The sequence below is a fragment of the Ceratotherium simum genome, chromosome 4 (assembly GCF_057802395.1).
Source record: "Ceratotherium simum simum isolate JZ-2026a chromosome 4, ASM5780239v1, whole genome shotgun sequence".
NCBI classification, from domain to species: domain Eukaryota; kingdom Metazoa; phylum Chordata; class Mammalia; order Perissodactyla; family Rhinocerotidae; genus Ceratotherium; species Ceratotherium simum.
Window position 1 is genome coordinate 86,890,082 of NC_141903.1, and position 56,176 is coordinate 86,946,257.

A 56,176-nucleotide genomic window follows, 5' to 3' on the forward strand; every position below is an offset into this window, starting at 1 on the left:
TCAAAATTTGAGAAATCTCTATTAGGTTTTTTTCATATATGGGCTCTAAGACTTTAGGGCATTTCAAGTGTTTTGTTTTTATTATAGGGTGTGTGGTGTGTGTGTGTGTGTGTGCGTGCACCTGTGTGCACGTGTATGCATGTATGCCTCCACACTAGCGTGCTACCATCCCTCAGGAGTCTTGGCAGGGGCCTGTGCGGATGAAGAGCTCTGAAACTTAAGCCTCATTAGCTTCAGGGTCAATGCCCCTCTGTCTCCACTCCCCAGTTACTTGCTATAGCTTCACTTGATATTCATTTTCCTCAGCATTGAACACAATCTCAAATCGTCTTAGATAAGCCCTTGCCTGTGTACAGCCTGCCTTCCCCCACTGCAGTGTGAGCGGCAGGAATCAGGTCCCTGACTGTTTTGTTCAGGCTGTGCCCCCAGAGCTCCCACAGGTTTGGCCTAGGAGTTGGCCTCAATAATTTGATGAAGGAATGTTAAATGGTGTTTAATGTCAATCTCTAGAATTGGTTCTTGGAATTTATGAATGTTGATTTTTCAAAAGAGCCATTTTAATTAAATTTGCATATACAGTGTTATGAGCACTAATTGTGCTAATAGGATAATTTTCTAAAATGACAGTTTTGAGGCCGGTCCGGCGGCGTAGCGGTTAAGTGGGTGCACTCCGCTTCCGCAGCCTGAGGGTTCGCAGGTTCAGATCCCGGCGCGCACAGATGCACCGCTTGTCAGGCCATGCTGTGACGGCGTCCCATATAAAGTGGAGGAGGATGGGCACGGATGTTAGCCCAGGGCCAGTCTTCCTCAGCAAAAAAAGAGGAGGATTGGCAGATGTTAGCACAGGGCTGATCTCCTCACAAAAATAAATAAATAAATAAAATGACAGTTTTTAGCTGATGTTACAGTGTGCTCATTGCTTTGATTACGGGCTTTGAGATAGTGATGCCACAGGTTCTTTGGACTTGGTACGGACCTCAGATCTCTGACACAGCAGCTTTTAAACATTCTTTCTCCACTAGCCCCCAAAATCATTTAAAAACAAAACAAAACAGAATAATTGACAGCCTCATACATTTTCAAATTATTAATTTTTTTAAATGGTAAATTTAAATATTTACAAAGGATGTAATTTCTAACTTGGTGTACGTTGACACTTTGAAAAGCCAACTGTACTAATTGGAAGCAAAATACCAAATCAATTTGGTTTCTGCCTTCATCCCTTTTAAAAATACATTGATCAGCTCTTCTTTAACAGTGGAAAACGTTATAGTGTTTATTTTCCTCCCTTAATTTGTATTCTCATTCCACTTCTTCTCTCCTCTTGATGTCATTTATTTTTATGCCTGAAAGCCTTCTATGGATAGACCCATCAAAATTTTCTACAACAAAAATATGTATATACATTTAAATTTAAATTTTTAAAGTTTTTTTGTGATCACAGTCTCAAAGTATTAAAATTTTCTTCTGGATTGAGTTATTATAATTATCATTAATATACAGACTATCAAAAACATAAATATATGACCGATTTTGATATGTAACTATGAAAAGTAAAATTTTATTAGAAATACATTTCTTAATTAGATGAGTGGAACTATTTTTTTAATTAGTTTATGTACCCGTGCTTGTTATTTATTGTTAGAATGAGTCAGAGTTTAGCATCAATTCTATGCCCATTTATTGTTTTATAGATGTAAGTTCTGAGAAACCTTATTCACATAGATAAGCAGATGGGAAAGAAGAATGCTTTGTCACAGCAGTATCCCTCAATTTTCTGAACTCCTTCCAAGTTTTACATCAGAAATTCTATAGTGATATATCATCAGGAATTATTATTAATGTACTATCAGCTCACATGTCCTGCCTCAATTATATTGATAGCAAAGAATTAGGAACTTCCTGACTTGCAAGATTAATCAGCCATTAAAGTCAGTCACTTCCTCAACACCAGTGATCAGGACTCTCCCTGCGCTTGGGCCTCAGAGGTCTCTACATCTCAGGACAATCTCATGTTTCACAAAGGAGTGTAGACAGACTCGAGGTGAGTGAAAGCTGTGCTTTTTAAAAGAATTTTGATGATAGGGCTTGATTATTAAAGGAAAGGTGGGAAGGAGAACCCACAAACACCTGGACCCTAGGTGTGTTTTCAGGAAGATTAATTGTAGGAAACAGGCCTTTGAAATGCAAGCTGAGGATCTGAAGTTGATTTCCTTTAAACAACCTCTGCCTGTGTACAAAGAGGAAAGCCTAGGAGTCACATCCCAGTTGGGAGACCATTCGTTCTGAACCTATTTCAGAATCAGGTTCACAGGGGTACTTTTTAATGGTCATACCACTAGCCCATAGCAGACCCGGGATGGGACCCAGGCGTTCCCCCACCACACACCTTCCCTAGTCCTTCTCTCTCACAGCAATTAGTGTTTTTCTTTAAAAATAAAGAAAGAAAGTGCTCAGTTTAGATTAGCTTGTAAAGCTCCAGCAACTTCAGTCAAGACCAAACTATGAATAATCTGTAGAGAGAAAGGAGTGTTAGGCTCTGAAATTATACCACATAAACTTTTTTAATGCATAGTCATCTTTATTACAATTCATCAATACACTAGAAACTGACATGGATCTCTAATAAAAGACATCTAAGTTGTCACGGGCTTCTGCTTTCCATTCAGTTATGTAGTTACAAAATCCGCTGTTTACTTGAGAAAGGCGAAAAAGGCCAAGTAATGTCTTAGTGTCATTACGACAAGTGTTCACCCTGTGGGCACTCTGAATGGATCTCTGGGCCTCCTAGGTCAGAGGACGATACTGTCATAATAGACCTGCCCATACTCAGTGTCTTCTGGAATTCCTTGTAAATGTCAATGGGCACCTGGCCAATGGAAAATGCTATTACTCTACCGGTTCTTAAGGTTTGGTTCTGGGGCTGCACATTGGAATTTGCATGTTTAACCTTCTGTTCCTCTTTGATTTACTCTAAAGGGCAATTTTTGAAAGGATTCAGATACACCCAAACTTAAAAAATTTTCATATTGTCCATGCTTATCTTCCAAAAATAGTATATTAATCACTTTACCAAACTCTCCCTGCCGAATAAAGGACCTAAAAGTATTAAGCGTCAACTGCCAAAAAAAGTTTGGTGAGGCTCTTCTCTCCTCAAATCAAGTTATATGGAATCCTGAGCAAACACAAACCATGCCGAAGAGAGCGACAGTCCTCCCGGAAAAGCATACCACATAAACTTCTGCAATCTGCAGTTTATTCTCGAGATCTCTTGATCTAGGAGCTTCACACTGGACAACTGTAGTAAGAGTATCAAGGGTGACCAACACAATGTTCACAAGCCATTGGTAAGATTATTTACAATCACATCCACCAAATAGAACAAGTAGGTAACACACTCTTTTATAAAAATAAACTGAAATTAAAGTACAAATTCACTGATTCAGTTTCAATTCATTTAGCAAATATTTATCAGGAGTCCACCCTGTGCCAAAAATATATTGGCTGCTAGAGATTTTGAAGTGAATTCTAAACTACTTAGCTCACTGCAGGAAGGCCGGCACATGGTGGTGAACTGCAGCAGATGCTGGGGCCACCTCTGGCTTAACTTCTGCTCCATCCATTTGGTCTGGGTGGCTCTAGGCAAGCCTGGTTTCCTCCTCTGGAAAATGGACATAATAATATGTAGCTCATAGTGTTGTTGTGGGGCTCAAGGAGATAGTCATGTAATAAACACTCAGGAAATGGTAGTTATTGTTATCATTATTTTTACTCCTTTTCTACTCCAGCACCTGGCATGATGACTGCACATAGGGGTAGGAACTCGATAGATGCTATTGAGTCAACAAATAAATGGACAAATAACAAATAACAAATATTTTAATACACTACTCCATCTGTAAACAAGGGAATTACATTGTGGGCAGAACAGGTTATTCTCAAAAGTGCAGTTTTATTTACAATACTTAGTCCATTCTAGTGCTAAATATCTTTTAAAATATTTCTTTCTCCTTTCTACTATTCAGTGAAGCCATAGATCTCACTTTCAGAAAACTTTCTGTGTATGCAAACATTTTCCCATCAAATTTTTTTTTAGCAGAGTCTGCAGGATGAGAATTATCGTAGGTTCTTTTTGAATTATACAGTATAGTTCCAGGAAATCCAAATTTCCTAGAAATATATGGATCTAGTGGGAAAAACATTTCACATCTTTGAGAATTTCCAGGTAGAAGTGGGAAACCAATGCCACGGTGTCTTGTTGAGATGGGAGTTTAAAGGAGCATCGAGGTTATATTATTGTGGGAGCATTCTTCTGGTGTCAGCTTGGTAATGGGGCAATTCTTCCCCATTCCGAGGTGAATAGTCCATGTTCTGGCCTCGAGGGTCTTTCCTAGCATCCTGTGTGCTCCCTTCTCCCTGCATCTACTTTCACTGCTCTGATTATTCCCTCCAGGGACGACACCTGCAGTGTGTTGGTGGGAATGTTGGACATAAGAGAAGAAATGATGTCTGGGAGTGTGTGCCTTATTGTAAAACAGCATTGCTAGGGTCCCACATCCTGTGTACATGTATTGCTCAAGCTTTGATGATTTTACTGTAGTCTTCACATTGACCTGGACCCTATTCTTGCTCTTAATCATTAAATAGGGTCTTGGGTTATTAAAAGTTGGAAACTTAAATAAAGCCGAGAAACTACAGAGCATGCTTGTTAATTAATCACTCTACCTGGTTCCATTAATCCAGTCCTGAATGTGCTTGAGGAAATATATTTTAAAATTTTCTCTAAAATAAATGTCATTATTTCTAATTATACTTCCTTTCACACACACACAAAAATTGTAAACTGTTCTTTAGGTGATGTTAGTTCTTTAGGCGATGTTGGTACTTCCCATCACTTGCCCTGTTTGAAAAGGTAAGCCTGATTACTGAAATGTACAAGCCTGTGAAGAGAAGAATTAGGAATTTGTTTTATTCTCTTTCCTACCCTCTGTTTTTCATTCCCTGCCCGCCTACTCCTGCCACAAATCCAAGGCTACAGTCTTTCTCTCTAAAACGTATTTCTGCCTAGAATGTACCCACTGGTTAGTTGACACAGCTCTGATTCATCTTGACAGTCATCTGCTTCTGACAGGTGAACACCTCCAGGCAGTCTTTCTCTAATAATACATATGTTTCATGATGGTGGTATGTATCACCCTCATTTTCCAGGCATGAGGTGTGACAGATAGAACTCCAGTTTCTTGTCCTATACCTTTAAGATATTTGTACTTTTTTTTAATGTTTCTTTTTATGTGTGTCTTAGCAATCATTTTTAGTTTTTCTAAACTTCTCGATGTTCCTCTAGATATTTTGTTGTTCCTGTGGATTTTTTTTCTCTTCCAGTTTGTAATACAGTAACAGGTTGTTCTGGTAATATGTTAGTCAAAGATGATTTCCATGGGGCCATATAAATAACGTAAATAAGAACCATGAAACCTGCAGTGAAAGATGTGGAAGTTACAGGAGGAAAACTGGAACCAAGAAGGAATAAGCTTGCCAAAGGCTAGGTTTCGGGCTGGCTATATTTAGATGGGGGAATGTGTCTTTTGGCATCCCTGCCTCCCTACCTACAGCATCCCTCAACCTCTCAGAAGCTCAGTATTTTCATGTCTCCCAGTTTCCAGTCGGGAAGAAAAGCAGCCTGTGGAGGACAACCTTTGGGGTGTGTACCATGCTTGCTGTGTCTCTGCCTGTCTTTTAAACCTGACTCCCTCATTCACAGGGTGGCTACCCGCTGGCCATTGTTATATGAGATGACTCACCCCCAGCCATGGTTGATCAGACCCAGAGAGAACATCTAATCCAAACTGCCAATCAGATTCTTCCTCCACAAATCCTGATTCATTTTGAAACTTCAAGTTCAGATTTGACCCAAAGCTCTCTGTCTCCTCTCAGCACACATGAGGCCCGTGGCCCCAGTGACTTGTGTGTGATTTTGTGTGTTTGTGCATGTGAGTGATGGAGGGGGATGTACTGTTCTCTCACAAGAGCCCACCTTCCTCCATGACGTGCCCCTCCAGCATGGGGAGAGGGAGGAGGGAAAAGGGAAAGATGTCTCCTGAGGTGAAGGTGTAGTCTGCACTCCTGGTGCACTCTCCTGCACTCTGGGAGACAGGGGTGGAGGCTCTTAAGGGATGGAGCTCAAACAATACAAGGAGGAGGACTTTGAGGGATGCCATGACTCCAGGCCCGAAGCCTCCCACCATAGTCCCCTGCAGCTGGAGCCTCTGTGCCTCATGCCACGATGGTCCCTGACAAACCTGCAGCCTCCAATCTTGCACACCTTCCATGGTCCCAACTCTGGGGTCTAGGAAGAGGTGAGCAGGCTTGTGCTCTTTGAGGAACTGGGAGTTTGGGGGGATGTTCACTGGCCCCTCTCCTTCTGATGGCACCACCACACTTTTGGCCTCAACGCTCATTCCCCTACTGGTAGCTTGAGGTGGATCGGCAAGTCCGGTGCTCACGTGTCATGCAACCAAGGACTGAGATGTAGGCTTCTCTTTCTCCCAGACACCCGCCAGCTTGGAGTGGATCCACTGAGTTCCCCTCCTGCAGCTTTGGAGAGGAGGCCAATCCGGAGACCAGAGTCTCGTATCAAACCTTGTCTTTGCCCCAAGAGAAGTCTTCCTCTTAGACCTTTTCATGATAGAACCTGGCAAACCAGTCTGGTCTCCCCAGCCTCTGGAAGAACCGGAGTTTCTGGTTAGCAACTCGTCCCTCCTTATTTCAGGTCCGAGAATTGCACAATTGTTCTCCATACAGCACTAACCATGCTGTGATCCTGCATTATTCTGCTGACATAACGAAGGGCAGGACCAGCTCTCAGTCAGAAACCCACACCAGCCTGCTGCCATAGCTCAAAGGGGTTTCTGCTACTTGCAACCAGAGTCCCAGCTATTATGCCATCAAATTAATTATTACTCATATATTTATAACTTTTCCAGGTGACATGCATTTGGTAAGATTACTGCCTAAAGAAGTCAATGTGTCTCAAAGGAATGACTCTTCCTGGTGTTCTTCAAGTCCCACTGTGCTAGTGCGGGACTCACCCTCGGGAGAAAGCTGAAGTTTTCTGACTGTTCTCCAGTGGAGTTCAGCAGCTTCCGAGTAGGAACGGAGAAAGTGCGCAGTGGGGTTGCTCCACGGCTGGGCTTCTCGGGGAGCACGTCGTAGAGAAGAAGACAATGAGGAAGTGAGGTGCTGGTGGGAAAGGGGTTAAAGTGATGAACCGTGAGGCTCAGGTTGTAGAGAGTTGAGTGTTCTCCACCTTGCCTGCTCATTGGAGTCAGTTGGGGTGTCTTTCAAAACAATGATGGTTGAGTCCCTCCCCAACACATCTGGTGTCATTGATTAACGCAGCTTAGTCATCCTGAGCCGCAAAGGCTCCCCAAGTGATTCTAATATCTAGCTAAGGTTGTAAAACACCGTTGCACGTAAGGGAAAGAAATGAAGTTAGACAGGCGCCCACAGATTGAAAGGGGAACGAAAAGTCACGGTGTTGGCGATCCCGGGTGTAGCAGGACTGATGGAGACCTGCGTTCGGAAGAGGGGCTGCCCTTAGAGCGGGATGGCAGGAGTGAAGGTGATAATGAGTGTTGGCAGGGCTTCTGCTGAAGTGGACTGTGAGGGGGCAAAGTGGCTGGTAGGACAAGGCTGCGGGCCGGGTCACCTTTGCGGATGGTTGTAATTTTCTGGGATACTGACTGGAGGCTGAGGTCGCAGGGAGAGCCGGTAAGGAGGTCCCAAGCCCTTGCTGACTGTGGTGGAGGGGCTGGGGTAGAAGATTGAAAGAACAGGACAGGAAGAAGGAGGGCGTCTAGATGACCAGGGACTCGATGGAGGAGAGGATTTTTGGGGGGTGGGAGACGGATGGTTGGAAGTTGCAGTGGGGAGGTTAGAAGAGCCAGAGCTACCCCCTTTCCCTGCAGGGAGTTTTGGAGAGGGAAAGTATACAGGAAAACTCAGGTTTCCCTCTATGAGTCTTTCTTTCCTGTGTGTCTCCTTTATTACTCACACAGAACCCTTCACTTCTGGTCACCAGATGTGGGAGGGCGGGCTTTCCCTATACCAAGCAATTCTCTGTGACACCAGCTGGGTGCCCTACAGTTTAACTCAATCCCAGCACTATTGATTCGGAGAGAATGTCAGATCCCACAGGTTAAGGGCTCAGTCCTGCAAGACTGCCCAATCCCCTTCAGCTGCCAATTTCAAGTCCAGGTTGTCACCTGTGCTTCTGATCCATCAGCTATAAATCAGAGGTTCCCACAACCCCCTCCTCAGGTTTGATTAATTTGCTAGAGCAGCTCATAGAACTCAGGGAAACACTTCCTTATATTTACCAGTTTATTAAAGGATATGATAAAGGATACAGAGGAACAGCCAGATGAACAGGTACATAGGGCGAGGTCTGGGAGGGTCCTGAGTGCAGGAGCTTCTGTCCTCGTGGAGTTGGGGTGTGTTACCCTCCTAGTGTGGATGTGTTCACCAACCTGGAAGCTCCCCGAATCCACACTGTTGGGATTTTATGGAGGCTTCCCCACGTAGGCATGATTGATCATTAACTCACTTTCTAGCCCTTCTCCTCTCTCTAGAGGATGGGGGCTGGGGCTGAAAATTCCAAGCTTCTAGTCACGGCTTGGTCTTTCTGGTGACCGGCCCCCATCTAGGAGCCCACAGAGTCACCTCAACAGAACAAAAGATGCTCCTTGTGATCTTATCACTTAGGAATTTACAAAGGTTTTAGGAGCTCTGTGCCAGGAACTGGGAGCAGAGACCAATATAAATTTTATATTATCTCACAGTAGGGAGATGAGCAGTCGCCAGAAGACGAGCTGTAGCAGAAGTGAGGTCCTAGAAAGAGCCGGGTTCTTCACTATTATGGAGGTTTTGTCTCCAGATCGTGGAGGATTTCTGTGTAAAATTTTTTAGAATTGAGTGAATAGATTAGATTGTTTAGGATCCATGACTTAATCTATGCAGCTCAGGGGTCACAAATTGGCTGAATTCAGGCTCATTTTGTTTAGATCACACCAGAGTTTGGGGGAAAAAATTGAATTTGAATGTCTTTGTGCAGAGCCTGCTGTCCCCACTTTACCCCCGCTCCCACCTTTGGGCTTAAAACGAAGCTGCTTCATACATTTATATCACCTACTTGGCCCCAAGACTTCTGTTTCCTTAATTTTTTTTTATTACAAAAAATTCCAGGGGGCCGGCCCAGTGGCGTAGCAGTTAAGTTCATACGTTCCACTTCAGTGGCCAGAGGTTCGCCAGTTCAGATCCTGGGCACGGACCTACTCACTGCTCATCAAACCATGCTGAGGCGGCGTCCCACAGAGAAGAGCTACAACTCTACAACCATGATGCACAACTATGTACTGGGGCTTTGGGGAGAAAAAAGAAAAAGGGGAAGATTGGCAACAGATGTTAGTGCAGGGCCAATCTTCCTTTAAAAAAAAAAAATTCCAGAATACAAAAGTAAAGAGAGTGGTATAATGAATCCCCATATTCCATCACCCAGACCTGACGACTTCTGATGTTGGGACCCCTGGGGAGATACCAAGAGCAGCACAATCCATTTCTCGGCATGAGGTTTTCTCTGGGTGTGGGGTGCTCTGTGCTCACCCCACTCTGACTTGCTAGTTGTTCTTTGTGTCTCTACAGAAGCATCATCTTTTTATATACTTTTCCACATCATCATTCAATACTTATTTGTTGAGCCCCTTCTGTGTGCCATCCCCTTGTAGGCACTGGAGTTAGAGCAGAGAACAAAACAAACAAGGTCCCTGTCCTCAGAGGACTTAGAGTCCAGGGTGAGGAGACATGGTATACAGTAAGTAAATAGGTCACATGAAGTGCTACGAAGGACTGAAGCAAGGCCATTTGACAGCATGTCTAGTCCAGGCGCAGGGGATGGGAGGATTGGGGTGAGTGGAGCACTTTAGGTATTCACAAGGGCCTCCCTGAAAGGGTGACTTTCGATCTGAGACACAAATAACAAGAAGGTACCACCATGTGAAAATCTGGAGGGTACCACACTCCAGGCAGAGGGAACAGCCAGTGCAAAGGCCCTGAGGCAGGAATGAGTGTAGGGGTGGTTTGAAGTACAGAAAGGTGAACAGGAAGATGTTTCTCAGGGCTTCCTTAGGATACCTTAGCCCTTCCTAACGCTGGGGTAAGTGGCTTTTCTCTGTGCCTCCACAGCACCATCTGTGACATCTCTTATAACATGTAAGTCTTTTTGTGAGGACATGTCTGTGTCCCTCACTGGTCCAGGGGCTGACCAAAGGCAGGGCAGTGTCATTTTCATCTTGGTGTCTCCCAGCCCTTAGCCCAGTGTCCGGCTCAGAGAAGGTGCTCAATCAATATTTGAAGCATAAATGTGCACATGCGGGAGAAAAGAAGAGAGGAGTCTGGACACTAGGTTCTAGACTCAGACCTGGACGTAACAAGCAACTTGCAAAAATTTTCAACTCCTAAAATTTTCTTTATGTGTCCGCAAGAAGGCAAGGAAGCATTTTTGAAGCTATTCAGGTTTCCTTCTTTCTGATGGGGGTCTCTCAAACATGCATTCGTTTTTCATTCATCAACTGTTTATTGTGCTCTTACTACACCTGAGGCGTTGTTCTAGGCAGGTGGATGTGGAGTGGACAAGGCCAAGTCCCTGCCCTTGAGCAGCTTCTGTTCTAGTTTGTGGGGAGATGATGAGAAAATAAATATTTTATGACAAAACGTGTGGCAAGTGGTGGCAATTACTGTGGAGAAAAGAAGCAGAGTAGCGAGGATAGAGAGTGCAGAGGAGGCGCACTGCTGTTTTACAGAGGGTGGTGAGGGAGAAGAGTCATTTCGGGTCCTCTGGGAGCCAGAGGCCGAGAAGGACATAGAAGCACCAGACTGGGGGGGAGGCGGATGGAAGTGCTTGTGGAAGGTCAGGAGGAGAGGGAGCAGGTGGAGGCGGGCGGAGCCTTCAGACCGCAGTGCGGGTCCGACTCCTGAGCAAGGGCAGGAGGAGGAGACAGGATTGGGCAGAGGTTGAAGCTGACTTGCGATGAAGATCCAAAAATGCCTTGGCCAACCCGGCGGTGTGTTCTGCAGAGAATATTGCCTGTCAAAGTTGTCCTTTGTCAGGCCAAAATGCCAGGCTTTTATACTCGTGCTTTGCTCAGGCACCAGGCGCAGCTGGCCTAGGAAAGGTGTGACCTTGAACAAAGAGGTCCTCTGCAGCTTTGACCTTGAAGGAGCCGGACGCTGCGGTCGTATATCTCACAGCGGGGCAGGCTGTCCTTCTGTGAAGGGCCTCTGGGCGGCTTGACTCATTGTCTATGACAGGAAGCAATTGGAAGGTTTTGAATTGAGGAGTGACATGATCTACTTAGTTTTTAAAAGAATCACCCAGGGTACTCTGTGGAGAATAGAACTGAGGGAGATGGGAGGAAGCAGGGAGACTGGTCGAGAAATTTACTGTGTGATAATCTAGGTGAGAGATGATGGTGGCTTGGTTCAGGGAGATTAAGGTAGGGAGGAAGTGAAAAGTGGTCAGATTTTGGATATATTTGGAAAGTGGATCTGACAGGCTTTGTTGATGGATTGAAAGTGGGTGTGAGAGAAAGAGAGGAGTCAAGGATGACTCCAAGACTGGCTTGAGCAGTTGGAAGACTGGAGCCACCATATTCTAAATGGAAGATGCTCTGGGAAGGGCAAATTTAGGTGGGGGAAGATCAGGACTTTGTCTTCAGAGTCAAGCTGGGCTGCTCCTAGGGTGTAGAGGGCTCTGGGAAATATTTTTATGGGACATATGTCTATATAAGCTATTTGATTTAAAAAATGTACTGGGTTAAAAATGTATTTAAAAATTCACGGGCCCACGTGAGGTGTAGTGATCTACCATGTGATTTAGTGTAGAGGGTTGGAAAGAGGTACTTCTGTACCTGCTCCTTGTCTAATTAGTGCACATGAAGATTACATCTCCCTGTTGAGGAACAGGAACCATCTCTTCTGTTCTTTATTGTCAAATGTGCCACTTTCATATCTTCTAGTGGGAGAAAAAGATAGCAATGCTATTATTACTCTCAATGCCATAGTTCTTTGGAAACTGTATGTATTGAGACAATATAGATCTTGTTTCTGCAGCTCGCTAATACCATTTATTTAATGCTGGTTACCCCACTACTCCTGACGCTACATCGTCCGTGGTGTGGCCTGTGAATACTGGCTTCCACGACTCTCGGAGGAGACTACAGTTCTCTGAGGGTGTTGGCCATAAGTGGACTTCTTAAGCAGTATATATGGCAACATGTGAATGATAATTCATTTTATGATGAATTTCTGATAAATTTACTGTTGGGGATTTTATAGTGTAAATGCAGAGGAATACCCATCTTCCAACCATGTCAATAGGCCATAAAGAGTGCCTTCCTCAAATGTGGTCTCTTTCAATGTTGACTGTGCTCCTGCTTTCCACATGGCTCCATCAGCAGGCAATGCTAGAAGAAAAGTTCCTCCATTCACTCAAGGAATGTCCATCCCTCATCTGGCATGACTTCATCCCAGCCTGGGAGACCAGGACAGCACCATATCCATTGGTGGACATTGATGGGAATAACCTGTTGACATTGTGGAGCAATGTCTGAAAAACCCGCAGAGGATGAGGCATGGCTACCCCAGAGGGGGCCTGACGTGTGGCAGAGCCTGTAGAGGGTGGGGCGACCACTGGGTGGCAGTGTTGGTGGGGTATAGGGAGTGGCAGTGTCTGGGGAAGGATGCACGGGGGGAAGAACACCTGTTGTCATCTGCTGCCCTCCAGCTGTGGACTGCGGGCAGCACTGAGGTCGGAAGCCCCACAAGGGAGAGCCAATGCGGGGCCCCCATAGACCACTCAAGGCAAGGGCTGGCAGTGGACCTTCCATGGCCCAGCACCCAGAACTTGTCCTGTGTCTGACATGAGTCATACAAAATCAGAGTGACAGCACTCTCCTGGGCAGCCCAATCTCACGCGATTCCGGGACAGAAACAGTGCACCTGCCAGTGGGAGCCATCCTCTCACCAGGTACCCCTCCTGGAACCAGGGAAACAAGAGTCCCAGGGCCCCTCTGAGCACTTGGTCGACTCCAGGAATGGGGTGGAAGTGAGGAAACATATAGGAAGGGGGTGTAGAGGGTCACTGAGCACCCAGATGGGAAGAAACCAGGACTGGGTCCCATGCCAACCTGTCCAGGCTCAGGGCACCCCTCCCGGATGGCACAGCTGGCCCTGACTAGTCCTAGCCACTAGAGAGGGACTTAGAAAATTTTGAGGACGGCATCTTTGGTGACCAGAACCCATGCAGGACCAGGTCCAGACATGGGGCACTCTGCCTGGACAGCCAGGGGAAGGGGCGCAGGGCCTGGGGCCCAGGGCCCAGGGCAGGGACTGGTTTGGGTCTAAAGGTTAGACCGATGTCAAGTGCATGTTTTTGGGAGTGGTCCAGGCTGGAGATAAAAATCTGGGAGTCATCAAGCTTCTGAGAATGGCTTTATGGAAGGAAGAAGTTCTGAGGCTTCTAGGTCCCAAACTCCATCACCCTATTATCAAGTGTGAGAAGACCGTTCTTTCCCTTCCTAGGTAGATGAAGAACTCGAAACAAAAATTACCCACTTGACGGTTTCTAGAATTTCCATAGCTTATGCAAACCTACAAAGAACTGAGTCCTGAAAATAGAAACAGCTCATCATAAGAAATACCCCAGACCTGAACCCCCCAAGGAAATAGTACCTGTGGGGAGGAAAGACAGTTTCATTTCCCAGTGCCAGGCTGAGTCTGGGCTAATAGCATTTTCCCTGCCCTCTGAACAGTGTTGTGTTAGTCTGCCATCTGTTTAGCCGAGGGAATAATTAAATAACAATTAGTCTGCTGGAAACACACCATCAAGTGGCATTTAGTACATTGTTGACAATGATGAGGCTATTGCTTATCTATACCATCAAGTTAGAAACATAAACGTATGGAGCTTTGTTAGCAAGGTATTTGAGATTTGTCATCTTACAGATGAGAGAATTGAAGGTCAGAGAAGCGAGGTGATTCACCCAACGTTGCTCAGTGAGGTAGGAGCCAAGCGAGGACTTGCACCCCAAATTCCTGATTCTAAATTTATTTATTGCTTTTTCTAGTACATTGCACTAGTATTTTTGGAAAATGGCTGAATTCCACTAAGCCTATTCATATGTTGAGACATTAACCTTTCCAAAGAACAGTAAAATATCATTAAGTCAAAATAATTGGAAGAATGGCCGGGTTGAATTGAGGGAAGAGTTTGAAATATTTTAAAGATATTCAGCTTTTTCCTTTCAAGGCCAGGTAGTAAATTGGAACAAATAACCACAAAATGGGGCCATGGAGAGGTCTCACTGAACCTGCTTGAGGGAACAAATAGGAAATAATTTATAAATGGTACATTAACAGTTTGCATATAAGTGATGACTGCTAAAAATATTTTAGGCATTTGGGGAAATAAGTTTTAGTTCAAAGTAAGCTAAATGTTTCCCTTGAAAACTCACTTAATGTAAAAATTTACATAAGGAACTTCACAAATATGTCAGTCAAACCATGTGCTAAAATTATCGTGGGTTTGATTGAGTGGCATGTAAATTAACCTGTTCTGTTTTGCTGTGCTCGAGCGGTCGGGCGTTATTTCTGTAGCTCACAGCAGCACAAGCGATGACATCTGTCTCTCTCTCCATTCTCTTGACTTTTCATCTACCCAAGGCCAACAGAATGCCTCCAGCTGCTTGAAAACTGGAAGCATTTTCTGGGGATTCCTTTCCCTCACCACACTCCCACTAATTTTTGCCAGATGACCTTGCCCTTCCTGTCACCATCTGTGAGGAGTGTTTGTATTTGGCTGCCTTTCAGTCGTTTTCTGGTCAAACACCAAACATTCTTTTGTTCCTGAAGATGTTTAGAAATATTGGACCTTGTTATCTGTAACTCGGTTCAACACACTGTCCGACAGACTCCTGAAGCTGTTCTAGGGCTCCTCTGTTTTTCTCTCTTCAAATAGACTTCTTCCTCCTTTATTTAATCAGGGCTGTCTACCTAGCAGGTAACACATGGAAGGTTCCAGACGGGCCAACCGGAAGTTACTAACAGGGAGGCTATTTGGAAAAACAGTCTGTGTAATGCTCTCAGACAACCAATGTACTCTGCAGCTGGGAAAAAATGAAGACCTGTGGGAAGAATGGGGATCTAGTTGGAGACATCTAAGGCTTACTTTGCTGGGTGAGTTGTCCTAGATGTGATTCAAAGATCCATGTATCTTAGGAAAACACTTAGAAAAGAGGGCTGCAAATATTTCTGCCATTCAGTGTTAGTTTATTCTGATGAAATAGCTTAAGTTGCAAGCAAAAGAGCGTCTAGAGCATTCCTGGCTGGTGACCTGCTGCCCCCCTCTGGAAAAGTTGGGAACTGAAGCTTTTGCTCCCTCCCTGCCCAGTTCTGTCTCCATCGTGGGCCTGCGTTGGCATGACTCCCTTACCCAAAGATGCTTTGCTACAGTGTAGAGAAAGGTCAGGCCATAAACTGCAAATAGTTTATTCAGTGAGTTTACATTGACTCCGAGCAACGCAAGGATCTTTATTTCCTGGCCAGAGATGAATTCCTTGTTTTTGTGAAGTGTCTGTTCTGGCTCCACTCTCCTTCTACCAAGAATCCAAGCTGAAGCCGTCTTTCCCGGCAGCCTCGGACTAGCGGGAGGTCCTTGCTGACCTGGCACCCTGCCTTAGTAATCTTAACCTTAAAAGGGAGAGTTTGGACTCTTGATCTCGAAGGACCTTCTGGCTCTAATTCCATAAAAATATCTTTACCAGTGAGAAATGTCTATGTAACATTAACAAAACTGTTAAGTATTAAATGAGACTCCCCTTTTAATGAACAAGATTTCTGGAAATAAAAATAAATGTGCTTGGTGGAGGGGCTGAAATTTCAAAAAAAATTTTCAAAATATGAAATATGCCACTAGGAGGCAGTGTTGACATATAGTTTCATTCAAGCAAGTCTTCAATATATTTTCTCTTGAGGGAAATATTTTTTAAATCAAAGGATACAAGAATGATTAGAGGTTACAATGTTTTGTGTGGCAATAATGTTCTGAAAAGAATATTAAAGGGGCATGCATCTTACACAGTAATAGAACAGTAAGTGCGATAGAAGTTTCTATCATCTATGAATATTAAATATTGAACCAGATTTGAGAGTGAAATGGTACACAGCAACTTTGTAAAAAAAAAAAAAAAAAAAAAGTGGAGTTCACTCTCCTATTTCACCGCCGCCATCGGCAGCCTCTGAGAAAGGTGCTGCTTTGTCTATTTCTGTGCATTGGAGTATGAGGGGTAGATTACTAATTCTCTTAGTAAAAAAAATTCTGGAAATTTCTTTTTCCTTTAAATACTACTACTTCCTCTTTTAAAACTCCAGCATATTTGTGAAGTAGGAAGGTAGTATTTTTTTCATAGATGGGTAAACTGAGGTATAGAGATTTCATATAGGACTTGGCTAATTATGGAACGAAATTAAGAATCAAAAACAACCAAGATAGTCTTATTGCTCTTCTTTTTTAATAGCCGAAAAAATTACAGTTTCAAATCAGCTAAATCAATCCAAGGATGTTTAGAAAGCAGCATGAACTCTTTTCTAGTACATTCAGAGTAGCTAGCCATGTTTATTCTAATGGTCTTGCATCTTCAGCCTTCAGCTCTCATAGGAGAGTAGACGTTAGGTAAAAATATCATAGTTCTCAATCTAAGAAACCTGGATAGAGTTTGGAGAATCTCTAATTTTTCTTTATTATACTATTTTTAAGCTTCTAAAGTAACACAAGCTCCCTCCTCCTCAGCCTTACCCACTGGAGGCATTTGGGTGGATCTAGTTTTGAGCAGGATGGAGAAGGCCTTGATACCCTTCCCTTCTTGCCGGTCCCCACTGGTCTGTGCGTTTCTTAGCGGTAGAAATGGGTCAGCAAGGAGAGAGAACACGTCTGGAACTCTGAGAGCAGGACTCTGGGCTTTGGATACTTATCCATCAGGTCCCATATGGCTGATCATCTAAGAATAAATTTAAAGAAATACCCAAGTCCCCATATCTGAAGTGTCCCATATCAGTGTTTTTCAAACTAGGGTCAAAACACATCAATGGGTCATAAAGTCAGTTCAAAGGGTCTCAACCGGCATGTTTTATTAATGAAATAATGGATAGAAAGGAATGGAATAGAAAATACCAGAATGGATCACACATTTGATTTCAATGGTTGTATGTTATATGTTTTACTGGGTCATTATATAAATTGTGTTTCTTGCTGAGGGTCATGTTCAAAAGAGCCTGGAAGTCACTTCCCTCTAGCGCTTTATCTGTCCCTGCCTGGTTGCTGAGCCACTTATGACAGCTGACGTCTCATCCTCCTTACTAGCCTGCGAACTTCTTGAAGCGGGATTAACATCCAAATTACTTTTCCTTGGCCACAGTGATTCCCTTAATACCTTATACACGGTGCGTGCTTAGTAAACCTGTTTAAGGTTTACTTCCTACTTATTTTGCTTTTAAGTAAACTTCTAAAACATACTTTTAAAATTATCAAGTGCTATCTGTAATTCTATTTTGTTTAGCTAGTACCAGTTTTATGTGTAGGCTGGTGTTAGCACAAGCATTGCTTTTTCACTATCTTTTCCTTATTTCTAGGAACTGTGGCCCAAACACAGAGGAAGTCGCCAAAAATGGGTTCCACTGAAGCTACTGTGTAGACTTGAATTTCTGTTTCTCAAAGAGCTCTCGGAGCTGCTGCTCGGTGGTGGCTTCTTTCTGCTGCATGAGCTCGGCTGTCCCCTTGGTCACGCCCCAGGCATCTGGCTTTGACATGGAAGGGTTGTATGGCCTGCCTGAGGCTATCGGAAGATTCTCCCAGTATTCCTTCCTGGCCCTGGGGGAACAAAACACACAACATTAGACTCCTCCTCGAGTGTGGTCTCTGTCACTGAGCGAGAACACCTCCACAGAGCTGTCTTTGGATGCTTGAGAGTAAGTCTGTTAAAACACATTAATCTGGACTAAAACTTTTTTTTTTTTTTTTTAGACTCTATAGGTTCTAAAATTAGTTTGAATTTCTTCTTTTAATACATGCATAGAAATCAAAAGCTAAGAATTTACAACAGGGACATTTTCTATCCAATTTATCCTACCTCCCCCTCCTCACTTTCGGGCACTCGCCCTCATGAGCCAGCTGAGCTCACATTTGCTGCTGTTCCCAAAACCCAGTATTACTTCTGCCCCCTGACTTTGCGGATCCTGCATGCTTCTCCTTTCTATTTCCATTGTCTCCTTCTAGTTCAGGCCTCACCACGTCTGGTATCTGCTCCATAAAGGTTCCTCACAGGTTTCCCCATCTCAAGGCTGTTAAAACTAGCTAACTTACTTGAGGCCCTCCCCGCTCTGCACTGCCTTTGGGATGAGGTCAGATATAGCTCATGAGCTCAATCAAAGGCGGCCTCCTGTTCCTGGGGTGTGTCTTTTATCAAATTCTGTCTCCAGTATTCTCGAACATCTAGTTTCTCAATACCCCATTCTTTTCCCACCTCTCAGAGCTTGCCTGTAGGCTGTTCCATTGTCTGGCAAAGCAGTTCATCCTTCAAAATTCAGCTGGGGCATCAGCTCTCTTAGGAATGAATCCTTCATTTACCTCCTTCTGCCTTTTGCCCCTGGGCCATTAGCTCAGAACCCACAGCACCTGTGCAATCTTCAACCTTGAACTTACTATACCAACTGAGACTTACCTGTTTCTCTCTGCCGACTAGACTGTTCACTCCTTGGTGGCAGGGCTGTGCCGTGTCCAGCTTGCTACCTCAGCGTCCACAGCAGTGTCTGACATAGTTGTGCTCAGTTAATGTCGTCTGAACAGAGCGGAAGTGCTCCCTCCACCCTCTGCTCTGTCTCGTGGGAGCCGACTGAGCCCCTCAAAATGAAGCCAAAAACCCCTTCTTCTAAAATACCTTTCTATCAAGAAGATACTCATTCTTTTCTCTTCGTTGTTACTTTTTTATCCGTGCCTCTAGTAAAGCCGTTACCACAGCATAACAAGGTGGCTTTCTTCACCATTTTCCCCAGCAGACTGTGAGAGTCTCTCAGCCAGGACCACCGCTTTTCATTTCTATAATCCTGATGGCCTGCACCTTGCCTGACGTAGAATCTGTTTGTTTACTGTTCATCCCCCCCGGGATGTAAACTCTGAGGGCAAAGACCTTTTCTGTCTTATTCACCACTGTATTCCCAGCTCCAAGAATCATGCTTGGCACACAGACACTTAATTAATATTTGTACACTTAAATCTTAATCAATTGATTCAATGTTAGTGTCCCCCAATGGATGGTGCTTTCCTAGAGCATGAAATCACGTTTCATTGCAGCTTACATTATTTATATATTCTGAAAGCCTTCTCCAAAAATCACTCCATAAGGTTATTTCATAAACATCTCTGTGGGATAATTTGAGAATAACTGATTCTTTATCATCACACAGCAAATTAGCTGCACTCTTTGTAATGACCTCACTTGGACATATTCACAATCTGAATGAGTTTGGTTTGGCAAATACAGTTTAAAGGTTCTTACCTGGCTCTAATCCAGGGTTTGGTGTGCATGTCCAAACCGCTTCCCCAGCTGCCATGTTTTTCTGAAGCTGGCGGCAAAAAGCCCCTTTCTGGGGCCAGCTCCTCTGCGATCGCCCTGATATGGTAGGGCTCAAATCCACAGCACCCGCCAATGTACCTGATCCCAAGGTTGTAGGCCTCTCTGGCATATTTTTGAATATCCCATCTGGTTGTGACTCTGGGCTCCAGTCCTGTAATAAATGGCATTATGCCCCAATTCTTTAAAAACAAATATTCAAAATAAACAGCTATGAAAAGTACATAACTGTCAATAAATAAATAAGTTGTCAATATCCATTTCTTAACTTTTTGAAACTATTAGCTGCTTTGTGTTTATATATCCAGTTTTTGGGTTTTTTTGTTTTTTGTGAGGAAGATTAGCCTTGAGCTAACATCTGTCGCCAATCATCCTCTTTTTACTGAGGAAGACTGGCCCTGAGCTAACATCCATGCCCATCTTCCTCTACTGTATATGTGACACCGCCACAGCGTGGCTTGACAAGCAGTGCGTCAGTGCGCGCCCGGGATCCAAACCCCAGGCTGCTGCAGCAGAGCACGTGCACTTAACCACACACCACCGGGCCAGCCCCTATATATCCAGTTTTAAATGCTGGGGTAGCCAGACTTCAAGATGGCTCCTAATGATCCTTGTCCTCTGATGTCTTGCCCTTGTGTAGTCCCGTCCCGCATTATACCAGGTCGGTCTGCAGGACCAATAGAATGTGGCAGAAGGGATGGTCTCTGACTTCGGAGGCTAGTTTATAGATGACATTATGGTTTCTGCCTTGATCTCTCTCAGAACACTCACCCTGGGGGAGGCCAGTGGCCGTGTTGTGAGAACACTCAAACATCACAGTGGAGAGGCCCATGAGCTCAGGAACTGAGGCCTCCAGTCAACAGACAGCAAGAAGCTGACACTGACTCCCACAGCCAACTAAAGGAGCCTGAAGGTAGGTCTCCAGCTCCCATCCGGCCTTCAGATGACTGCAGCCCTGGCCAATGTCTAGACTGCAACCTCTTAAGAGATCCTGAGCAAAAACTACTGGCCAAGTTGCTCCTGAATTCATGACCCACAGCAACTATGAGATATAATAAATGTTTGTTGTTTAAAGACACAAAGTTTTGCAATAATTTGTTCTAGAGTAATAAATCACACAAATGCCTTCCCACTCTTCTTCCATGGTTCTTCTAGACTGATTATTTGATAATGTTTTACTTCTCTGAAGGTCCCTATAGAACACAGGATATGGTATAAGGACCTTAGAATGGAATAGGAGGCTGCCCATGCTCTGGCTTGATTTTCAGGGTAGACTCACCCCCACGTCCCAAACATGCTTTATCCCTCCTTGTAGACTGTAAATATTCCCTCCCTTCATCTTTATTCAGATTTGTTATACAGTAATCCAGTATCTTCCCCTGTCCCTGAAACTCTAGAGTAGCTGAGCAACATTCATAACAGGAGAAAAGTATCTTGGAGATAACCTGGTCTAAACGCCATATTTTTCTAATGAGGAAAATAAGATCTAGAATAACTAAAGAATTCTGCTAAGGTTACACAACTCAGCAACAGAGCTGGAACCAGAACCCAAATCTTCACTGATCCCACCCAGAAGGGCATCCTTTTTACCAACCTACAAGTATGATGAATTGGTTGTCTCTCTAGGTGTTGAGTCACCTTTGATTTTACACGAAAGTTCAGAGGTCTTTTTTGCTTGCTGGTCCCATCTCTTCCTACTACCACTGTCTAGTATCAAGGGGTTTGGGGCTGCAGGGAGAGAAGCTGGGGGTGACAGATGAGGAGATAGGCAGCCATTTCTTTACTATGACAAAGCTCTGTGGCTACAGATTTATTTGGAATTTGTCAAACATAAGACATTGAGACGGTTTATAAAATGTCCATCTTACCAAAGGGGAATTCTGGCAGATCGATAAACCCCTGTTTGCTGCAGTCAGGGGTGTGGTAGGCCAAGGGCTGGCTCATCAGGTGGGCTTTCAACCGGGCAGCCGCCAAGCCTTCTTTCATGAGCTTCACGGTTTGTAAACTAATTGTGGGGTCAAAATGGCAGTTCACACCAACGATGGACGCCCCTGCAAGTGGGAAGAACATTTTAGCTTTAGGGAGTCACCAGATACCAGAAGGCCCAACTCTCCTCTCTCAATCAGGGAGCTTTTATTGGAACGGTGAGTTGGAAGTACAGCATTTGGTCCTTGCTCCCTGCAAACCTATCTTATGGTTTGGCAAGAATGATTACTAACAGGCAGCAAGCGCTTTCTGTGAAAACTGCTTTGCAGAGTCTGGTATATTGAAGTGTCATTTATGCACACTGGTCCATCTTTTTTCAAAAAAATCAGAGTTTTTTTAACTTCAAAGTTTAGTAGTCAATTTTTCAATCTTTGACGTTATATTGCAAGCACAATAATTTTTCAACACTCCCAGCTGCTAGATTGCACCTGTGGTTACCATACCACTCGTTTGAGGAATAAATCAATGTTCCCTTTCATTGGGCCAATTTAATAACATCACTAATCCAGATTCCAGGAGCAGCAGAGCTGATGCCACAAGCCGTGGCATCCAGTCTCAGTGGCAGGCGTCTCAGTGGTCCCCAGTGGGCTGGGTCTGCAGTTTGCTCTTCATTCTTATTCTAATCAGGCCTCACTTCCTGTCACTCCTCTGAATCAGCTTTTGTCAAGGGTACTGATGACCTCAATCTTGCCAAATTCACTAGTTGCTCCTCTGTTCTCACCTTACTCAACATCTCAGCACCTTCAGCCCAGTGGACCATTCACTCCTTCACCAACACTCCCCTTCTCTTGACTTCTGAGAATTTCCCGCACTCTGCATACCGCTCCTACCTCCCTGGCTGCTTTTTCTGGCTGTTACGTGCTGACCCCTCCTCCAGGCTGAACCTTCAATCCTGCAGTGTCCAGGATCCCACCAAGCCCTCTTCTCTTCTTCATCTACACTTCCTTTTCAGTCCCAGGGCTTTCAATACCATCTGTGTCCAGAACTCGCCCAAATTTCTCTCTAACCCTGACCTTTCCACTAGGTTCCAGACTTGTATATTCAATAGCTTACTTAACATCTTCATTGGGATCTTGATTATCTTTTTTTTTTTTTTTGATGTTTTCCTGCCAGAGTTTCTCTTTCCTTGTCTGACTTCATTACACTAATGAATTAATCATATGTTGGCTATTTATTGGGTGTCTAAGGTATAAAGGTCCTTGTAAGCGGTTATAGAGAAATATAAACATAGGACAGAGTTTGACACCAAGGATTTGTAACTTAGCACAGGGCTTCCCAAGGTTTGCTCTATGAAATAAGGTTCTAGGATCCATTAAGTTAGGCAGTAGCTATTTACTATATCTCCTTCTTGGAGACTGCCAATATACACAAACATAGCAAAGGCTCTGAGAAATTCTGTAGTAAAGAGACCTGCTTGCCTAGGGTTAATACAGCATTTTCTACATCTATTTGAATAGAGACCCTATTAACATTCTCACCGACTGGAAAACCTCGACTGAGGATATTCCAAATGAGTGGTATAACAGAAAGCATTTTGCCAAGAGGACGGGTGATCACTTGGGGTAGGGATGGTTATGTAAGCGTGCGTGGAGGCAGAATTTGAACTAACTTTGGGAGAGGGATGAGATTTATTAGATGGATATTTAATAAGGACCTGTGATGTGCCAGGTACTGTGCACAGGGTACTCAGTGCTGAGCTGAGCAGACATAGTCTCTGCCCTCTTGGATCTTACAATCCAGAGAGAGTGAGACACTAAAGAGATGACCAAATGGGATACGTGGGAAGTGCTACAAAGGATGTAACTGTTTACAGTGATAAACACTGTGGCACCTGCTCTGAGCAGAATGGCGAGGGAAGGATGAGATGCAGGCCAAGAACCCTTGCCAATTAGCCACGGGGATGACGAGGCCTCCTCTGACCTTTTTGAAACAAGTTAACTGGCTTCTCCCTCCATTTTTATATTTCCAATAAAAAAATTAGGATTATAAAATGTCATTCCTAAATCTAAATAATTGTCATTGTTAATGACAAGTATGAAGTGACTTTCAGGAGATATCAGGAGTTGGATAAAAATCATAAATTAAACAAACAGCCAATCAAAATCTCTCTGTTCCACAGAGTGAGTCGGACTCGTCCACCGACACTGAGCTGTTCCTAGGGTTTAAAATGAGGCAGCTTTGAAAACAGTCTGTGAGTTTTCCCTGATTGAAATGAAACCCATTATTAGGAATGGAAATTACATAAAAAGATAAATTAGGTGGTCAGTATTTCATATCAAACTTTTTTTTGATTTATTATACCAATTACAGAAAGCAAAGCATAGCAGTAATTTATGAGAATGGAAAATCTTTGGCAAAGAGGGTAACTGACTTATAAGTTATTAATGTTTAAAGATCTCAACTTGAGATAAGTTTAAAATAAAACAATTTTTCCTAATGCTTTTTGATTTACCAAAATTCTTCTTATTTCTAGGTGCTAAATCTCCAGCATAGATCTAGTTGCCCCTCTCAAAAGGCTGGTATGTGTGTCTATTTTCTTTTTCTTTTTAACATTTTTCTCTTTGGGAATCAATAATACTATTATCAATATTCCTAAGAAAGTAAATTAATGGTTTTGGCCCTGAGCTAACATCTGCCAATCCTTCTCTTTTTTTGCTGAGGAAGACTGGCCCTGGGCTAACACCCATGCCCATCTTCCTCCACTTTATATGGGACGCCACCACAGCATGGCTTGCCAAGCAGTGCATCGGTGCGTGCCTGGGATCTGAACTGGCGAACCCTGGGCTGCGGCAGCAGAGGGCGCATACCCAACTGCTTGTACCACTGTGCTGGCCCCTATATGACATTTTAAAAGACTCACTAATTGCAAACCAATCAAAATCCGTCCTCACCTGCTTTAACCAGGCGCACCGCACACTCGCCGGGGCTCACGCCGTGCAAATCCCCCTCTGGGCCGATGCACATGGTCGCTGCCACTGGTTTCCCAGATGCTTTCAAGGCTTCAACTGCCCACACAGCCTCTTCAACGTGTTCAAAATACTTAAATAGGATCAGATTAAGGTACTCTTAATCTTGTTTCTCCCCAAACAATTTGAAAACTTGTTCTGTTGCTTAATAATTTAATTATCACTAGATGAGTGATTTTCAAACTCTGAGTTCTGACCCATTAGCGTTTTTTAAAACAGAATAGAATAGTGATTTCTTACTGTGAATTGCAGTCAAAAGGTTTGAAGAATACTACATTAGATGAACTGAATTAAATTTAGTAGAAGCCCTAAAATGGAAAAAGATTTCAAACCTAAATATCACTATTACTGGTCATAACTGGCACCTAACCCCACATGGTCCTCATGAAAGCGAAAGGCAGAGGAAATGTACTAAGTGTACTTGTCTCATCTTTGACCACATCTCTGTTTACCTCTGCGATCAAGAAGTCCACGTTCTTCTTCATAAAGACCTCCAGCTGCTGCTGGAACACTTTCTTAACTTCAGTCTCACTCTTGCAGCTAAGGTACGAGGGCGTCTGACTCACGCCTCCTGCCACCAACGCGTCTCCCTCATCAGCCACTTGCCGGGCAATGTCACAGGCCGCTTCATTGACTTTCTGCCCCTAAAATGGGCGAATAAATGATACATCTACATTTTCATGTGAAATTGAAGCAAAATTATTATTCAAATGCCCACATCTCAGTTGTATGTTTACAACAGTGATTTTATTTCAGAAAATGACAGTGACGGAACAGTTCTGTGCTTCACCAAGTTGAGCAATTTGCAGTAACACCACCACCGATAATAGTGACGATAAAACTAAATCTGATGGCAGTATCCAGGATACTACATTATACAAAGATCTGTGAGAGACTAAAATTCTTTACATGAAAGGATCTCGTATCTTCTAATGCCGAAGCTGCACTTAGAAGAATAGCTAGCAAATAGTGGTGATGATGATGCTTTTATGATTATTAATAATAAAATTCAATTATGATGACTATAGAATTCATGACTTTTTATCATTAAGTATTTTCTCAATTAACAGATAAATGTATAAGTAAGGTCTTTTCTAATTAGACATTAAAAATGACACTTGTCCTCAAAAAAACCCAGTACTGTAGGTCACACAGACTTGTGGAATTTTAGAACTCCCTCTTCATTTTAGAGATGAAGACATTGCCGCCTTGAGGGGGTAGGGAAGTTATGTGTCCAACATTCACGGTTGATTGTAGCTGAGTCAGGAAGATTCCACGGGGGCTGACTCCTTGAGCCTCTGGCCTTTCCCCTACGCTGCTCCACATTAAAAAACTGTAAGGATGTAAGAACTTGTAAGGATACTCACTCAGCAACTTAGTCAAGAGACTGGGAGAATCATTAATCGTTAAATACCTCCTCTTTGATCTGCCTCATTAAATGCCTTTCTGTTGCTTTTGGGGACTCCAGCTAAAACCCAAAAGTGTTATTCACACACATCTCATTTCTGTATTATTTAAACCAGAACTCTGAAGAGGCTCAACATCTTTCTCTCTGAGAACTTGGATGATGACAAGCACGCCCACTGTGCTCCTCTGGGTTCCATGTGCGGGTCTACTTACGGATATCATCTCGGCAACGTAGTTTCCCCTGTTCTCCAGCTTGTCCTCACTCGCGTAAAAGGTGAAGGTCTGCATGACGTTCGATCCAGCTCTGAGGAACTCCCGATGAAGCTGGCGAACTGGGAGATCAAACGAGGAAGGGCAGAAATTGCTCGTTTATTAACCCACGATGTTTTCAAAAGGCTCTCGTACAAATTACAAAAATACCTGTGTAAATCCCTGGTTGCTCGGCATTCGTGCATCCTGGGGGCTAATGAGAGGTGGATCTGGGGTCTTGTGTCAGGAAGAAGAGACAGATGAGGGGCGAAGGGAAGAGGGAGGTCCCACAGAGGAAGAATCACGTCAGCATTTCTGGCAGGCAGAGAGGTGGGAAGGGCATTCCCTACAGAGGGAACGGCCTCAGCAAAGACCAGGAGGCAGGAACATGTGTGGCGTTTGGGGGAACAGCAAATAGTCCGAGCAGCTGCATTGAGGAAATGGTGAAGTGGTGGGAGATGCAGTAGGAAAGGTGGGCTGGCAGACAGAGTACCGACGGCCTCGCACGTCATACCAAGCAGTCGAGGCTCCAACCACAGGTATTGAGGAAACATCAAGTTTATAAGCAATGGAGTGATGTGATTAGCTCTGTTTTCGAAAGATAATTCTGGCAGCTGAGTGGAACAAGAATTGGAGCAAGGTTCCCAAGCATACGTCCCCGGATGAACGCCAAGTGGCAAAGTTTTTACCAGCTGGAGGAAATATGGTAGAATTTCTTTTCCATGTAGCCAGAAGTATTCAATTTAAAGAATTATCCTTTGCTCTAAAAAAGTGGTCCTAATCTCTGGTTGCCCATTAGATACCCTGCAAGCTTTTGAAAAATTATGGATGTTAAAGTCAAACCCACAGATATTCGAATTTAATTGTTTTGGAGTAAGGCACAGGCATTTTTTCTTAAAGGTTCCCCAACTGATTCTTATTTTCAGCCTTGTTGAGAACCACCATTCTGAGAGTGGAAAAATGTCAATTTTATAAAATGAGAGTGAGACCTACATGGTGTTTGTATTTGTCAGGAGAATTAACTGGGCAAAGTAGGAAATCAGCAATCCTATATCAGCCCCTAAAATTTACATTGAAATTTCAGAGGCCTATAAAATCCAAAGGTCTGGGGGCAACTCCATTAGAGGCTAGGAAATTATTAGGACACTGGAGTTCTTACCCTCCAGGGGCTGAGACTGGAGATGAGTCTGGCACCTGTGTATCCCAGGTGCCTAGGAGAGGGTGAGAACAACAGGAGCTCAGTTTTTGGGGCTTTTTTGTGAGGAAGATTGGCCCTGAGCTAACAGCTGTGCCCATCTTCCTCTACTTTGTATGTGATGCCGCCACAGCATGGCATGATGAGCGGTGCGTAGGTCCACACCCGGGATCCGAACCTGCGAACCCTGGGCCACGGAAGGAGAGCACAAGAACTTAACGACTACGCCTCTGGGCTAGCTCCTCAGTTTTTGTTTTTAAATGGACAAATAAGTAGGGCAAAGAGCTTCTGACTTTCAGAAAATGGGTTTCTAAGCTTGAAGCCAAATCTTTGTTTTTAAAATCATGGAAACCTTAGTTCTCAGTGGGAACTTAAAAGCATGCCTAAATTAGGGGGCTTCAAACTTGTTTTAATGAGCAACAGAACCAATTAAAATCACCTTATATGGAGTCTCCATATACCAATCAGATAAACACAGAGCTGCTGTGGCTGGAGCAGGGGTGAAGGGCCCATAGACCAGGTTCCTGTACACCAGGATGAAATGGTTTACAAGCAGGAAGTCCACCCAGATGGTCCTTGGGTGGATTTCCAGAAACTCTGTAAAAAAAACCCCTGAAATGGCTGCAAATTGTTTGTGCATACGTATGTACATTTTATAGTGCAGAGGGTCTATACCCTTTTATCAGATTTTTCCAGAGGGCAGTGACTCAACTCCTTGCTCTTAATTGATTTGATTATTCCACCGTGCTTCTTAAAACTGCAGTGCTTTTCAAAGTGTGACCCAACTTAGACTCACTGGGGGGCACTTATTATAAATTCAGATTCCCCAAACCCCTCTTGACCCAGCAAACCTGAATTCCTTGCCTAATTCAATGCTGATTCCACTGGGTGCAAGAACCACAACTTTTGGCACAAACTTTAGCAGGAGAATGAGTCTGGTAATTTCATTTTCAATTTCTATTTTCTGTTTCAACTTCCATTTTGTTTTCTCTCATCATAAGCCTCCTAGAGTCTTCATCCTCTAACCATTAATAGGGTGTGGCTGGTCCCTACGACAATGACACAACCTATACTAATTACTTTCATTTTATGGCCTTAAACTTTTCATTATACTAGTTTTATTTTAGCATCACAGAGGCTAAAGTTTACAAGTTATGTAATATATGTATAGTTATAAATGTACAGAGCATAGTTAGATATTACCCTTGTAAATTCAGTTGAGAAATGCAAGTCTTTGGAATTCCACAGTGAACTCTAAAAGGCCAAATAAAATTTTGCAGTATTTCTTCAGTGGGATAATAAATTTGCAGCCAAATCATTTGGGGGCAAAAGGTGACCTGAACTAATGTGAGGATATTTATAATTGTATACCCTTCAGTGTGGGTAGTCATATATTTTGATGCAAAAAATGTATGAATGTGTTTGATTGGCGGCTGCTTTAGAACCTAACGAGAGTGTTACATAATACATAGCATATGTACTGCGTTAACTTTCTCAATTCCCCAGAAGTCTGGATGCCACATTTGGCCCCAAAATGGCTTGGATAAGGGATTGTGGACCTTAGCATAACCTTCACTTTCTCAGTTTCCAGTGCTAAAAAGTCAAGCCCAGGCCCTAGTCCTACAAAAGTGTTCTAGGTGCAGTCCAGCTTGCAGAGAAAGTTCTCAGGGCCTACATCAATTCTCGCTATCACCCAGTCTAATTAGAAAAGCACCTGCAGATACATAAGCTCATTTGCACAAAATAGCATGAAAACTGACCACTTCTCTCAGAGCATGACTTTTCATCCCCCACCCCCAGGCCCCTGTGGGAGATCAAGATTTGGCCACCCTGAAATCTATCTCTTTACCTTGGTTGTTTTCTCTAGGGACATTTGACCTCCCCCACTAACTGCCTAAAGAATTTGACATGGTGGCTCCTTCCTAGAACAGATCTATCATGATGGCTGTAAAGATAACGTAGGGTAAATGTTACAATAAGACAGGCACCAACAAGCCCCTCTTATTAGAAGTTCTGTCTCTCTGGCCACATTCTCTGGATGACCCTGCGAGGAGTTGCCAGACAATCATTTGCATTTATAAGGGAAATCTCCATTTGTAAAGGTATCTCCCTCTCTGTTTTGAGAAGAGAAGGGGGATGAGCTCATTTTTAGTGACTTATCAATGTGGAAGTTGAGGCCTTGGGGCTGCATAATCAACCTTACTCTTGTTTACTGTGCTTTAGTGGTAATCTCCTGTAACTGACTCCCCCAACCCCCAAAATCCCCCTTTGTCATTGGCTGAACATGGTATTTAAGACGAGAATTTCTGCTATTGTGTTGAGAAACACAGTGTTCCTGCTTTCTCCCATGTATACATGTTATTAAACTTGGTATTATTTTCTCCTGCTAACCTGTCTTGTTGATTATTTGGCCAGCCATAAGAACCTTAAGGGAAAGGGCAGGGGGAGATTCTCCCTCTTCCCCCTACACCCCCAAAAGCTAACTACATCAGCTGTGTTATGAGGATGCGTTACAGGAGATGGGTCTTTTCTGACGCATCCCCTGTAGTCCACTGCAGTTGGCAGAATTTGAACGAGGCACCGGCAGAGTCAGATATATGGGATTTCAGTCTGTAGCAGAAAGGATTGAATCTAATGACTCAGTATCATGGAGTTTTCATTAATTCTTGAAAAGCGTGAACACCCCGGGAAAAAGTAGAGCCAATACTCAATACACCTAAACGAACTAAAAAGACTTGAGACACAGATGGCCAAGAGGTAAAACGTGCTGTTTCTGCATTAATAAAATCAAAGAAAATCACTTTCAGAGCAGTTTCTCTTGAGCTCCCCTAATGCGTAACTTTTAAAAAAAAGTGACAAAATTGAAGCTTGTGGTTTAAATAACAGTTATTTTGTTAACGTGGCAGAGTTTCGGCAAGGCAGTTTGTCGTTAATATCAGTTTGGCCCAAGAAATATTTCATTTTGAGTTTAATCCAGCAAGCAGGTCTTAAGAAAGAGACCATAGATACATTTGAAATCCTCACTCTTGGGTCTTAATTATTCCTTTGTGTTTCTTAAAGCCCTTCAGTGCAATGCTGCTCAAAGCATGGTTCACCTGGCCATCACCTGGGGACAATTATTATAAACTTGCAGGTTCCTGGACCCCCTCACAGACCTAATGAACCCAAATCTCTGTAAGTGGAGCCTGGAAACTTATAATTTTTAACAAACTCTACTGGAGAAACTAAAATTTGAGAACTACTGTTGTTTGAGCTTCCCAAGCCTACTAATTTCTTTTCTTTTCTTTTTTTTTTTTTTTGCTGAGGAAGATTGGCCCTGGGCTAACATCCGTGCCCATCTTCCTCCACTTTATATGTGGGGCACCTGCCACAGCATGGCTTGATAAGTAGTACATCAGTCTGTGCCCAGGATCCAAACCTGTGAACCTGGGCCACCAAAGTGGAGTGCACAAACTTAACCACTACACCACTGGGCCAGCCCCCAGTTTTATTTTTTTTTTAGGATAGGACACAGTATTATTTCTACTTTTATTTGGCAATATAAAAGTCGTGTACATTTGCTGGGCTTCGCAGTGTGACTATAGTTCTTTTGAGATAGCGTAATTTGAACAAACACTCCTGTACTTCTCTAGCAGAAATAGATTAATACAACCAAGAATATTACCAAGAGAAGAAACAAGTCAGCCAAGTTAATAATAGCAGTAGTTAATACTTGTAGTATTTAACATGTGCCAGGCACTATTTTAAATACTTTACATATAACTTATTTAATCCTCATAACAACCTTATAAGGTAGATATCAAAATTATCTGTTTTGTAGAAGAGGAAACTGAGTCCCAGAGAAGCTAAGCAATTTCCCCAAGGCCACACAGCCTAGGCTGTGTCAGGATTTGATCCAGTTAGTCTGGACCCAGAGTCAGTATGCTTAACCTCAAAGCTGTACTCAATTTATGTGCTTTGTTGTTTTCCATCCTTTATCACTGAGTTCATTGAAATATGCTTTTCTTTAATAACAGTAAAAACAACTGTTCAACCTGTATAATATTCACAAGAACGTCCTCAAGTTTCCTCTGAAAGACTCAACTTCTTTCTAAGTGTTGGCTGCTGATGGCTTCCAGCTGAGAGCCTCTCTAGGCAGTGCCCTAGGCCACAGGGAGCTTCAGGCTCAGGGCTGAGCGTCTCCTGGGGGAGGGGAGGGCTGATGGCTTGCACGCAGAGCGTGGTCTGTTGGTGGGGGGAGAACACAGAGACCCAGCCCCCTGCCGCAGTTTGGGGCAACTCTGAAGGGCCTGTCCAACTCCAGAGCTCGCCGAGGGACTAGCCAAACCTCGGTTACACCGCATCACAGATTAATTCCTCCCTCTGCCCAATCCTGCTTCCCTCACTCCCTTCGAAGTATGGTTTCTTGAAAGCACTCCCTATTAAAACTCCTGAACAGAAATCTCCACTTCAGAACTTGTTTTCCGAGTAGCCCAACCTGCCGGAGCTGGAGCCAGGACTAGTCCTAGGAAACAACTCGAAAGCATTGTGTTTGGAGCTGGATCTTCTTTTGGCCAGCTGGTAATGAGCACCCACCCCATCACTGGTGCCAGAGCTCCTAGCATGCGCTATGGACACACCTGTTAAAACTCTCACCTGTGGTGAACTGGGATGCGATGCCCTTGGAAGGGAATGCACCAGCAGGTGCAGCATCTCAGATGTTTGAGAGGTTCAGGGGAAGTAGTGACTATAAGGAGCTTGGAATCAGATGGCTATTGTTGGGTGCCACCAATGTACTGGAGAAAGACAATGAAAGGTTAAGAGTGATTCATCACCAATTAAGGCAAAGTATGAAAGTCTGAGGATCTCCTGGGTAGCACATAGAAGGCAGAACAAGTTGAGGATCTGGCCAAGGACTTAATTACATAGGGAGCAGAGCTCCCGAGAGGTTGAATTCTCAACCGGGAAGTCTTCTATTGCCCAAGTTAGGGCCAGATTAGGAAGAAATGGGACCGAGATTTGGGACGAAGACAGTTGGGTGGATTCACTCATGAACCTTGAGAACCCCGATCCCCCTGACCCCTCTGGGCCTGCAGAAGTGGCCCATTCTGCCCTTTTAAAGATGAATGTTTCCCTCTTGCCTGAGGATGAAGCAGAGGCCTTGCAAGACAGCATTATCTCCCTCAGGTTCCATCTCACCTTCCCTCCTGGCCGTGAAAGATTTGGGGTCAAAAAAGTAAAGTGAGAATAAGGTGTGTGGGTGCAGGTGCAGGATAGGTGGACAGTTGAATTTAGATAGGGTGGGGCTAGTACAGTACCATGAATTTAACTAGTTGGCAAATACACAATGGAGGGGGCTTATCTGCAGGACAGTGATGATGCTGTACCATGAACTCAAAGTGGGTATGGAGGGAGGGGGATACATGGAGGAGAATCGAAAATAAACACTAAAATGGAAGGGACTAAGGACGGAGAGTCTTCATGGGGTTGAGGAGTGGGAGTATCAGAGAGAGTGAGCAGAAAAGGTAGGAGGTGGTGGTCAGCGAGTGGGGTAAGTGTAAGTGAGATTTCTGAGGTGGACAGCTGTGAGGATGGCAAGGTCCAGGAGAGGGTTGCTGAGGTAGAGGTGGAGGAGAAGTTCCACTGGAGAAGGGAGGAGATCAAGGCACTAATAGGAAGAGTGCCGGATGCATCACCTGTATGGACGCTGAAGTCAGCTAGAGAGGTGAGGGAGGAAGGGGCAGAGAGAAAGGCAGTGAGCCAGGTTCTAGACTTATCTAGAGTGAGGGGCAGGGACCAAGAGGTAAATATAGATGACAACAACAAGGAGGGCCACTGTGCTTATCCAACATGCAAATCTGTACTTACATACCTCATACAGTGCCCAGCAGGCAATAATCAATATTTGGAAAAACATGGCATGCATGTATCTGTTTGATGGTATGCTCCTAGACCTGGGTCAACATATGTTCTTTTATGAGCACTCAGAACTGAGCTAGGCACCAACCTGCTTCCGGGTGCTCCACAGCAGCTTCTGGGGTCCAGGGGCCCGCCTTCACATAGCCCCTCTTTTCCAGGGCAAAGACAAACCCTCCATCACCAATCACAACCTCTCCGGAGTTTAAACGTTCTAGGATGCCCTGAAATTACAGAGAAGGGGGGAGAAAAGGAGTTACCTGAGTTTTTAAGACAATTTTCTATTTTTAGTACTTTTGCTATCACATTCTTGAGAAATATGATTTCTTCAGAAGTCTCAGAAAGTACATGTAATATTTTATAAATTCATGACTATCTATAAGGCAAACAACCAGAATGCTCAAATAATGAAAATTTGTGTAAACATGTACTGGGGGTGGGGTCTTTCAGAATACATTAAAGAGTTTTGAAGAGTATGGTGGGAGATGTTATGTCTGAAGAAATATCTGCAGAGGGATTAAATGAAATGGTTTATTGTAAAGCCTCAAATGAATACTTAAGCACATATTTTTTTTTTTTAACCAGAGAATGTATTATTTTATTGTTGTTATTGTCAATTACATGATTTTTCATAGTTAAACCTTATTTTTTTGGCCGCTATTCAGAACCATTAATGTCATTTTTTAAAACTTTATGGAGGAATAATTAGGAACTAATATCACTTTTTAGAACAAAACACTCTATTATAAAGTTAACACAGACAGAAAATTTGATTACTCATTGCTCCTTAATAAGAAAACTTTAATTTTTAATTGCAAAAGCAATATGTTAAGCACACATTCTTAAATGGGGGAAGGCTGGTCTTTCTTCTTCTTCTATTAATGATCTAAAGAGATGATTAAAATTGATAAGGAAGTTGAAGTGGCGCATAACACCACTGAGGCATTTGAAGACTGAAAAGTCAGAAGACACTTGGTAAAGACAGAAGGAAGAAGACACTACCACAAAGGTGGCCAAGTCACTTAAAGGCTTCTATCTTTGGTGTTAAAATTCAGTTTCCACAACAGCAGCTACGTCATGCTACAGGGAGTTATGGGTAGCCATGTTTGCGCTCTGTAAGTGCGAGACAACAAGAACCGGGGAGAGACAGGTGAATAGAGTATTTGTAAACCATTTCCAGCCCAATCTCCACACCTATTCCATTTACAGTACTATGCAGTAATTACCCTGGTGTTAATGTTCAATAGATAAATTTTGAATTTGATATTTTTAAAGGGCTTTGTGAATTACAAAGTGATTTTCTAGTGTAACTAATTTTTTTAATTTAAAAGAATCATAGAACTAAAAAATAAAAGGTACCCTACATTCAATTCAGGTCACTCTGATTTTACAAAAGAAGAATTAAGGCCCAGAATCTCTCAGTAATTTACACCAAGTCCCCCAGGTGGGGAGTATAGGGTCTCCTGGCCCTTTCCCCCTTAAATGGATTCAAAGAATCCATTATAATGGATTTTTTTTTAATCTGGATTTATAATCCAGATTATAAATGGGGGTTTGGAGGGTGGGACAGCCCCGAAAAGATCGTGTGAAGGAATAACTTGGAACAGACCGACTGGGTTCCATTTATCACCAGTAACGGTTGATACAACAAATGCTGATATAATAACACGGGTTACATGAATCAATGAGAGGTGGTCATAGGACTGTGCATCCTACATCCCTGCCACCTGCTTAGAGCCTCCCCTGCGTTAATCCTCGTCCCCTCCACTGCCCTTCCTATGCCATTTGGTCAGCTAGTGCTCAGAGAAGAAACAATGGACATTTTCATTTTAAAGCAGTAAAATAAGGAGATTCTTCTATATGTTCCTGAAGATTTCTTCCAGAGAGAAAAATTTTCAAGCATGGAAGTCCATGAGATTACAACTACAAAAATATAGAATTGATCACGTGTAATTTTGAAATTCAAATATCTGTCATGATTTCAATGTCTCTAAATGCCACATCTGAAAACTACAACTTTGATCACTATGACGCAATTAACAAGAGAAATGTATATACTGCTAGCCAGTGCAGTTATACCAAAAACATGAATAAGAGTCAAATAAATGATATGACTTGCTTCTAGCTTTCATTTGGGTAAAATAACTCATGACATTTTGTTTAGTCAGTTAGCAACTCTGATTAAATGTACGCGTGTGTGTGTTCAAACTCTAGTACCACAAACATTTAAATGCAGAGCGTAGCTAACAATCTGAAATTCAGCGGCGGAGTGGCTAGTGGTGACTCCCTTACCATGCTGTTCATAAATTTGTTGAGCAACTACATCTGGAAAACGTCTCTTAGATTCTAGAGCATTTTTTAAATTACCTGGACTATAGACTTTTCTGTTCTTAAGATACATAGCTGCTTTTTTTTTAGTGGAATGTGCTATAAAAAATGTTCAAGATAATTGTTTTGTGAAAAAGTATTACAAAACAGGAGCTGTTCAGAGTGCTTTTCCTACTTCTGTACAATGAACATGTGTTAGCTTTGTAACATACGTTTTAATTTTAAACCCCAAAGCATAGACATATTATTGTCCATGTTTTAACACTGGCATACACATGGAAACAAGGTTATGAAAGAAACATTTTTTTCTCCATCTATGTCCCTCTGTTGCTTATACAATCCTTTAAAGATACTCCTTTAAAATGTTTCATTTTCTGAATTTGAGTTTGGGGAGTGGGTTAGAATCCATGGCTATGCGAATGGGGCCAAACCAAAAAAGTTTAAATTTCTATAGGAATCATCCTTTTCAGTCTATGCCAACTATTCATTTAGTAGATTTATGAATTGGCAAAAATTCTCAACCTAATTGAACTGGTAACAGCCTATAATCGTTTGCCATCTCCACATCTTCCTCACACCATGGACAGGCATCTATTAATGCTGCATGGTATTTAAAAAATTTAACTGAATTAGCTTTTTTCTTTGTGTGGAGGTCTTTTTGATTTGGGGGTCATCCCTTTAGAAACTGGCCACAGCCCATTGCAAAGGGGATGGCTGGCACTGAAGATGGGAGGTGGACCTGCCCTCAGGGTCCTTACAGCCCAGGAGGTTCGGTGGGGCTGGCCCCACCTGCCTCCCTACCATTCCTGGCTGCTGTCAGCCAGGCCTGGGGCCGGGCGCTTTCACACCCAAGGGTCAAGTACTGTGTACCGTTGGTCCTCCGTATCCGGGCTTCCTCATCCGCAAATTCACCCAACCGAGGATCGAGGATCGTGCAACACTACGCCACCCGCGGTTGGTTGAATTCGCGGCTGCGGAACCCGGGATGCGGAGGGCTGACTGAGGGACTTGAGCATCCGCGGATCTGGGTATCTGCTGGAGGTCCTGGAACCCATCCCACCGCCCAACCACAGTCCCGCGGTTAGTCCACCCCCCAGACTACACACGAAGGCCAACAGTCTGGACCGGAACACTCTTCCCAACAAGGGAAGTAATGTGCTGCTTGTTAATCAGGTGCTGAAGCTGCTGCGTTTTTGTTTTTTAAATCTTATCAGCAGCCCTTGCTCAATATCTTATTTTTTTCCCGAGGCCCGCGTGGTGCATTTTGTTGTGATCGCTGAAACCAAACTGCGTGGTGAAAACTTACCATCGCCCCACCAACGCCTGGCCTCGGGGCCGCGGCGGGGCGGGTCGAGGCGCGGGCGGGGAACGGCCGGAGCGCGCGCGGGCGCCCCCTGTCCGGCGGGCGAGGGCGCAGAGGGGCGGCGGCGCGGACACAGACGCGGGGCGACCCCCAGTCTCACCGCCGTGGGGCGGGGGAGGCGGGGGCGCGCCAGTGGGTCTAGGAGCCGCACTTCGGGGGGAGCGCTCTGGGGTTGGGGTGCGGGACTCAGAAGACGTTGGGCGTCTCGGAGCCCTGGGGGCGCCCTCGAGTCGGGGGTCACAGCGATCAAGGGCGCTCTCTGGGCAGGAGCCAGGAGTCGGGGGCTCAGAGGCGCCCTGGGGTCCTGCAGGAGAAGTTCTGGGAGCACCTTCTGGTCACAGCCGGGCCCCGCGGGCCCCCTGCACTCCCCGGGGCTGGGTGCGGGGCCGGTGGGTCGAGACGCAGAGCCCCGCCGGGATGGAGAGCGCCCTCGGGTCCCCCGAAGGCTCACCTTCTTGGCCTTTTGGCTCCCAACGGGCGCCATCCTCGTGGTGTCCGGACGGGTACCGGGCGCGGATGCGGACCGACGAGGCGAGCGTCTGCGCCTGCGGGGCCCGGAGCTGGCCCGCGCCGCCGGGCGCTTTATACGCGCGGCTCCGCGCGGGGTGGGTTTCCCGGCCTCGGCGCGGCCCAACGCGGGCCCCGGGCGGCGAACACGCCCACCGGCCTTTCATTGAGGCCTGCCGCTTGTTGGGAACCTGCCCTGCGGAGGAGGTGATCTAGATTGTTTTCCCAAGTGAGTGAAAACACCGCGAAGTGGGGTGGGGGTGGGGGTGGGGGTGGGGGGAGAGGTTGCCACTCGCTCAGGTTTCAAACCTACCTGCGCACGGTCCGTCTTTGCCCCTCGCGGGTCCCCGACCTTAGTTTACCTCTCCCTTGCCTGGGATCATGCACCATTACCTACTTAAATCGCCAGACCAGGCCCCTAAGAATTCCGTTCAATGCCCAAGTATTTGTCAAAGGCCGGGAACACAAGATTATTGAGCGAGGAGGCGATGCCCGGGAAGAACTTCAGCCTAAAGTGCGATCTCCTGTGGAATATGCATCCAGAGGTTGTGTAAGGGAACACAAATACGGCATTTCCAGAGGGTCCGATACCAACCCTGAGTTAGTGGGTATGTTCAAAGTGACCTTCGCCCCTTATATCCAAACATCCCTGGCACTTGCTAATAATACAGCAGTTTCTAATACGAATATCTTTGTAATATTTAACAAGGACAAAATTTTAACATTTATATATGACAGTGGAAATGCTGTACTTTAAAGACTTTGAAATTCAGCATGAAAACTATGTATAAAAACGTAAAGGCATCAGAAGAGCTGGAAGGAAATCGTTAGCAATGTTAACAGTAGTTATCTGTTGATGGTGGAGTTAGGGCTTGCTTTTATTTTATTCATTATGTTTTACTGTATTTTCTGCAATATCGTTATAATAAGAACACATTGATTTTAAAATAATAAAAACATTACTTTAAAAACGGTAAATACCCTAGAGAACAACTAAAATGTCTGAATCAGAGTTCAGAACCTTTTACCCAAATAAAAGCCCAGGAGGAAATTTTGTATGTGGAACAATAGCCTCCATTTCAAATGTGCAAAGAAGGAAATTACTGCAGCAAATGATGAATTAATACAAATTTAGTTGCTGAAATGATGTGCGCTTGACATACAACTGGGAAAGTAGCAAAGTCCTTTTGCTTCTGATAACTGACAAGTTTAAAATGGAAAAAAATGGAAGGAGGATTGATGCATATATTGTAATTCAAATAATCTGTTATTTCACCTGCCCAGCAAGAATGAGGTGTGAGGTAATGTCACCCTTCACAGTACCTAGATTTGCGACCATTAAAGCATTGGGGTATCTGAGTAGGCAACAGTTCAGTTAGTTAATACGTTCACTACTTACAGTGTTAACCTGGTGCGCACTGAACAGGTCCAGAGCGAGCCCCGCTGTGGCTGCAGGGAGCGGCTGCAGTGGTGGGTACCAGGCAGTAGGGGGCGCTATCTGGGCTCTGACAGTAAAAGCTGAAAGCAGACTTTCTCAATTTCAGTTTGTCCAAATACAGCAAACTTAGGAGAGATTTTAGTTACGCTAGCAGCGTTTAACTTAAAAATGAATTGTGAATTTCTAATAGATAATATAGACACAGCAAAATTATAAAAAGTCTCCAGCTGCTGTTCCCAGTTCAAGTCCTCCCTGGAGGTAACCACTGTTACCTATTATTATTAACTATTGTTAACTATTCTTCCAGAGGAACTCTGCATATCTAAGGGTATACAGGGACAGATGAGGATTTGTATTTAAATGTAGGTAATTTTAGTAATTTAAACACTTATCCACCTCCGCCTTTTCCAAAATGATTTATGGGTAGCTGATGAAATAGTTTTGTTTTTCCTCAGCCTCTCAGTGTGTTGTCCTATGCCCCCTCACCCCAATTAGGTCCATGTAAAAAAATTCATTCTCCAACTATTTCCATAGTAGATAATAACATCCACAGTCCGATGAATGCTTACTGTGTGCCAGGCCGTTTACAGACGTGATATTACCGACTCCTCACAGCTCTGTGAGGTAGGTGTCCCTACTTTGTGCTCAAGAACCGTGAAGTCAGGGAGCTAGGAGAGTGATCAGCGTGAGCACTAAAGTGCCTTTGCCCCCTTCCCAAAGGACTAAGTCCGCTTGGAGGCCGCCTGTGGAGGGAGTTCTGTAATGACTGTCCTTGGGACGCTGCCTGTATTCTCTGTCCTCTGCTGGAACAAAGATGTGAGGAAGGTCACAGCACCGAAGCCTTTGGCCTCCTGCAAAGATGTTTGGAGTTAAAAGTAAATCCTGAAGGGGAAGAGGAGGCTTAGAGCTGGAGAGCCAGGCTCTCGGTTTTATAACCTCGAGGGAGGTTGTCTCCAGTTAGTGCTTTGCCCCACTCATAATCCCCTTTATTCAATCAACAAACATTTATTAATTACCATTCATACAATGTTTCAAACACCATGCTTGTTGCTGGAGGTAAAGGACATCTCCTCCTCTTCCAAGGGAGAGAGAGAGAGACACTATCTCATATAAGAATTAAAATATCCTCTTTATCAATATGTAGATAGGAAAATATCAGGACTTTTCACTTTTCATTCACTTGAGATCATCTTTAAAATGAAACTGGCTTTTCATAGATCTTTTTAGACTATAAGTTTCATTTAGCCTTTAAACTATTGAAAATGTTTTATGTTTTAACACCATGTAGAACAGTGTCTGCAAACTGGTGACACGGAAATGGGGCCAACCTCTGTGTTACCTTCGGCACTGCCAATGTTTTTTAAATACTGACTGTGAATTCCTTTACGTGGAGCCTTCCCGTTGGCCAGTCTGCACCACACCTAGTTGTTCTGCTTTTTTCTGGTTCACATATTTACCTCACCCTGAAGGCATTTGAGTGTTCCTCTTCTGCTGTAAACAGGAGGTGTATTTGGGGTTATCAGATACCCGTGAGATGTCCTTGCTCTGAGTTCTCCCAAATAGCCCCCACATCGAAGGTTTCACTTTCCCTATATTTTCCCATTGCCACTAATCCCAGTTATTTTTTGTTGCCACTGCCAGGGATCAGAATAAAGGGATGGCGGGGGTGGACTTTTCATCTAAACCCTTGTCCCTGGGTGCACAACCTGTCCTCGCTTTATCTTTTCTGGTAGTACTTCGTTCCCTCTGTCCATTGCAATGGCCACACCCAACATTTATCCCAACACCCCGGGCACATCAAGCCACATCACACAACTACTCCCCTTTTAAGAGTCTTGGTTTCTTCAGATGTAAAATTCAAGTTGAAGCTAGGTGACTTTTCAGATTTTGTTTTGCAGTTGGCGGGGCGGAAACTCAGAGCATAAAGCAGCCTTTTCCCAGGCTGCTCTCTTCGTCTTCTCCTCGTGGTCAGCAAGCACTTCCTCAGGCTGGCTTGGACGGTGCCTCTGCCTCCTGTCTGTGCCTCCAGCTTCTGCTTGTTCCTAGTTTCTGGAGAAAGAGCAGAGTTTTGTTTTGGCTGGGCTGTTCAGGGCTTCCTTCTACCACAGGTAACAATGCTGTGTCAGAGCTCGCGGATCTGCCAGCTTGTGCAGTCTCCAGGACCCCACAGAAGAGTCCTCTAGCCGACGCGCCTGCGAACTCTGCACCCCTCCGGTGTCCCAGCATGGTAGCTGCATCTCAAGTTCTCCTTTTAGCCCCGAAATCTTCTCTTCTCCTTCAGCCTTACCTTAAATACTTTCTAACAGGATAATTAGCCTGTCTGCTGCAGTCATGGGTCCTTTTACTTATTTTCTTTAAAAAAACCAGAGAAGTCTAACTTTGTGAGCACTTACCATGTGGAGTTTGCTAAGTGCTTCATAGGCACTATGTAATCTTCACAATTACCCTAGGAGGTTGGGACTTTGCCATCCCCATTTTACTGATGACAATACTGAGGCACACAGATTAAATGAGAACTTTCCCAAGATCACATCAATAGGAAGCATAGAGCTGAGAGCAGGAATCCAGCCCAGGTCAAATGAAGCCAGAGATCACATTCTTGAGAGCTACTCCATGCTTCCTTTTCAGTCAACGGTTTTTCTAAAAAATCTTCCCAAATTCCTTGTAACCTCATCCAACTCACAGCCCCTCCCACTCACCTATCCCAACACAGAGGTCCCTCCTCTTGGTCAGGACGAGTTCAGATTCACTGGACATACACTTAGTTACTGACAGGAAGCAGTCCACCCCATCCAGGTCATTGTCCACCAAGCACACCATGACTTTTGCATTGTGTGTAACCCCTGGGTTGTCCAGTCATTCTGAAGCTCTGTTATTGTTTTAAATGGGTATTGGAAAAGAAAAGCCATCATTTCCTGGGATAGCCAATCACACCTCGGTTTCCCTCATCTTTGTGAGCTGCTGAAAGATGAACTAAGACATCCATTGCTTCTTTGAATGGGAAAAGCTGGAGTAGAGACTAAAGATCCCCTTTTTCCCATGGGGCTGGTATGCGATGTCCATGGGGTCCATCAGCTCCGGCGTGTAGCTCCTGATGTGGGGAGTTAAACCCCAGGGACAACCCCACATCCTGGTCTAGAACCTTCAGGGGAAATACACACCAGGTTGGTGGGTGTGTGGTATGAGGGGAGAGAAGGTGACATAAAGAAAAGATCAACAGCAGCTGAGGGGAAATCTGGTGATGTTGGGGCGAGATGTGGTGTCCAGCCCAGGGAACGTTCGACCCCGCTTACATTTGATGGGAAACTTGCTACCAGGTTGGAGCCAAAGATTTCCTCTCCCCCACCCTTGTTTTTTCCCCTGGCAGAGAACTTGCTGTTTTCTCATTTCTGTTTCCTACTGGTCTGCACATAACTGTTGTACCAGTCAGCTGCATCTGAAGAGGATTGACTGAGAGCTTTGAGCCTGGTGATGATAGCAGAAATCTTTGTCCGCGTGAAGCATTTCTTTGGGGTGGGCTGACTTTACTCTACTTTAAGATGATTACCAGTACACAGCCCTCAGTGACTTAGGAAAATAATAACACATTTCTAAGGAGTAAAATTGTCATCACCCACCAGCTTCTGAACTTCAAGAATATGGGAACATATGTATTTTTCATGTTAATATGTGCATATGTGTAATAAGAACCCCAAAGAGTAAAAACGAGGATACATAAAAAATAAGGTTCTCTCTAACTTCCACTTCCCCAGTTTCAACTTTTTTGGCATTTATAACCTAGCCAGCTTTAAGAATTTCGGAAGAAGTTATACTTTCAGAAATCAGCTTCAGTGATAGCACTACACATCTACCAGAATAGCTAAAACGAAAAATATGAAACGTTGGCGAGGAGGGGGAGCAACTGGAACCCTCATTGCTGCTGGTAGGAGTCTAAATTAGTACAAATGTTTGGAAAAAACTGTTTGGCAGTATCTTCTAGAGCTGCACATATCTGTCTGAAGCAATTCCATTTGTGGGTGGAAATGTGTATAAATGTTCCTCAAAAGACACGTACAAGAATGTTCATAGCAGCCCATTCATAAACGGCCCAAACTGGAAACTACTCAAACACCCATCAACAGTGGAATGGATAAGTGAATTGTAACATATTTACACAATGAAATGCTATACACAATGCAAACGAGTGACTTATAACTACACGCAACACTATGGATGAATCTCACAGTGAAAGGAGCCAGACACAAAAGGGCAATACTATAAGATTCCGTTTATATAATGTACAAAAAGAGGCAAAACTAAGCTATGCTCTTAGAAGTCACAATATTGATTACGCTAAGGGGTGGGGAGAGTGACAGGAAAGAAATGGGGTGCTTCTGGGGTGCTGGGAATGTTCTATTTCTTGATCTTAGTGCTGTGTACATGAGTGTGTTCAATTTACAAATATTCATCAAGCTTTACATTTACAACGTATTTTTTTGTATGTATCTTATACTTCAATAAAAAAATTAAAAACAAAAATAAAAATGATATAAAATAGCTTCTTGGCCTTTTGTGGATCCCTAAAAAGACCCAGTGCACTAAATAAAGTAAAAAAACTAAAATAAGGCAGTCTAGATTTTGGATACAGTCATTTCACTGGTGGTAGGGAATGATTTAGGCAGACAGTGTTAACTCTAATAGTTTCCTTATTATAAAAGTAATCCATTTTGAAAACTAAATTCAGTACTTAATATATACACAGGGTACCCACAGGTCATGAATTGTTAATGAGATTAACTATACAATCATGATCTAGAATAAACAATAAAAAGGAAAAATTAAAATACTATTTCAGGGTATCAGTTTCATTTTATTTTTATTTTTTTGTGTGTGGGGAAGATCAGCCCTGAGCTAATATCCGATACCAATCCTCCTCCTTTTTGCTGAGGAAGATGGGCCCTGGGCTAACATCTGTGCCTATCTTCCTGTCTTTTATGTGGGATGCTGCCACAGCACAGCTTGACAAGTGGTGCCTTGGTGCGCGCCCGGGATCCGAACCCTCGGGCTGCTGAAGCGGAGCGTGTGCGCGCTTAACCGCTGTGCCACCGGGCAGGCCCTCATTTTACTTTTAAATGACTGTTAGATCAGCATTGCATAATGTGTAGAAGATCCAGTTTTTAAAAGTTAATTAATTTCATTTTAATTAATTAAAATAGGCAAGGCATTCACTTGGTTCAAAATTCAAAAGTTAAAAAAGGGTATCCTTCCCTCAGGCACCTAATTCCCCCAGTCAACCAAGGTTCCAGTTCTTTTGTGTCCATTCAGAAACAGTTTATGCATGTACAACAAATGTGTCTAAACATTCTTTGCCCCCCATTTAACCAAGCAGTAGTGCACCACAGACACTGTCTCCATCTTGCTTTTTTCACTTAACAATCTATCTTCGCAATCATTTCATATTAATAGACAAGTAGCTTCCTCTTTTTTTAATGGCTTAATAATATTTTATTGTATAATATACCAGGATTTATTTAGCCTGTCCCTACTAATGGACAGTCATACTATTTCCATGTTTTGCCACTTCAAATCAAGCTGAAATGCATAGCTTTCCACACACATTATTTCATCCATCTGAATGATATCTCTCTGGTAAATCCGAAGACTAGTTAACTTTGTGTTATCAGACATTCATTTGCTTTCTCCGCTTGGTCATTTTGGTTTTGAACTTAGAACAATCAAAGTGAGTTTAGAGTTACAAGCCATAAGGATATTAAGGTAGAAGAGACTGAGTGATCCGTGCGTTCATTTGTTCCTTCAACAAATATTTACTGAGCCTCAGCTCGTTCTCCCCAGTGAACAAAAGAGACAAAATTCTCTGCTTTCCTGTGTCTAGGTTCTGGTGTGTGTGGGGGTGGGGTGAGGAGACAGACAATGCCCAGAATGAATAAACAAATTATATATGTTAGGAAAGACTAAATGCTCTGGAGAAAAACAAAGCAGGGACGGGGACAGGTCATTCCAGGAAAGGTGCTGCAACTTTAAGTAGGGCAGTAGGCCGCTGTAAGGACCTGGCATTTATCCTGCATGAGCTGGGGCTATTGGAGGGTTTTCCCTCCATTATGTTTTCTTTTTCTTTCTTTTTAAATAACGTTTTTATTTTGAAATAGTTTCAGGTTTATAGAAAGTTGCAAAGCTACCACAGATCGTTCAGCTTCTCACCCAATATAGGTCCTAGTGTGAACACACAGCTCTTGATAACTTGACAACGAGGATTTCTAGAAGCAGGTTGCCTCACCCCGTCTATTTCCTTGATGTCATCATCTAACATTACTGTGGTACAGTTCTGAAAACTAGGAAACCAACATTGGTATACTTCTATTAACTAAACTCCAGACTTCAAAAATTTTCACCATTTTTTCCATTAATGTCCTTTTTCTGTTCCAGAATCCAATCCAGTCTACCATATGGCATGTAGTAGTCATGTCTCCTTAGTCTCCTCTCATCCGTGGCAGTTTCTCAGTACTTCCTTGTTTTTCATGACCTTGACAGTCTTGAGGAGTACTAATCAGGCGTTTCGTAGAATGTTCCTCAGTCTAGATTTGTCTGATGTCTTCCTTATGATTAGAATGGAGTGATGGATTTTTGGAAAGAATATTATGGAAGTGAAGTGCCCTTCTCATTATGTGATATCATGGCGATATGCCGTCCACCTGACTAGGTGATGTTAACCCGATCACTTGGTTCAGGTGGGTCTGCCAGGTTTCTCCACTATAAAGTTATTATTTTTCCCTTTCCATTCTCTATTCTTTGGAAGGCAGTCACTAAGTCCAGCCCACATTCAACTGACTTACCTTTTAGAAGCTCTCCTCTGCCTGTTGGGTTGAGATGACATTGTAGGAGGACAAGAGCAAAAGCAATAAGCCAGGTGAGTTGATGGAGGCTGGAACCAGTGCAGACAAAGAAGAGGCCATGAGAAATGCTGGCTTCCGTTTCCAAACTTCCGAGCTGGGGAGCCTGAGCCAATTCTGTGTGGATGTGGGGATAAACATGGATGTAGCCATAGACCACCTGAAATCAATTCATTCTTGCCCCTCAGGGCTGGGCTTGGGGTTTTAGTTCCTTCTCTTTGCCTGTTACCTGAGGACGGTTTTGGCTGAAGATGAAAGAGGGGGAAGTTTGGTTTACTCACCAAATTAGATAATTTATATAAAGCGCAGAGAGATAGAAGTTCTTAATACATGTTACTTTTGTACTTGTTACTATTTTTCATTTGTTCAACAATTATTAAGAGTCTATTATCTATTTCCAGATGTAAGTAAATAATAATTATTAGATGAAAACAGAGCACAGTGCCTGGCTCTCCATAATTACTTGTTGAATTGGCCAGAAGAAGTTAGGAGCAAATGATTGACAAAGGAATGTCCATTCCCCCACAGTGACCCCAGCTGGGCCACAAGAGCTCCTCTTCTGGCCCTCTCATAGCTGTCACTTGGAATTTCCCCCCTTCCTTCTCTTTCTCCTTCAAATAGCCGCCCTCTAGGACCATCCCTTTACCCCACCTTCACCCCATGCGGGTCAGCTTGTTCAGCCACAGAAAGCAAAAAGCCCTAGAGAAGTTAATCTCCAAACAGCTTCCCCCATCCAGTCTTATTTTCCCGTGAAAGCGGTGAGAAACTGAAATTTTTATTCTGTTCTGTAGTCTTTCCACCTGCAACATTCTTCTTGTCCTTCTTGGTTGTTCTTTCAGATTCAGGTCAAAGTTTTCCCTGGTAAATTCTTCCCTGACCACCCCTTCCCATTTCACCCCAGAGTAGGAACTTGGTGCTGGCTCAGGAACCCAATCACCTTCCAAAGTGGGAAAACATGTTTCAAGTCTCAAAATATTTACAGATGTGTAAACATACTTGAGAACATAACTACGAACTGCTTATATCTAAAAAACATTTTAAGCTATAAAATATTGTGGAAATTAATATAAAGAAATTAATATAAAAGTTAAAGACATCATAATGTCATAATGTCAGGGTTTCCTGAGATATGGATTTGGTTTCAAGTAAATTATCTTGGGACACGGCTCCGGGAAGCCAGAGTGAAGAGTTGGGAAGAGTAAGACAGGGAAGGGGTGAAATCCGTATGTGGTGCCCTAAAGAGGTTGCTAGCTGTGGGCAATGGGGTGGCATCGCCTCTGCTGGGGGACCGCCTGAGAATCATCCAGAATGTCTGTTGGAATTGTCTACTTGGAAGGACAGGATGCTGCAGCATTCATCCACCGGTTCTGTTCCCCATTGAACAGGGTTGCCCTGAGGATGTTAACCCCCTCACACTTTTGCTTGTTTGCCTGTGGAAAGAGAGGTCTGCAGCTGCACGGGAGAGGGCCCTGGGCCAGCAAGCAGGGCGACTCGGCAGCACTAGAGGAGGGCGCTGTCGGTGCCAGGTGAGTCTGAGCCGCAGGGAACTGGCCTCTGCAGCCACGGGTGAATTTCAGTCAGAGCTGTGGAGGGAGTGGGACACCGGCGCCTGAGCCGTCTGCTCCAGTTACATGATGAATTGAGTAGACAAAATTGTAGGCACTGCTGTGGCGTGAAATTCTGGTCTGGAACTTCTTACAATGTCAAATATGGGAACTAGTTCTGGGTGCTTATTACTACTAAGTTATTTGTGCAAGGCCTCAAATTTGATTGCATAACAACTCTGTGAGATAGTCCAGGCAGACATTGCAGTCGTCCCTCGGTATCCGGTATCTGCGGGGGATTGTTTCCGGGATCCCCACGGATATCAAAATCCATGGATGCTCAAGACTCTTACGTAAAATGGTGTAGCATTTCCATATAACCTACACACATCCTCCCATACACTTTAAATCATCTCTAGATTACTTATAATACCTAACACAATGGAAATGCTATGTAAATAGTAGTTATACTGTATTGTTTAGGGAATAATGATGAAAAAAGTCTGTGCAATTTCAGTACAGATGCAACCCTCTCAGGCCTTTTAATCCGTGGTAGGTCGAATCCACGGATGCAGAACCAGGGATGCGGAGGACCTAGTGGATTCTCCTAACTTTTTTTTTTCTTTTACTGTGATAACATATACAAAACACAAGATTTTCCATTTTAACCGTTTCCACGTGTACAGTTCAGTGGCATCAAATATGTTCACATTGTTGTGTAACCATTATCACCATCCATTTCTAGAACATTTTTTATCTTCCCAAACTGAAACTCAGTACCTGTTAAACACTCACTCCCCATTCTGCCCTTCCCCCGTTTCCTGGCAACCACCATTCTACTTTCTCTCTCTATGAATTTGACTGCTGTGGGTGCCTTATGCAAATTGCATCATACAGTATCTGTCCTTCATGACTGACTTATTTCCCTTAGCGTAATGTCTTCAAGCTTCATTCACGTTATAGCATGTGTCAGAATTGCCTTCCTTTATAAGGCTAATAATATTCCATTGTATGTATATACCACATTTTGTTTATCTATCCATCTGTTGACTTACATTTGGGTTACTTCTACTTTTTGATGTTTGTGAATACTGTTGCTATGAGCATGGGAGTACAAATATGTTTGAGAGCCTGCTTTCAATTCTTTTGGGTATACCCAGAAGTGAAATCATATGATAATTCTATTTTCATTTTTGTAAGGAACCACTATACTGTTTTCCACAGCACCTATACTGTTTTACATTCCCATCAAGAGTGCACAAGGGTATCAATTTCACCACATCCTCACCAACACTTGTTATTTATAAGGGGTTTGAGTTGATATCTCATTTTGATTTTGATTTGTGTTTCCCTAATGATTAGTGATGTTGAGCATCTTTTAATGTGGTTGTTGACCATTTGTATATCTTCTCTGGACAAATGTCTATTCAAGTCCTTTGTCCACTTTATGTTGTTTGTTTTGTTGTTGTTGAGTCGTAGGAGTTCTTTATATATTCTGGATATTACCCCTAATCAGATATATGATTTGCTGATATTTTCTCCCATTCCATGGTTTGTCTTTTTTCCTGACTCTTTTTAAGATGTGGGAGTTGGAATGACTTAGTGACTTGTGAAGATCACAAATATCTTTATTGGAGCCACTGGGACTTGAACACAGGTCTCCTGCTCTGTACCTAGTCTCCTTTTTTCACTATCTCACCACACTCCCTAATGTCTGAGCACATCAACATAAAAGGTAGTTTGTCCTATGACAATTGATACTGTAAAGGCCAAGCACTAAGTAACAAAATTGTAACTGGTCCTTTGGATGACCCAGGCTCTTGCTGCTTTCCCCTGTTAGTCCACCTCTGCCATCATCCAGTGGTGATGCTTATAGATACAGGATGCACCTGGGTGCCTTTTGTTACATTATTTAGCTAATTCATTTATTTAATTAATTTTCTCCATCATATCCTTCTTAAAATGTTCTATTCTATTCCTTAAAATGTTTTTAAGAATCAGAGCATGTTTTCCAAAAGCTGTTTATTTACTTCAACAACTGCTGGATATTTTCCAGTGATGACAGCTGATGGATTTTTTTTTTACCACATTTTAAAGAAGAGACTTTTATTGGATGGAGCAAGCTTCCATGCTCTCCACATCAATCCTAAAGCACTGATGCTAATAAATGCAAGCCACTGCCTAGTCTAGTGCCTGACACAAAGCAGGCCTCAATAAGTATTTGTGAAATGAATGCCACGATGCCACAACGAAGGGAGAGGATTTGTAGGGAAAGTGGGCTCAATCGTTTGATTTTGTGGGGAAAAAGGAGCAGTATTCTCTACATTATGGCCTCTGTGGAAATTGGTTTTATTTGTCTCATTCTTCATGTCTGAGGCTTCAGGGGACAGCATCCTCGGGAGGGGGCAGGAGTATATCTCTCCAGAAGAACACAGCAAGCCGAAGTAGCCTCTCTGGCTGGATGTTGAAGGAGTCAAGACTTGGGCCCTTTTGATCAAGCGTCCTGCTTCCCTGCTGTATTGTGGGAGGCTCTGAAAAAGGATTCTTAGAAAAACAGTGAAACTATTTGGCCTTTCAACATGACTTCTTTTCAATAATGACCCCTTTAGTAAATCATTGGACTATCCTGAGCCTCCATTTCCTCTCACCAACAATAACAGAGTTGAACCAGAAGAGCTATTCTCCTTGGGCTCTAAAATGCTCTATTTCTATTTTAGTATTCAATCTGAAAGAAAATCTGGAAAAATAAATTGAGCAGGTCTAAGACTTAAATGTAAATACTCTATTTTAAAGCCTAATGGTCATTAAAGTTCCTGGAAAACTTAAACAGACTTTTTTCCCCCCTTTGTAGTTTTTATTTTAATTGTTGTCTCTAATTTGTAATCTCAACTTTTAACCTCAATTACACATTAAATGTGATACATATCTCAAACATGATTAAATTCTAATATGATAACATCTTAGGGGTATTTCTAGTCATTTGAATATCTGATTTCTGTTTGTTTGTTAATGTAGTCATGTTGTCTGGGTGCCTCCCAATCTTTGAGTATCCTTCTCACGTTTTGGGATAATTTCCCATTTTTAGGAGTCTTGCCTTCCGAAAGCAAAAGCCTCAAAATTCACTTTCCCAGCTTTCCTGACAGCTAGTAAGTGGCAGGCCTGTGGCGTCCTCAGGGCAACCCTGTTCACTGCTTCTCCAATTTCACGATTTTGAAGAGGCCAGCTCATCTGGATCTATATCATGAGAAATACAACTTTTATTTCTCCTTCGCTCCCTTCTGCTCCGACCAACTACCAGAATGAAATGAAATGTGACTGCCAGAGTGCCAGCAATGCCACAGTCAGCATGCCCCATCTACTTTGCTCAAGACTCCTGAATAAAATAACTCTGATGTCAGACAAAGTCGTGCCCTTCTGAAAGTCTTCTCAGCGTTTTCATTATTGATTAAACAAAGTATGTGCTCATCTTCGAGGCAGCTGACTCTATAGCCAAGATGGGTTGCTTAACTTGGCTTACGATTTTGCACAAAGGTATCAAATCATGGCTGTGTTCATTGCGAAGCTGGAATTGTTTTTCCACGTGAACTTCGCCCCTTAGTTTCAGCACATCTCTTCGATCCCTTCTGGTGGTTTCCATGTCAGCTATTTGCTGGTCTGCATTGCTAATTCTACACACTACACAACAGGGTTTATCACAGGGCCATCTACTCTTCCTGATAATTCCCTAGTACAGTAAACATCTGCTGTGGAACTTGAAAGAGCTGGTTCAAGCCAGTTTTCCTTAGTTTCACTGATCATTCTTAACTTTTTACAATAACCTTTTTCTTAATTTTCCCCTACCAAATCAGAACTTGTAGAAATTTTGCTTTTAAGAAAATCCTTATTTTTATATGTTAAAATATTTAAAGTAAAATATAAATAGTAATTTAACATTTTAGTATGCGTATAAAAAATTCATATGCATCTCTAAAAAGTAAGGACATTTTCCTACATAGCCAAAATTAATTCTGATTCCTTAATACCCAGTCTATATTCAAATTTTCCCAATTGGTACCCAAAAACGTTTTTTTTTTTTAAATGATATTTTTATCGTAAACGACCATAAAAGGTCTTTTATGGCAGGTTTGTCAAAACTAGGATCCAATGCAGGGCCATGCCTTGAATCAGTTATATATAGGTGAGCAGTCTCAAGACACTGACCTGTGGAACAGACCAGGCCAGCTGTCCTGTAGAGTATATGATTCATCTGATTGCTTCCACGTGGTGTTGTGTACCTTGCTCCTATATCACTAGCATTTCCTCTAAATTGGAAGTGAAATCTAAAGGCTTGATTAGATTCCACTCAGGCACTTTTGGCTGGTATACATCGTTGGTGATGTGGTGTTTCTCATCATGTATCACAACAGGAAACTCATAGTATCTGATTTTCCCTCTTGCAATTGGAAATCTTGATATAAATTTTAAAACTAAGTTATTTCTTTGAAAAAATAATAATTACGCATATTAACACTTTTTTTTTTTTTTTGGTGAGGAAGATCAGCCCTGAGCTAACATCTGATGCCAATCCTCCTCTTTTATCTGAGGAAGACTGGCCCTGAGCTAACATACGTGCCCATCTTCCTCTACTTTATATGGGACGCTGCCACAGCATGGCTCGGTAAGCAGTGCGTCAGTGCGCGCCTGGGATCAGAACTGGCGAACCCCGGGCCACTACAGCAGAGCGTGCGCACTTAACCGCTTGCGCCACCAGGCCGGCCCCTGTATTAACACATTTAGACACTAAAAAAGGTATCAGAAAAAAGAAAGTCTTCCTTCTACACCATACTTTCAATCACTAGTCTCCTTTTCATAGGAGGGAGGCGTTCCTCCTGGAAATATCCTATGCACACACAATGAGAGCATACTTTCATTTAACAACACATCTACCGAGATCTTCCATTTCAGTACCTGTTGATCTAGTGTATTCTTTTTAGTGGCTCCATGGTTTTCATCCTGTAGATGTTCCATAATTCACTTAAGTAATATTTCATTGATGGATATTTTGGTGGTTTCCAGATATGTACTTTTGCACAAATATGAAAATAATTGTAGGTAACATTCCTAGAAATGACATTGCTCATTGAAGGGTGTGTGAATTCTGAATTTTGATAGCTACAGCCAAATTGCTTTCCAAATAGTTTGTACTCATTTACTTGTCTACAAAAAGTATATGTATGATAGTGTCTTTTCCCATACACCCTCATCAACATAAGGTATTATCAATTTTTGGTTTTTTGTCAATGATAGGTAAAAAAGGTATCTCGCAGTTTTGACATGCATTTACCTAATTCTAAATGAGTTGCTTATCTTTTCCTATATTTCATAGATTAAGGAAATCTACTTCCTAATTTATAGGTTAAGGAAAGTCTCCATTAGTTTATCAAATATATGTAAATATTTTTGGCAGGATATTAGCATTCAGATTGCTTTAACCTGTAAATTTATTATTCTTCCCCCTCCTTTGCTTCCTGCACTGGAAAGATATAAAGCAAATACTTTCCCCACTTCCAATAAGAGTGCCTTTTAGGAAAGTGCACCTCATTTTTCCATTGCTTTTGGTCTAATGTCCTGCTATAACAACAGAGCAAGAGGAAAAGAGGGTTTTTCAGAAAGCCTTAAAAGGTTGTGGGCATTGGGGGAGGTGGGGGAGGAGGTAGTATGAGGTGCATGTAGGGGACACAGGAGCTGAGACTTGATCCCCAGAAGTTGTCCAAGAAGGGAGAGGACTGCTGCCTGGAAAGGAAAAAGTCAAGCTGGGCCTGGCAGGTACCACATTAAGGGATAATGTGTCCCAGAAGCTGCCTGAACTCTGTGACAGTGCCTGCAGACCCGGTACCTCACGTCATCTGTGCCAGGTGCGCTGTGCTTCCTGGGCTGTTGGTTCACAGCATCAGATCCTACAGTGGAATAGTGATTGTCAAGCAGGGGTGATGATGCTAGGGCTGACCCCAAGGCTTTGCTTGGTCCCCAGCTGGGTATATGTCTCTCTCACATCTCCTGTAAGCCCAAGAAAATGGGGTAGAAGAGTTTTGATGCCAATCACGTAGGTGAGCCCCTCTCCCCCCACCTTCACAGATGGGAGGAGGGTTGAACTAAAACAGATCCAGACTCCTTTGCTGGAATAGTGGTTACTAATGCTCATTACACATTACTGCTATTTGACCTAAACTTTGTTTAGAGTATTTTGGATTTTGTGCATATATTTAAATTTTTTACATGGTAAAATTTATCAGTTTTTTTTCTTTTATAGCTTTTCTTTTACGGATTTATGTTTAAAAGTTTGACCAACCTTGAACTTATTCTAAGAGAGCCAACTTTTTCTTTCCAGATGATGGAAAAAATGTCCATCATACTTAAATACTCCAGCTTCTCCTCACTGACCTGAAATGCCCCTTTATCATACATTAACTTCATATATATATCTATTCATTCTATCTGGTAAAGCCACACCTTCCCACTGCCCTTCTTTTTCTAATTTTCACAGAACCCCTACAGTTTTTCCCCCCATATTCCCAAATTTAAGGGTTTGCATGTCTATTTCCCCTCAATCTTGATGATATTTTTCATTGGGATTACATTTATTAATCAATTTAGAACAACTTTGCATCTTAAAATATTGTGTCTTTTTCTGTATAAGCACATGTGTAGATTTATTTGTCTTCTTCTGCATCCCACAGTAGCATCTTCAAATTTCCGTCAACAGCTCTTATATATTTCTTGCTAATTTTATTCCTAGATATTTAATCATTTCGCTGAAAATGTAAAATAGATCTTTTCTTCCAACATACTTTCAAAATAGTTGTTGAGTGTATATAGAAAAGCAACGACTTTTGTAACAATTTTAACTAGTCACTTTACTGAATACTCCTATTGTCTGTAATAGCTTTTCAGAATATTTTCTTGGGATTTCTAACTATATAACCATTTTACCTGTATAAAATAATAACTTTATCATTGCTTTTCCTATATTTTTAATCACCTAACCATATTGTCTAGTATTGCCAGACCAAGGTAAATAAGAGTAGGGGTACTGAGCATACTTTCTTGACTTTATTTTGGGACACAATTATTAAATTGGAGTTATAACTACATAATTTGAAATATTTTTCCCCAATATGTTTTTATTATTATCTAAAATGAGATCCAATCACTACATGAATTTTGGAGTCTTTCAATGTAGGAAATCTTTCTCTTAAAGACTTTCCTTTATTGGTTACCTGCTTCTCTCTTAGAAGTTTTACCAACTTCCAACTCATCAACATTCTGTTTCAGACATTGTATTTACTACACACAAAATGAAACCTGCGTGTTTAACAAATCTAGGACAACTTTTGTCTTATCAGTAGTGCTCAGAACACAAGACATCAAAGCAAAGCAACACACACGATGAAGTTATTAAATACCCTTCTTGAACACAGTCCTCAGTGGCCGCACACTATTTTGTTAAGTGGATGTAATCTACATCCTTACTCAGGCCAATCTTTATGCCAAGTCTCATCTTCTCTTGTTACTCTCAGTCTGCAAATCTTCTTCAAAGTCATTTTTTTGTATTATTTTCCTTATTCACATCTTTCAATCCATGTCACTCTTGTGATTAACAAATTCTGAAGAATATATTTTAATTATTTTTTTTATATATCAAAACTGTCAATCTGAAAAGCTGATGAATACCTTTACTCTTCCTAAAAGTCTAAATGAGCTGCTCTTAGCTGATAAGGACTTCAAGTGATTTTCATTTTTTATGGGCCAAGATACCTAGATATAAAAACACTTCCTTACCACCTACCATGTGTAATTCATGTTTATTTGTCACACCACTTCTAAACTGTGTGGTATGAACAGGATGAAGGTTTCAGTTTGTGCTGGTGCAGACCCAAGGAAGGGATTCAGAGTGAAGGACGGCTCTCCCTCCCAATGTAGCCTCTTAGCTCTTGCTCTTTGCCCAATGCCACGCACTGCCCTTTTCACATAATCTTAATCTGCTAAGCAAGCTGTTATTGTGCTAGACCCTACGCCTGGAGAGGGGCATTCAGGACCAGGCACTAGACTTAAACAGAGGCTTTGATGCTGGAGTGTGGCCAGAAGAGAGTCACCACAAGGATGAGGGGACTGGAAACCAAGTCTCATAAAAATATTATACTACATAACATACAATGAGTGTCTACTATATGCCAGGCACTATTCCCAAGTATCTTGTTATCTCATTTAATCCTCAGAGTGCCCCAATGAGGATGCTTCTATTTTTATCCTCATTTTGCAGATGAGGAAATTAAGACAGAAAAATTAACTGTCCAATGTCACACAGCTAGTATATGGCCAAGCACATCTTAAAAGCCTATGCCTTCAGTTGGAGGAAATGAGGAAGAGTAAGTATAGAGAAGCCGTAACACCCGTCTTTAAATTTCTGAAGAGCCTTCATATGGAAGAAACCGTAAATTTGTTCTATAGGTGCTTGGAGTGTACTCTTTGGACCAACGGGTGAAAGTTACTGATAAGATTTCTGGTTAACATATGGAATAACTTTCAAAGAATGAGATGTATTTTTAAAAAGAATAAGTGATCTTGAGAGGTAGGGAGTTACTACTGGAAAAGTCCAAACAGAGACTGGATGGTCCTGGTTGGGGATGCTGGCAAAG

The 56,176-nt window shown here is 42.9% G+C and overlaps 1 protein-coding gene across 1 annotated transcript; it reads right to left on the bottom strand.

Annotated features, from left to right (window-relative positions):
- Positions 1-16,600: 16,600 nt before the first annotated feature.
- On the bottom strand, positions 16,601-37,737 carry BHMT (betaine--homocysteine S-methyltransferase). Its single transcript, XM_004420424.3, has 8 exons — positions 37,577-37,737; positions 33,526-33,658; positions 26,309-26,427; positions 25,141-25,332; positions 24,614-24,761; positions 21,605-21,787; positions 19,662-19,890; positions 16,601-17,977 (listed from the first exon to the last, which is right to left on the bottom strand). The coding sequence occupies exons 1-8, from the start codon at positions 37,607-37,609 to the stop codon at positions 17,791-17,793; spliced, it is 1,224 nt and encodes a 407-aa protein (XP_004420481.1). The 5' UTR covers positions 37,610-37,737; the 3' UTR covers positions 16,601-17,790.
- Positions 37,738-56,176: the final 18,439 nt, after the last annotated feature.

Excerpts from the sequence above, each read along its gene's own strand:
- BHMT (XM_004420424.3), bottom strand. The coding sequence starts at position 37,609 with ATGGCGCCCGTTGGGAGCCAAAAGGCCAAGAAG. Across the intron at positions 26,428-33,525 it reads TGTGGAGCACCCGGAAGCAG|TTCGCCAGCTTCATCGGGAG; the intron begins GTTGGTGCCTAG and ends TTGATCTCCCAG. Across the intron at positions 17,978-19,661 it reads AAACCCTGGATTAGAGCCAG|GGCCAGGAAGGAATACTGGG; the intron begins GTAAGAACCTTT and ends TTGTTCCCCCAG.